A 72,089-nucleotide genomic window follows, 5' to 3' on the forward strand; every position below is an offset into this window, starting at 1 on the left:
AAGCTTTCACTTGAGTAAATTAACTCATATTACTGCTAAGTAATGTTAGCTAAGCTCACAGCATATTCCGTAATAGCGCTGCCATACTGCATCACACTCAATTCCTCCAGTTTCATATGCAAAAAAAATTATTGCGCTAGCTTACATGGTTGCAGTACTACCGGGATTTAAAAATAGTTACGCTTTCATCCTGTTTTCCTTCTTTCACCCCAACAGGTCGCAGCAGATGGCCGCCCCTCCCTGAGCCTGGTTCTGCCAGAGGTTTCTTCCTGTTAAAAGGGAGTTTTTCCTTCCCACTGTCGCCAAAGTGCTTGCTCATAGGGGGTCATATGTTGTTGGGTTTTTCTCTGTATTTAATATTGTGCTATCTACTGTACAATATAAAGCGCCTTGAGGCGACTTTTGTTGTGATTTGGCGCTATATAAATAAAATTGAATTGAATTGAATGACCTGGATGTCTGAGAATCTAGAGACATGTAACCTAGACATGGTGTCTAGGTTACATGACAGGTCAGAGGTCAGCGACTGTAACTCAGTTACTTCTGTTAATGTGAACTCACTGAGTGTTTGTGGTTTACCTCTAAGACTGACTGAAGTCCACAAGAAGATGATGATGGAGGAAGAGGAGGACAGAGCAGAGACCCCAGGATCCAGCTGTTGGTCTGTGAGGAGTGATGGGTCCAAAACTGACCCTCCATACCTCAGTAATGAATCTGGACCAACAAGGTCAGAGAACTGTGATGAGCTCCTTTACGTGTTTGTGTTTTCATGGATAAATATGAGCTGAAAATCTTCAGATTTTTACAAGGATTTGTAATGGGACTCTTAGTTGATCAGTTGATAGATATTCTAGGTACTTTTTAAAAACAAAATAGTCGTTACTTGAAAAAAGTAATCAGATTACAGAAACGCATTACTGTCTGTCTCTGTTTACAACACAACACATAACATTCTTTCTTACTTGTATCAAAAACTCTAATGAGTTGTAGAGATTCGAAAATAACATCTAGTCAGTTCAGTTTCTATTGTTACTTCGCTAGGTCCACGGCCCCGAACCGTAGTAAGGAGACCTCTGGCTAATATTTCAGATCCTGTGACTGGCTCCTAGCTTATTGTGCACGCTATTATTATTAACATGGCTTTTTTTAGTGGCATTTTGAGAAAACTTAAAGAAGTAGTTATAATCATTTTCATACACACAAATGTGCTCATGAGAGTTGGCACTCAGTCTTTTGAGGGTCATAAGCTTTGTCTGGCATGACTGTCCAGACTGATATATTGTAAGGAGTAGGGATGGGTACCGGTATCCGGTGCCATCATGGCACCGGTTCTGACATAAACGGTAGTAACCAGACCGAAAAGCAGCACACATTTCAGTGCTTTATTTCGGTGCTTTTGTCCCTGAGATGTCATACACTTTGAAGGGTTTTTTCTTCTTCTCTGTGTGAGTAGCTTAATGTTGTTCGTGTGTAATTTACGTTGAGTATGCTAACCACGTTATTACATAATGCATGTAAGGTGAAGTAGCAAACACCGTCATAGTTACATGCGGCTGTCCTCTTGTTTGATGGCAGATACTCCCTTCACCCTGGCCAAAAAGGCTAAAAAAACCAAAGAAAAAGTGGAAAACAGTTAAACACGAGAGGGTTTTGTGTTTTTTCCATTGTTTAAGCACTGCTTCCAGCCAAGAGTGATACCATATATGCCCTATAGCTGCAGAAAAGGCTAACATTGTTATCTTTTTACAAACAACAGCTAAAAATGAGAGGTTTTTGGACAAGTGTGTGTTCTCCATTCTTTAAGCGCCGGTTCGAGCACCGTTTAAGACATTTTGCTTGTAACTGCATATGTGCCTGCACAGCAACAGGGTGTACAATCTCCGAGAGCCCCCAGTGTGTATTTAGATACCTGGGCCCAGTATGTTAAACGAACTGTCACAAACCTGGGGTCAAAGTGGACTCTGAACTGAAGCTTGAGAGTAAGATTAAGGCAGTGGTAAAATCAAGCTTTTTTTCAGCTCAGGCAGCTGGCTAAAATAAAGCCAACTCTTTCACGGCAGCACGCTGAGACAGTTATCCACACCTTTGTTGGCACTCGGCTGGGTTACTGTAATGCACTTTATATAGGGGTCAGTGCTTCATACATTACTCATCGACAGAGGGTACAAAATGCCGGAGCTCATCTTTTAACTGCCCCTCAAAAGTTTGAGCACATTTCCCCTATTTAAGCTTCACTTCACTGGCTGCACAGTTCTTTTAGGATTCATTAGAAAAAAAATAAATATTTGCTTTTACAGCCCTCCATGGCCTAGCCCCATCTTATCTCTCTGAGCTGGTACAGCCTTATGCGCCCACCTGCTCTCTCAGGTCAGCTGATCAGCTGCTCCTGAATGTACCCAGGACTGAGCGAAAACTCAGAGGAGATTGTGCTTTTGCTGTATCAGCTCCAAAACTGTGGAACGATCTCCGTCTACAGATTAGACAGGCTTCTTCTCTACCTTTGTTTTTTTAAAACCACTCCTGAAAACCTACCTCTTTGCTATTTTATCTTATTTTTTTTATTATAGGGCTGTTTTAAATTTTTTTATTTATAATGTGTTTAATTTATTTTTGATGTTTTCTTTTATTCTATTGTTTTAACTTATTCTCTGTACAGCACTTTGGCCCTATGCTGGGTATTTTAAAGTGCTTTATAAATAAAATTGGATTGGATGGGACCTTCCAGATTGTATCTGTGTAGTGGGTGGAAGTCCACCTCCTAACATAACCGGGGCTCACCTGCCTTGAATTCAACAATTCCACCTGTGGTGTTCCTCCACAATATATTATAAATATTGGTCTTGTTTACAAAACGATATTAAGTCCTTATACACTGTAAAATCTAATTAGTTCCCAGAACTCAAATAAATTATGGAAACTCGTTGCCTCAAAAAAATTGAGTAAAGCTTAGCTAAAAATGACTAAGTTAGGACAACTTGTTTACTTTGAGTACTCTGTACAAGCTAATTTGTTCCCAGAACTCAAAAAAATTGGATCAAGTTTACATAAGATGACCAAGTTAGGGCAACTTACTCATTTTGAGTACACTGTACAGCCTTGTTAGTTCCCAGAACTCAAAAAAATTATGGAAACTCGTTGCCTCAAAAAAACTAAGTAAAGCTTACTTAAGATGACTGTTAGCACAACTTATACATTGCAAGTCTGCAGTATTAACAATAACTTGATATTTCTGACTGTACAATACTAATTGTTTACCTACTGACAAACATGTTAAGTTCAACTAAATGAAAAAACAATTTGTGGTACCATGAATATGATTAAAAATAATTAACAACAATTTTTGTAATGATGTTAAAATGAGCCCAACTTTTATTTTCAAACACAACAAAGTATAACAGCCAACATACTGGACACTGTTCTGCTGAACAACAAACAATTATATTGCCATCACTGTTATAATCTTACAATGAAACAAAGTCTCAGATTTAATTATTCTGAAAATAAGTTTAGGCCTACCACAAGTTTGTTTTGTACTTACATTACTTATATAATCAAAATAAAATATTTATTGTTCTGTCACAAGTGCAGTCTCTAATTTAAACAACACATTTGTTTTCCATTCCAACACAGGAGCTGGAATGTTGTATTATTTTAAGGTTGCTTGTTTCCAGTCCAGGCATTACTGCCTGAATGACTGTCATGGATCGAGCTGATCCAAATGTAGGTGCAGAAGAAAGTCTTTAACTTCCCTTAAGTACAGTGGCAGTGGATGTGGGTTGGAGATGCAATGAGCTTGAACCTGCAGGCGACCATCTTCACACCATCTGTGACGGAGGACTCATCTCTCCTGTTGTCCTGCAAGCAAACAATCATATTTTTGGAACATGAACTTAATTGCTTTCTTAAAACATTTTTTTCTGCATTTGGTATAAAACAGACTCCAATTTAGACGATCTCAGGCTCCCACCCCACCAGAGAGGTGACATTCAATGTCCCAATTGTCAGTCTGGATAGCCGTGACCACCACGCAACACACAATAATGTCATGAAAGCATCATTTTAAAAAGGGCTATGCAAACATGGCCAATAACTTTCATTCTAATGATCTGCAAAATGATTTGGGCACAAAACAAATTTTGCTGTTAGAAAACTTGCAGACTTCACTATATACAGTGTAGACCCTCTAAACTAAGTTTGGGGGATGTGATCTCTCAAGAAATGCAGACCAAACTGTTGTTGTTTGTTTACTTACACAGCATGTCTTGTAGAATTAACTGGAGTCACAGCAACAGCATAGTGCAGTCATATCTCAAGTCTAATAACAGAAGACAGGAAAAGATCAGTAAAGAAACAACTTCCCCAAACCAAAGCACAAATAAAACAATAAGTAAAAAAGGCTGATCTAAAGTATGATTAAAGTTCAGCCTGATTAATATAAATGTCACTGACAGTTGCTAATATATTGGAAAACCAAAACACTTACCACTGAGTTGATGTCTTTCTGTCCAACAGCAGGAGTGCTGGTCCGAGCCTCAAAGACAGTAAGAAGCAAGCAGAGGGAGAAAAAAACAGAACATTTTTCAGAAACTGATTTGATCCTTAATGGCTGTGCAATCATTGTAACATAGAGTTCGCTTATGTTGTTAAATAAAGGCTAGATTTGACATTAATAGATGCCACAGATGTTCTAAAGCTGCCACAAAGCATGAAAAAAAAAAAATAGCGTCTCGAAAACGTCGGACATTTTTGCAAATATGTGATGTCTTGATAAATCGAGCAGATATTTGAAATTTACACAGCTACATTCTCGCCTGAAAATATCTTAAAAGTTTATTTTGTGACCCAGAAAAAGTAATAAGTTTTTCAGCGGCGCTCCTCCGCCACTGCCGCGCTTACAAGTACGCACAGGCTCCGACAACTGTGGCCGACAAATGCGATCCTCCTTTTCACCAGACTACCCTTTCTGGGTCACAAAATAACCGTTTAAGATATTTTCAGGCGACAATGTAGCTATGTAATGCTCAAATATCTACTTAATTTATCAAAATATCACATATTTGCAAAAGTGCTTCCACGTTTTCGGAGAGCTCTGTTATCCACCCCCCACATCCCACACCTACCACACCCCTAACGGCTGCACCTCCCAAAGAATTTTGTCTGGGCTCTTATCTCACTTATTTATTTCAAACAATCAACAGAAAATTTCACCGACATAGTTTTATGTAAGGTTTTTAAGGCTGTGGTGTTAATTTTTAAGTAACATGAGCCCAGCGGCAGCAGCAACGCTAGGCTAACACTAACTAGCCAGCAAGATTTTAAACCTGGTGCTAAACTAAGAGAAGCCACAAAATCAGTTTGAATAAGAGTAAACATTTACTCACCAAGTCAGTGTATCAGGTAAAGATCCACAGCAATGACAACAATAATATCTTGAGCTGAAGCTTCTCCAGGTTTGCTCAACATATTCCATAAAAAATGCACCGTGAACATGCGGACTGATCCGAGAGGGAGGGGGACGGTAGTCACGTGACATTTTCAAAACACATCTTTCATCCTTCCGCACTGAGAAGCAAAACTTCCAGTTTACTTAGTTTTTCAAAGTTAAGACAACTCAAATAAATGGAGTTTATCAGCGTTTTTGCATAAAAAGTACTGGTAACTTATTTAAATTGAGTTCTAATAACAAATTGATAAAAATTGAGTTCAGCCTATTTAATATTTTTAATTAAACACAATATTACATTTTACAGTGTATCATCAATGGTCAGACAGTGGGCTGGTATGAAAGATGGGATGGGATTACCTCCTGTCCTTTCATATATGGTCTTGCCAGTCTATCCTATGACAAAGGGGGCAATAAAGGAAATGGCAATAAAGCTCCTTTTCTTTGTATTTGGATAATTTGATCTGTTCTTATTATGGAATCTACAAATTCACTTTTCTTGGTTAGGAATCTTCCTTAGAAAGAATTGACTATTTGAATATACTGTAACGTTCACTTATGCTCTCAAGCACCAGACATTTTGATCTCACCACAATCAAATCTTTTTTACGCACACACAAATCCTTTTTACACATACAAATCTTTTTTACACACACACAAATCTTTTTTACACATACAAATCCTGATTTACAAGTACAAAACTGATTTACAAGTACAAAATATTTATGACCACATTTTGAGCCCATAGTGTTCACCAACATCTTCAATCTGTCTCTGCAGCAGGCTGCAGTCCCAACATGCCTCACATCAACTACCATCATTCCTGTGCCCAAAAGACAGTCAGTAAAATGTCTCAATGACTGTCACCCGGTCGCTCTGACACCAATGATCATGAAGTGTTTGAGAGACTCGTTCTTTCACACATCAAGGCCAACATTCCTGCTGACCTGGACAGCCTACAGTTTGCTTACTGCAGGAACAGATCAACAGAGGATGCAGTCTCAGTCACACTTCACACCAGCCTTACTCATCTGGAGTATCCCAATCCAATTATTAAGTGATGACGTGACCAATCCTACTTCCGGGCCTAAAGTAGTCTGCGTTAAATATGGCTTTTGTGTTGTTAACATGTTTAATGCTTTGTATTTTCTTCTATTTAATCTCAAAAAGCTCCTAAGAACAGTCAGTGATCACCGTTGACCGCCCTCTGCTTTTATTACCGCTAATCATTTATTTAAGCTCAGTTTTTAAAACCTTACATGTAACTACAGCACAGCCCATGCAGCAGTATAGGAATAACTAACCTCGTATTGGGGATGGATTATCTCAGTTGTTCTCCTGGCTGAAGTTTGGTCCGTCAACAGCATCCTGCCATGCGATTACATTTGTTCCTGACCACCGAGAACATTCACGTTAACTTTTATCGAGTGGAAAAAAAGTTAGCTTGTTTTTTTATTATGCTAACATAGCTGTGTCGCTAGCGGTCACGTAGCACATCATTTCTATCTTCATTTATGTTGGAAGTGATAGCAGAGCTGTACGTTTTAATTTGTTTCTAAACCTCCGCAGTCAGGACATGCTATATTGTATTTAGATGGAAGCTAGCGAGCTAACTTCCTGCTAACTTCTAACTCCGTTAAATGTCATAAATTCCGTTTTCATGGATGCCTGGATGTTAAACTCAGGTGTTACACCTGGAAGAGCAGAACGCTGATCATTTTATTAAAGATGAAAGATTTTAGACGGTGTTTTAACTCTCAGTAATGCCACAGTGATCGTTTGATATATGGACCTGCAGCAGAGTTTAGGCCCACACACAGCTAGTGATGTCAGACTTAATGACCAGATACATATGTTAGGATGCTATTTGTAGACTTCAGCCCTGCATTTAACACCACTGTGCCATACAAACTTGTAAACAAGCTAAATGACCTGGAACCAACCACCACACTTTGCTCATGGATCTTGGATTTCCTCACAAACAGGCCACAGAAGGTCAGGGTGGGCTACCTTACATCATCTGCTATCACCATTAACACAGGAGTACCGCAGGGCTGCGTTCTCAGTCCAGCTCTTTTCACTCTATTCACACACGACTGCAAACCCATCCACTCCTCTTCTAACACCATAGTGAAGTTTGCTGATGACACTACAATAGTGGGAAGGATATCAGACAACTCTAATCAGATGGTGTGGAAACAAAGACCTGGTTCTGAACACGGCCAAAACAAAGGAGATGGTTGTAGACTACAGGAGAGCCAAGAAAACAACACAACCATATGCTGCTGTTGTCATGATGAGTGTTTAGTGCTGACACCAAATAACAATCAAAGTTATTCAGGTGACTAGTCAGTGATGAATATGGAGGACCAGGAGAGTCACACACATCCAAATAAAGCGTGTTGTGTAGTTAAATATAAATACATGATTATATTGTCGTTACTACTGGTTGTTACAGTTACTTCCTTGTGTTAAATGTTAAAATGGTTTAACAGGCATGTTCCTGTCTCTCTGGTGCAAACAATAAATTTAAAGTGTTTGAGGAACAAAGAGAAACAGAGAAAATCAGGTGATGATCCAATGAAGACACTCTGAGCAAAGTGAATGAATGAAGCAGAGATTTTATTGAGGACTGACAGAAAAGTGCATCAAGCAGGATTTCATGCGGAAGAACAGAATATAGAGAATTTGAACAAAGTCCAACATGAAAGGATCCAAAGGTTTCCACTCGGCCTGAATCATCTGAAATATTTCCAGCATGAACACACATGAAGAATCCGAGGCATCGATCAGATGGAAGAAGATCAGATTTCAGGACTGGACTCAGAAACACTGAAGAGTCAAAGGTAGATTGAATATTTCTACACTGTGTCTGAGTTCAGTGTCTCCAACATCCTCTGTACTCACTGAAAGACAACATGTTGGACTGTCTCTGGATCATGTCAGTGACATGTTATTGTCCTACAACCACTGTACTGAGTCACCATGAGAGGAGCAGCAGAATAAAGCTCACACTGACAACATTAGAACACCGTGACAGAAACACATGTATTTGTGGAGCTGTTCTCACACACTGTTGTACTGATCAATAAACAGCAGGGGGCGTCCTCATGACATATACAGCACAGCTGGCAGCTCAGACCTGCTCTGCTCTGCATAATAACTCACTGTTTATGTAGTAATATTTGTCATGTGTTGTTACATAAGTACAAATATCTGTGTGAAATATATGTATATTAATAAAGAAAAAGCAATAATTCAAAGTATTTTGTTAATAAATGAGAAATTATATATTTGTTTTCATAACTGGATAAAATATGAAAGCATACATAATGTTCTCGCCTAAGAAGGAGGCCCTCATGTCCACATGAAAAATCAATTCCTTGCATTCAATTGACTGCCATAAAGCTGCCATAAAAATACAAAATAATATTACCACATGATTAAAAGCTTTGTGCATGAGACCTTTGAAGGAAAGGTCATCATGTTTCACTGATCAATCATTTTCATGTTATGTTTAAATTATATAAATTCATTTCTCACATATTTGGGGGATTTTTTAATAACATTTTTTTTCTTGAGATGAAAATCATTTTGGAAGTAATGAACTTTTTTTTTCTACAGGCATCACCAAAGCCACATGTTGTATTTGGTACTGATTTGATGTCAGATGCATAAAACAAACACTGAGGACCAAAAAATCCAAACTGTGTGCTCTCTAACTAGAGATGTCAGTGCTGATCAATAATCAATAATTAATTCATTTCTAATAGACTTTTTAAAAAGTAATAGTGGTGCAACGGATCAAAAATCTCATGGTTCGGATCGGATCACGGTTTTAAAGTCACGGATCGGATCAATTCTCGGATCAGAAAAAATAGAAAAAAAATACAAAAATTCTACTCGCCGTTTACTTATTTAAGTATTTTTTGCTTATTAAAAACATTCAACTGAAGACTCATTCCACGCACTTATATAAAAACAAATTAAGGTGCAATATGGACATTATGGGCCATGCTGGGCAGCCTCTGCATCCTCTGCACACGGCCATAAACAACCAGAGGAGTCTGTTCAGTGACAGGTTGCTTCTCCCAAAGTCAAGGACCAGCAGACTTAAAAAGTCCTTTGTCCCACACGCCATCAGACTGTTTAACTCCTCGCTGGAGGGGAAACAGGGACAGAGGAGGGGGGAACAAGTAGCTGTAGTGCCTTTTCACTGTGCAATAGTTTTTGTTAATATCCAACGATGTAATAGACTCACAGTACTTAAAATGTGCCGTTCCTTTGTATTCTTATTCCTATTTATTCTATTTATCCCTTTTGTATTCTCTGCATTTATATATGGTATATTTCTGCTCACATTCTGCAACTTCTGTCGGTGCTGTGCTACTGGAAACTGAATTTCAGTTTGAACCCACCCGAGGGATAAATACATTTTCATCTAATCTAATGTAATCTATAGGGCAGTGTTGGGAAAGTTACTTTTAAAATGTATTGAAAGTCTGCTCCAACGGAACTTATTTTTTCCGGAGGAAAACACGAACACAGTGTACAGTTCTTAATAGCTTACTTACAACTGGGCTCGTCAGGCACTCTTCTTGGCTGCTGTGGTTATTATTATATTTACATGCTTCCAGCTCCCGTTTTTGCTCCGTGACAGCTCGGACTTTTCCTTTCTCTCCCTCCTCGCGCTCACAGACACATAACGGGTATGGTTGTCCATTCTCGCTGCAGCACGGACTACACTGCCCATGATGCTACATTCTTTACGGCTATGCCTGTAGCATTCTGCCTTTTAGCTTAGCACAACAACAACAACAAAAAAGCGCTCTCTCACCCAGGAAACACGCAGAGAGAGAGCGCGTCACCCTGTAACCATGGCAACAGTAACGCTGCCGCCTGGAACAACAGAACGTAGCTGTCAAACAAACCCAAACAGTCCTGACCCGCGACAATATGAAACAGGAAAGTACCGCCGTGTAATCCATTTATTTCAACAAAGTAACGGTATTCTGAATACCATCTTTTTAAACCGTAACTGTAACGGAATACAGTTACTCATATTTTGTATTCTAAATACGTAAAACGCTGTACATTTATTCCGTTACTCCCCAACACTGTCTATAGGGCGGTGCAGGGCTTTGTATCTACCACTCCGCTGTGATATGACGAGCGGTCACGGTCACGTGGCTTTCCGTTGCCCTGGAGCTCCACCCATTTGTAGTTAGAGCAACAGAAGATGCCTGGGACAGTTCAGCCATAACTTTAAACTTCTCCTGCTCATACATGCTTGGAACGATCTTGTCACTGAAGTGGACGCGAAACGAGATATCATAGCGTGGCTCAAGCACGTTCATCATAGTTTAAACTCCTTGTTTTGCACAACAGACGACGGCCTCCCGTCTGCAGCTAAACACCCCGTTAGCTTTAGTAATAGCTTTAGCCCGGTCGGACTGGGCAGCAAAGGGCTGCTTAAATGCCGCAAACTCTGCTCCGCTACTTGGACCACTAGCGCTGACCATAACTACCGCTTGACAGACTGACCATGCGCACCATACGCATACTTTTTTTTCTTTTTCAAATCTTCGGATAACGTGCGTACCGAACCGTTGAGTGGGATCGGTTCGGATTTCGGATCAACTGTGATCCGTTGCACCACTAAAAAGTAACATGCCATCTGTAAGCAAAAACAAAAAACCACGTGGTGTACATCTGAATATGTCACATACAGCAGTATCAAGGGGGAAAAGCCATCTACACAGCTGCCTGATGCTTCTTTACATGTTTCACTTATACCTAGGGAAGGATCTCCCAATTTATTTGATCGGTGATGCTGTTTGAGTAAACTTGTACCAATGTGCTACTTTTTTGGTTTTTTCATCCACCCTGCTTCTCATCTCCTCCAGTTTCTGGACCTTCTCTGTGTCTCCTTTCTGCTTCATCTTCTCAATCAGGAAGTCCAAGTGGACAACAGTGGATGCTGAATCAGCTTTCAGAGCGATCTGCTCCAGTCTGACAACATGCTGGTAGGATTCATCCAGGAACTGGGACTTCTGTGCTGTCAGCTGGTTTATTTCCTTTTCAAGATTTTCTAACAGGGTACACTCCTTCTCTTTGTCTTTTTGATATTTTTCATATTTCTGCTGTATTTCTTGTTTCTTCAGTGATAAATCAGCCTCTGTTTTCATTGTTTCATCCACTTCCCCTGTACAAGTTTTTAACTCTCTGTCTTTCATCTCATGTTCTGACACATTCTTTTCATACTTCTTTTTCATTTGTTCATCAGTCTTTGTTACTCTCCTTGTCTTGGTCACATATCTACACTTTTCTTTCACATGATCTGATGCAGGACACTTGTTGGTACAAACAGTGCAGCGACCGCTTTTCATGACCTCACAGTGTGCAGGTTTCCTCGCCATTGTGCATCCAGGATAGTGACAGTTCTCCTCACAGGCTGTACAGCAGACAGCTGCTTCATAAAAAACAAAACCCCACATCCCACCATCAATGAGTTCTTTCTCTTTGTAGACTTCATCAACTTCTACAGTGAACCTCTCATTCCTCTTCTTCACTTCTTCAAGTTCCTTTATAGTTTGTTGTATTTTTAGAGCTTCTTCACGTTTCTGTTCTCCTCGGCTCTTTATAGTTTCATACATTTTTTTAGCTTCTTCAAGCTTTTTCTTTTCTTCTCTCTGTTTTTCTTCATGTTTCTTCAGAGCTTCTTGCATCTGTCTGATTTCTGTCTGTTTCAGTTCAGCCAGCTTGATTCTGCCTTCCAGGTTTTTGATGGAGGCTTTCAGTCTGATTCGTTCATTTAGCACTTCACCTGTTTTCATCAGTTTTTGAGGATTAGATTTTCCCAAGAAGTCTGTCAATTGATCCATGTTTTCCTGTGTGATTTCCCATAAATGTTTTGAAGACGTATTTTCTTCTGTTCGGTCTTCATACGGTGAGTTATCAAACAGGAAGTAAACTGGCTGATTCTTCTTATTTTTGGCACATTTAATTTGTGAAGCTTCAAGAGCTTGAAGAGGGTTTTCAGGTCTGCTTCCATCTGAGTGTGTGATCAGAGCTACAATGTTTTTCTCCAGGTTTTTTCCAAACAAAGACATCACTGAATCAAAGATGTACATCAGTCGGTCACTCAGTCGATTATCACTCGCCTTCATGACCAAACCCACTGCATCAATTTCATGGACTCCATCATCTGATTGAAACAAGTCCAATAATCTTTTACTGATGATGTCATCATGTTTGATTCCTCTGGTGTCTCCATATCCAGGAGTATCGATAATGGTCAGTGAGTAGGGCAGAGTTTTATCTTCAAAACCAAAGATCTCGTACACGATCACATCTGATGTCTGACTTTCTGACTTACTTTTCTCCACCTCCTCCACGACCTTAAACCAGACTCTATCCTCCCACTTCACTCCCATGGTGTAGTTGAGCAGAGCGTTGAGCAGAGTAGATTTTCCCCCTCCTGTTTCTCCCACAAGTAAGATGGTTCTGTTTGTCTTGTATTTATTTCTTTCTCCAACAGTGATTCTTGTCAGAGTTCCAAACTTTACTTTCTTTGGCCTCAGCAGATAGACAGCAGGAGGTCCTGAACTGATGAGAAAACTGTGTGAGATAATGTCTTCATGTGGTGATGAGATCAAACTGATCCTGCAAAGACAATCACAAAATGTCTTCAGTACACATTATGAACTTGTTCCTGTAGTTTAACACTCAAACCCTTTTCTGCTCAGAATCAAAAATCACATAAAATTAAACCATTTTTTTCCTTTTTCCCCAATTAGATTCTTCTTTTTTTTCTGTCTCCTGTCCCAAAGCATTTGTCATCACACTGCTACTTTATATGCTTCTGAGACAAAAGTGACTGTAGAGGCGGACTGTACATCTACTGATTACATGATCAGATAACAGTTTCGGTTTGTTATGTATTTATTTGTAATTCACATTTTTTCCCTCAACGTTTAATTGGGTTTGCATGACATCAGGTGGGTAGCTGTTGCTGGCCTGGATTCATACAGTTTAAGTTTCATTTGTAGTTTTTATTGTCAGTATTACAATATTGGGGTGATTTTCTGGACAGATTAAGTGTCACAGTATAGTAGTGGCACTTTCTAAAAGCACTTAGCAGCAGTTAATAGAAAAGTTAACATCACCAAATGATTTCTGTTCATTTTAATTTTGATTCAGAAATTGGCATTACTGTGTCAGTTAGACTCCATAAAAATATTTAAAATTTACTTTCCCTTGACTGAAATAATTAGTCCATGACTGAACCTCCAGTCATGGAGGTTCAGACTCCATGACTATATCTCCATGACTATATCACCATCTCCATGACTATATCACTCTATATAGTGATAAGGGTAAGAATGATCACTGCTGAGTCTGAAGCCATGGTTCCAAGCTCGAAGTGGTTGACGTGCCCATCATAGTCTTCATTAGTGTTGTCACGCTCAGAGGAGAAACCGTTTGAATGCTGACAGTGTAAAAAACCCAGGACAAACTTTCACTGATTTGTTTCAGCAATGACATTAATCTGTACACCTTTCTCTGATAACTATCACATACCTTTGAAAAGAAAATAGTAATTCATTATAATTACTATAATAAAAATTTAAATGAATTATAGATTTTAATATTAATTATAAATGACAATCACTTTTCTGTAAGTGCTGTGAGTTTAACATACTGCTGTGTTTCTTCGGTTCCTTCATCTTCTCTCCTTCTCATCTCCTCCAGTTTCTGGACCTTCTCTGTGTCTCCTTTCTGCTTCATCTTCTCAATCAGGAAGTCCAAGTGGACAATAGTGGATGCTGAATCAGCTTTCAGAGCGATCTGCTCCAGTCTGACAACATGTTGGTAGGACTCATTAAGCCACTTTTCCTTCTCTGCCGTCAGTTGGATCATTTCCTTTCGAAGTGAATGAGCATCCTTCTCTTTTATTTGTGGTTCGTTCTTCTGACCTTTCCTTATCCTGGTCACATATCTCCACTTTCCTTTCACATGCACTGATCCAGGACACTTGTTGGTACATGACGTGCAGAGACCGTCTTGAAAGACCTCACAGTGATTTAAGGGCACCTTGCATCCAGGATAGTGACAGTTCTCCTCACAGACTGTACAGCTGACAGCTGCTTTCAAACCCAGTCCACATGTCTCTGCTCTGATAGGTTCTTTATGTTTAAAAACTTCAACAACAAATGGAGTGACCTCTTCAGTCATCATGTTGTCATGTTTCTCCAGAGCTTCCTGACTTTGTTTCATGTCTTTTTGTTTCACTTCAGTGAATTTGATTCTTTCATGCAGGTTTTGGATGCAGGCTGTCAGTCTGATACTTTCCTTTAACACTTCAGGAGTTGCCTCTGGCTTCAAAAGTGTAGTTTCCTTCAGGAAGGCTGTGAACTCTCTCATTCCTTTCACTGATTTTTCAAAATTTGGTTTCAGAAATTCTTCTTCCTCATCTTCAAGCTGGCAGTTATTAAACAGAAAGTAAACTGGCTGATTCTTCTCATTTTTGGCACATTTAATTTGTGAAGCTTCAAGAGCTTGAAGAAGGTTTTTAGGTCTGCTTCCATCTGAGTGTGTGACCAGAGCTACAATGTTTTTCTCCAGGTTTTTTCCGAACAGAGACATCAGTGAATCAAAGATGTGCATCATTTGGTCACTCAGTTGATTATCACTCGCCTTCATGACCAAACCCACTGCATGAACTTCATGAACTCCATCATCTGATTGAAACAAGTCCAATAATCTTTGACTGATGATGTCTTCATGTTCAATCCCTCTGGTGTCTCCATATCCAGGAGTATCGATAATGGTCAGAGAGTAGGGCAGAGTTTTATCTTCAAAACCAAAGATCTCGTACACGATCACATCTGATGTCTGACTTTCTGACTTACTTTTCTCCACCTCCTCCACAACCTTAAACCAGACTCTATCCTCCCACTTCACTCCCATGGTGTAGTTGAGCAGAGCGTTGATCAGTGTAGATTTTCCGGCTCCTGTTTCTCCCACAAGTAAGATGGTTCTGTTTGGCTTGTTTGGATGTTTTTCTCCAACAGTGACTCTTGTTAGAGATCCAAATTTCTGTTTCTTTGCTCTCAGCTGATAGACAGCAGGAGGTCCATCAGATTTCTGATCACTGTTGGAGATGATGCTCTCATATTTCCTTTAGAAAAAACAGAGATTATGTAAATACACAATGATATAATTCGTGTAACTGCAGTAAGTGTTTTCCTCTTCTTTAAGAATGTTTCTGATGACTGTACAGAGTTGAATGTTTATTCTCAAACTTGGAGAATGGCTTTTTCCCTCATAACGTCACTTAAAGTCTCTGCTCATGCTGCTGTTCTAGTATTATGCTGTCTCATTATGCCAACGTATGAACACTCAATGACGTGTATGTTACCAGTATGCCATTCATATTGAATTTGTAGGAATCATTATTTGTATTCAATTTTGTTTTTTCATTAAAACATTAAGAATATACTTAACTAGTTTTGTTATGTAAATCTTGTAATTTTACTTTTAAAAAAGGGATTACTCTGGTAACTTTTGGACCCTCCCATTAGTTAAAGGATTAAGAGCACGCTGGACAGCTGTGGTGGAAATGTTCTTTTTTTGGTGAAATGTCAGATGGGACAGCAGCAGGTTTTAAAATAATTTTTTGACCACTTTTTGAACTTATGTAATCATATTAAGTTAACTTTCATTTATGTTTAAGTTGTTTGAGATTGTACAAGATTTGTTACAACTTGTTTCTTTAAAAATATATGGTGTTTATTTCCTGGTAAAATATAAACTAAAGATCAACCAAACAATCAAGCTGTTGCCACCCACAGCCTTTTCTTGTCTTGTTTTTCTGTTTTGGAACTTAAAAGGCTGTGACACCAATTAACAAAATCAAGAATTTTCTGACGCTAATTGTGCCAAGGATTTGAATGCATTATTATTGCTATACATAACTATCATTTGTATGTTGCACAATGACAGCAATGGAAATAAGAAAACAGCTGGAGACATTCACAGCTACTAAAGGTTATAAAACTACAGCAGTGAGTCAGTCTGGAGTAATCACAGTGATAGATTCTGGGGACAGGAGTAGCTGTCCAAAGGGTTTGAATATTGTTTGGTGGGATTGAGCTGGACATGGGTGGAACTGGTATTTGCTTCGTCCTTTTTGAACTGGAAATGGTCAAGATTTAGTTTTTTTCTTTGTGAATAGGCTTTCACTTATTCTGTTGGTTTTTTTTGTTTATGTCATACCACTTGCTACTTATGTGTTCAAAACAAATATTTGAATCATTGGCTTTTTGCTTGTTTGACAGTCTTTTTTAGTCTACTTTTCTGGTGCTAAGCCCATATGTGATGTCATTAAATAGCCACAAGAAAAAAGAAAGATTTTGTCAATTTTGTTTAGAGTATATACCTCATGATTAGTTTAATTGTTTTAATAGTACTCACTGTGTGGCCATAATGAGCTGTGAGGATCAAACATGTGATGATACCTGGAAAAAAAATATGACAGAAAATAAATCTAAGCAGCCTTCCTAGAAAAATAATTTAATTTAATTCAGGTTTATCAATATAGAACCAAATTTTCTACTGTGTTTATTCTGCAAAGAGCTTACTGTCATTCACTGTGTGTGGCAAGCAGAATATTGGACCCAAAATGTAGACTCACTTACAGAACTTCCCAGAGGAACCCACCCGAGGGATTAATAAAGTTCTATCTTAACTTACAACTCAGCTTTATTGCTGGACTCCAGAAGAAGAAAACAAACTGGAATACAAATAAACTTAACAGGCAGAACACACAGCAGAGAATGAGGGGGAATGCAATACCAAACAATTCACCTGTATTTTTATTTTTTATTTTTTTCTTCACTTGTATTTTTATTTTTTATTCTTATGTATTCTATTTATCCCCTTCGTATTCTTTATTCTTTATCTATATTTGTCTCTGTATTTATATGTATACATATATGTATATATAATATTCTCCTCACGCTCTGTAACTTCTGTCGGTGTTGTGCTTTTTTGGAAACCGAATTTCCCAGAGGAACCCACCCGAGGGATTAATAAAGTTCTATCTTATCTTATCTTATCTTATCTTAAACAGAGGAAGACGCAGACACTAAATAGAGGGAAACAGAGCAAAAAGGAAACACCTCGGAAACACGGCTGGTAACCAGAGGTGGGTAGTAACGAGTTACATTTACTCTGTTACATTTACTTAAGTTTTTGAAAAAGATGTACTTTTTAAGTACCTTTTTTGCACGATACTTTTTACTTTTACTTGAGTACATTTATGAAGAAGAAACGGCACTTTTACTTCGCTACATTTGCATAATCCGACTCGTTACTTTTGTAAAAAAAAATTAAGTTTAACACATTAGATAACATGCCACCAGTGGAGTTTCCGGTAACTTTTTTACCAATGAGATGTGGTCATACAGTCACATGACAAGTTTGAAACTGTGGCGGGCAGAGCGGCCCGATATGATGGCAGAGTCTACGCTAGAGCTAAAGAGGATGAACACCTTTGGCCTGACATACAAAAAGTGTTTCGTTAAAAAGCAGCACAAAAGAACAGCTATGTCTGCAGTGTTGGTGTCTTCAGTGAGAGCCAAAACAAACCAACTTTTCAGCGTGAAACAACTCAACTCGTGTAACCTGAGGAAACGGTAAGTTTTCTCTAAATATCTTTTTAGCTGTAGTTAGCTGGATGTCAGTCTTATATTATACAGCAGCTGTGTCGAGCTCGAGCTGCGAGTCATATTTCCGACGATACGTTGTAGTGAGATAAGTTTGTGGGTGTTTTGTGCAGCTTCAGCTGTCTTTTTAACTGCTCGCTGGTTAGCTAGCGTGAGCTATAAGCTAATAGCTAGCCTGGTTAATGACGCTAGAGTTCCACGAACATGCAAACAGCTCGTCTCTACTGCTTTAACTGTTAAACAGAAGGCAATACTGCGGCTGACAGGGTTTATTATGTGAAACAGCAGCTTGTTTAAACAGTCTGCATTAAGCTGGGCAAACACTGTGCGATTTTTTTTCAGTCACGTTATTCCGCTCCTGCTCAAACTGTACAATTAAATCGCAGGGGTTAGAAGTTCATAGGTCACGATGCAGGTCTCTCACTATACGGCCTGATGCTCTGATGCGACCTGAGTGCTCAAACTGTGCGTCCATAACATGAAGCTTATACAAAATCTGTCCCTCGCTCTCCCTCTCTGTCTTTCACTCACACAGGCACACACACCACCACCATGAACTTTGCTAAATTACTAATGAAAAACATTGACCAGGCGGCTGTGATTGAGCAGCAATGTCCATCCAACTCTTCATGGTTGTTGTAGTCGTGATGATTTTGTGAGGCCACATTGAAAAGCCTCGGATACGGAAGCGTAGAGCTGCCACCGGGGCAAAAGAAAAATAGAGCTATGTCACGTTATAACATGAAAGGTTTATTGTTCTAACAATATGCTTTCATATTTGTACAATATACCTTTCACCTTTGAACTATATAATATCACGTTATTACAATATACATAATTATCACGTTCGTACAATATAAATAGAAGAATATTAGAAAAATATACTTTTCACGTTATAATGTGACACAGCTCTATTTTTCTTTTGCCTGGGTGGCAGCTCTACGCTTACGTCCAGATCACACGCTGCACTGCCGTGCTGCTCCACATTTCTCTTTCATTTCTGTGTTTGTGCTGCGCAGTGTGAGAGGCGACAGGATTTCAAACAGGTTTGATTATCATCTGACCATACGATTGATGATTGGGAGCTGGCCGTGAGGTGTTAACTGCTTTTCGTTACCCCATGTATACTACACGATGCACACGCGATTAAGGCAAAACTCGGGCCGATCCCCAAAACGGTTGTGGGACTGAAAAATCGGCTCGAAGTGGGCCAAAAATTGCACAGTGTATGGGCAGCTTTTGGAGGCTTCCTCCAAACAAACATCTGCAGCTTGGTAGTGTATACAGCACTATAATGACCAGACCTAATTCTTTTGATAACCTTACATCTTTCCACAGGTCTCCACTTCATCAGACATCACCTAGACTCAGAGCTGGATGAGGCCAGGACAAACAGCAGCCTAACGAAGATGATGGATCCATGGGGTCAGGAAAGCCAGAAGCAGAGGAACTGGAGAGGTACCTTTCATGTCCATTCACTGGAGGTGTGGATCTATTGCATGGCTTTCCTCAGATCAAGAAGCTGTCGATCAAAGTCAATACAGCTCTTCCTTCATCTGGAGCTTGTGTAGGACTTCTTAGTCATGCAGGACTCCTGTTCACTGCTGAGCAGTTACAGCTTCACAGAAAGAACCTTGAGACCAAACTGCTGCTGAAGCTTAACCATCACCTCACTGAGTGAAGAAATGGCACATTTTTGCTAAATATGCAGAAATAGTTGCACACCCATACAACTTATGGTAAACTGAGCTGCCTTGTATGAACATATGTTGAAGATGCCTCGCTCTAATGTTTTCTCTGAGGCTGCTGTGCCATTTGCAGCAAACATGAATATAAAGTTTACAGCATATCTTTTAACTGGAAATTGTTTGCACTGTTTATATATTTATATTATTTACTGTAGATATTGGTAAAAAAGGCTTTATGTTGTGAAAAACTGAAATCTGGAAATTAGAATTGTTGTGCCTTATTTTGTTGATGTTTTTACATATATATTCCTTTTGAAAATAGTAGAATTTGTATATTTATTTATTTTTGTTTGTCTGATAGCATTTATCTAAAAAATAAATCAGACATTTCAAACAGTTACTCACTACTTTAGTAGCCTTTTCGCCAAGTACTTTTTTACTCTTACTTGAGTAACTTCTTTGACAACTACTGTTCACTTTTACTTAAGTAATAATATTTTAAAGTAATGCTACTCTTACTTGAGTACAATTTTTGAATACTCGACCCACCTCTGCTGGTAACTTCTCAGACAGATGGGATGGGTACGAAGCAAAACAGAACACAACGCACACTGACAGGAGACCATCAAAGTAAAACAGGAAGTACAGAAAAATAGACACTGACTGTGTCCCAATCCAACAACCGCACACTCCCGGGTACGCATTTTGAGACCTACTACGTCACAGCGTCGTGGTGACGGCTGTCCCAACCGTCGATCTCCCCAAATTTGATGCGTGGTCCGGTGCACACTTCGTGGTCCCATATATCCCACAATTCTTAGCGCGGCGGTGGATGTGGATAATTTTTTGGGAAAAAAACAGCAGATGCCTGAAGCGGGGTGGCCAAAGAATAAACTTTCAAAAGTAAGTACTGAATATTATGTCACTTATTTATGTGCGAATGTTTAATAATGAAGAACATTAAAACATGACTGTTGGCCACATGTCGGCAAAGTTATGTGACATTAGCGATGTTTGTACTTTCAGCGTTAACTTGGTTTTAAAGCCTTTACTTTCAAGTATACACCGCTCAATAGTCGACCTTAATCTTACAGAGAATGTGATGATTTTATTGATAATTAAAGTCAGTCATATATCCACAAACACAACAAACTAAAAGTCAGTGATGCTGCTCGGTTTGCAGTCCTGAATATCACGGCACAAGCAGGATTCACTGCACTGTTAATGTTAGCTATGTTATATTGCTGCCTCTGTTCGGTGGTGTCGAGCCAAACGGACTTTAACGTGTGTTTGAACGAGCTGACAGTTCACTCGTTAAGCTGAAAGAATGTAATGTGTGTTTATGCGTTCTGCATTTAACCCATTCAACCACTGAAGCAGTGGGCAGCCACCAATGCAGCACCCAGGGAGCAGTGTGTAGGGACGGTACCAAGAAAAGCAGGTACTGAGATGAGGGTGTGCTTTCACTTTTGGACTGCAATAAAGCAGCATAAGAACATGAAATATGTTCTTCAATTAGAACACTATATTCCAAGTCCATTTGTATATAGGCAAGTTTGTTAAAGTGCCATGAAGCAGCTGTTTTTGTTTTTTTTTTTAATTTGGTGCAGATTAAATAAAACTGAATTGAATTGAATGTTTGTGAAGATAGACAAGGAATTTGGCTCTGGTTCATATTTACATGCTAACTACAAGGTGACATATTTATTGAGGACATTGCATTTGGACAGCTGTGGTGGATGATCATAGAAATATGTATAGAAATATGTATGTCAATGTCAATTTTATTTAGATAGCACATTTCATAAGTTGTAAAATCAATGTGCTTAACATAGAAGATAAAACATAAAAACCTGTGTAGCTCTACAACAACTTCATGCCTTAAGAACAAAACTAACTTTACAAAGACTAAAAAACTTTGAGAGCTTTGTGAAGTAATAGATAGTAATTCTGTAATGAACCAATGAAGTGTCATCAGTACTGAAATATTAATATAATTAATATATAATTTCTGCATACCTGAAAGGAATGAATAAGCTGAAGTTGTCCTATTGATTATTTGGAGAGTGTTACAAAAATATGATTTGCTGATCTAATTTCTCCAGGTCAGTTTGAGATATGAAATTTCTTTTCAACTTCTTTAAGTGATTAAAAATATATTCTTGTAACCTTATTTATCTGATTACCGAAATTAGGATCCATATCCAAAATTTTGCAAAATTTCTTAATGGTTAAAACCTTTTTCCCTTGAAGATGTCAAGGCTTGGTACCTGGACCTGGGAGTATAAAGTATGTCTGGGGAGTGTGAATGGGTGTATAGTGTTTTTTCCTGTTTGTCTCCACGTTGGATGAGTGCTGAGTGTTGGAATGAATGCTTGTGTCTGTGTGTGCCAGTTTGTCTATGTCTATGTCTATGTGTCAGGTTGAGTCTCCACCCCCGCCTCTTTAGGAACATCTCAGGCCCCCCCAGGTATGGAGGCCTGTCTCCCCCCACCACATTCCTGCAGGTGGCTGATGCCCTCAGCCGTTGGTGCATTGGTATAGTGGCTTGCAAAAGTATTCAGCCCCCTTGAACTTTTCCACATTTTGTCACATTACAGCCACAAACATGAATCAATTTTACTAGAATTCCACGTGAAAGACCAATACAAAGTGGTGTACACGTGAGAAGTGGAACGAAAATCATACATGATTCCAAACATTTTTTACAAATAGATAACTGATTCGGTCTGAGTGCAGTCAGTTGCCCATAGACATTGCCTGATGAGTGCTGATGGCTAAATAGAGTGCACCTGTGTGTAATGCTCCATGGTATGTTCAAGGCTTGGGAAATCTTTTTGTAGCCTAAAGGCAGACACTGTGCGATTTTTGAGTCGCGTTATTCAGCTTCTGCTCAAACTGCACGATTCTCGCAGGGGTTAGAAGTTCATAGGTCACGATGCAGTGTCTCACACTATACGGCCCGATGCTCTGATGCGACCTGAGTGCTCACACTGTGCCTCCATAAAATGAAGGTTATAACAGAAATTCTGTTGCTCGCTCTCCCTCTCTGTCTTTCACTCACACAGACACGCACACCACCACCATCAACTTTGCTAAATTGCTAATGAAAAACAATGATCAGGCAGGTGTGATTGAGCAGCAGTGTAGATCCAACTGTTTTCACGGTTGTTGTGGTCGTGATAATTTTGTGAGGTCACATCGAAAAAGCTCGGATGAGCTTTCCAAAGTTCTACAAGTTGTGCCTCCATCGCTTGTGTCCAGATCACACGCTGCACAGCCATGCTGCGCCGTCTTTTTCACCGACGTCTATATTTGCGCGTGCGCAGTGTGAGCGGCTGCGGTGACACCCTAACGACCAAGCGAATGATAATCAGGAGCTGGTCATGACGTGTTAATCACTTCTCGGTACCTCACATATACTACACGATGCACGACGCACGATGAAGGCCAAAATCGGGCCGATCAGCAAAACGGTCGCACGAACCACAAATCGGCTCAAAATGGGCCAAAAATCGCACGGTGTAAGTGTAGCTGAGATAGCTGTGTGACACTGATTTTGCTGCTGCACTTTGTCTTTTAGGTATGTTTAAATGTATAGTTTTGTTTCATGTGTATAATGAGTTCATGATTAGGGCTGCCACGATTAGTCGACAAGTCACGATTACGTCGACTATTAAAATCGTCGACGACTAATTTAATAGTCGATGCATCGTTTGAAGCTTTGTAAGATCCCAAAAGATGCAGGAATAAGTAGTAGGATTTAAGAGTGTAATAACGGACTGAAACAGAAGATGGCAGCTGAAGCGAGATCGATCAGGATATGTCCTCTGACAAAAATACATGTGAAGAACATTTTAAAGCACTGGGGTATCTCTCCCCCCCCCACCCCCATGGCGTCAACACAAGTCAAGAGTTCATCACGTACAGTCTATATCTTGCACATCTTTAACAGTTATAAACAGACATGGACCAGACATATAACTTCCCGTTTCTGCAACACCTTCCATGCACAATCATAGTCTTAAGCCTTCAGAGTGTCTGAGGGCTGGTTATAGCCTCCAGTCATCTGTTACCAAGTAGCTAAAAGGGCAGCCAGTTACAAAAAGGTCAAAGACACTTGGGCCTGCGCTCAGGCCTGTTGCTAGATTTATGTATTGTAAGCATGCATGTAATCAACCTGCTATGTTCTCATCCTCCCTCAACATGTATCACCTGGACACTCTCACCAATGAAGCTTAAAACCCTTTTGGACGGAACATCAACTCTAAACAAGCACAGTTATGCATTGTGTATAAAATGATCATAAGTCAACCTGTGAATAGAAAGGTTAATGTGATGACAAACATAATAAATGCAATATGAACCCTGATAAGAAATATTCCTGTAAAGATAATACTGTAAAACATCTTATTAATGCAGTCATCATAAGGCAGATTATAATCATGGCACTAAAAAGAATCTTTGAATCCCAACACAGCACTGCATGTACAATGCCAGCTGCCGATAAACCCCGAAGATGAAGAAGAATTCAGGAACCGCATCCTCCTGTGCCCGCATTTGTAGGCCGATTACGTTATAGTGACACGACAAAGACTGTCCAAACACTTTTTCAGTGTTTGATTTGTTCCTGAGTAAATCGGCTTGGCTGAGATTAAAGTTATAGTTTTTACACAGCTGAATAAACGTCAAGCAGACAACTGATTTTCAGAAGTGTGAGAGGCTCGAGAATATACTCCAGTGTCCCGTTATATTTTAGATAGCAAGGAGCAGACGGCCGAGTTTATTAAACTCCACCGAAACAATCTGCAAACTTCATTAAAATTTAATAAACTATCATCTTGTCTTTATTTTTAGTTAGCACATACCTTAAACACTTAAAGCTGTAAGCTAATGATAGTTATATAAGAGCAGATGCATGCTGGTGCAATAAGCTGTACGTGTTACGTCCATAGATGCATGATCTGATTAGTCGACTAATTGCAAAAATAATCGGTGACTAGTCGACTATCAAAATAATCATTTGTGGCAGCCCTATTCATGATCTGAGGCTGCACACTGAATAATGTTTTCAGTGTGCAGCCCAATATTTTCAGCCATATTGGGAAAAGTCACAGTTGTTTGAATATGTATTGTGTAAATGATCCATCTTAGTGGGGATTTAAATATTACAAGTTATTATTAGTCGCTTATTTTTGACTACAGCTTGCTTCATATTTGTCTCTGTTTTACCAAACTATTACATTTCATTTTAAAGTGGCTGTTGAGAGAAACCACACCATTGTTTGGATAGATTGTATTTTCTTTTATATATTTTGTGACCAGAGCTGCATGGACTCCACACTGGGATGAGGAGAGGCCTGCTGTTGCTGTGTGACACTGATTTTGCTGCTGCACTTTGTCTTTTAGAAATAAATCCAGTTTCCAGCCAGTCTGTGTTTGTCGTCACAACGCACTCTTCCATTTGAAATCTGCTACATAAGCCCACCATAAGCCTGCTTTAAATTTCTCAATAACTTTATCACTGACCTGTCTGGTGTGCTCTTTGGACTTCATGTTATTGTTGCTCCCAATATTCTCTTAGACAACCTCTGAGGCCGTCACAGAGCAGCCGTATTTGTACTGACATTAGACTATTAGCCATGCACTGCACAAAGTTGGCCTTTATGGAAGAGTGGCAAGAAGAAAGCCATTGTTAAAAGAAAAGCATAAGAAGTCCAGTTTGCAGTTTGCCACAAGCCATGTGGGGACACAGCAAACATTAGTCAAAAAATGATTTAATACGATGGCAGAGTGTTACAAGCACGGCTCTTTAAGACTCATGGGCGGTGTAGTCCTTGCTGCAGGGAGAACATATGGAACCGCCCTTCCCGCTGTGTGTTTGTGAGCGTGAGGGAGGGAGAAACAATAAGTTCGGTTGGAGCAGTCTTTCAACGCCTCTCTCTGTCTCTCGCTAGCAAAGTTGACCCAGACAACAAAGTAAAGCTAGTTTTCAGCTACAAGCCCAACATGGAACCCAAAGTACTAGCCAGAGGTCTCCTTACCATGATTCGGAGCCGCGGACCTGACCGAGGTAAGAAGTGAGTGCAAACATGTTGCGGGATTGGCTGTGTTAGTTCAGTGAGAGATTTATTTGGAAAGGAAACAATTTTCACTTGCAGTCGAAGGCTAATGTGTACGCTTATGCATTTTTATTTTATTAAATACAAACAAAATTTTAGCAAAAGTGCTGCCAAGTGTCTGGCCAGAAAGAGCTGTTTATTTGGTAGTTCAATGAAACTGCTGTACTATACTGTACTATATTGTTGAGTGACTGTCTGCTGCTCGTCATTGCAATGTTGACCCTGTGCAAACTTGCATATGACAAATGAAACTGAAAAATATTGCGTTCATGTTTGCAGTTTTGTCTTGTTACACAATATTTGGAATTAAATTAAAAAAAAACACTACATTTTAGGAAATATTAGTGGGTGTTTTTGTTTTTTTCTACTACTTGGACACTAAAGTGGCCCTCCAATGAGATGACGGTGCCAGAAGTGGCCCGTGGCTCATTTGAGTTTGAGACCCCTGCTGTAAGGAATCTCGGAGTGTTTTTAGATAGCTCCTTTAAATTAGAGAACCAAGTGTCCACAGTTGTGAAAACTAGTTTTTATCAGATATGTGAAATTGCCAAAGCTAAGACTTATCTTCCTCCAGGAGACCTAGAAACACTTATTCATGTCTTAATCACTTCTGGACTGCACTACTGCAGTTCTCTCTATTTGGGTCTTCAAAACTCATCTCTGCATCGCTTGCAGTTAGTCCAAAATGCAGCTGCACATCTTTTAACAGGTGTTAGAAGGCAAGGCAAGGCAAGGCAAGTTTATTTATATAGCACAATTCAACAACAAGGTGATTCAAAGTGCTTTACAGAGACATTAAAAACAAAAACAAATAAAAAGCATGATTTAAAATTGATTAAGACAAACAAACAAACAAACAAACAAAACAGTATTTAAAATCAAAAATCAAAACAGTAGATAAAATCAGAATAGTAGATAAAATCAGAACAGTAGATAAAGTCAGTAGTTAAAATGTAAGTTTTGAAATTTAAGCTTAAAAGTGTGGATTTGCTGATTTATTCAAAGGCAGCTGAGAATAGGTGGGTCTTCAATCTGGATTTAAATAAACTGAGTGTTTCAGCTGATCTGAGGCTTTCTGGGAGTTTGTTCCAGAGATATGGAGCATAAAAGCTGAAAGCAGCTTCTCCGTGGTTCTGACTCTGGGAACTGATAAAAAACCGGATCCAGATGACCTGAGAGATCTGGAAGTTTCATACTGGGTCAGGAGGTCACTGATGTATTTTGGTCCTAAACCATTCAGAGCTTTATAAACCAGCATCAGAACTTTAAAGTCTATCCTCTGGCGGACAGGCAGCCAGTGTAAAGACCTCAGAGCTGGACTGATGTGGTCCACTTTTTTGGTCTTAGTGAGGACTCGAGCAGCAGAGTTCTGAATGAGCTGTAGTTGTCTGACTGATTTTTTAGGTAGACCTGTAAAGATGCTGTTACAGTAATCAAGCCTGCTAAAGATGAATGCATGGACTAGTTTTTCCAGGTCCTGTTGAGACATCAGATCTTTTATCCTTGAAATATTCTTGAGGTGATAGTAAGCTGATTTTGTTATTGTCTTAATGTGTTTTTCTAAGTTTAGGTCTGCATCCATCACTACACCCAAATTTCGCACCTGGTTTGTGATTTTTAGGTGTATAGATTGAAGTTCTCTGGTGACCTGTAATCGTTTTTCTTTGGCACCAAAGACTATTACTTCAGTTTTGTTTTTGTTTAGCTGGAGAAAATTGTGGCACAACCAGTCATTAATTTCCTCAATGCATTTACCAAGAGCCTGTACAGGGCCTTGGTCTCCTGGTGACATTGTGATATATATTTGTGTGTCATCTGCATAGCTATGATAGTTTATTTTGTTGTTCTTTATAATCTGTGCCAGTGGGAGCATGTATATGTTAAACAGAAGGGGTCCCAAGATGGAACCTTGGGGAACTCCGCATGTGATACTTGTCTGCTCAGATGTGAAGTTACCTATTGATACAAAGTATTTCCTGTTTTCTAAGTATGTTTTGAACCAGTTTAGTACAGTTCCTGAAAGACCTGCCCAGTTCTCCAGTCGTTTGAGTAATATGTTGTGGTCAACTGTATAAATGCTGCACTGAGATCCAGCAGAACTAAGACTGACATTTTTCCACTGTCTGTATTCAGACATATGTCATTAAACACTTTGGTCAGAGCGGTTTCAGTGCTGTGGTTCTGTTTAAGACCTGACTGGAAGGCATCATAGCAGTTATTTTGTGTTAAGAAGTAATTGAGCTGTTGAGAAACTGCTTTTTCAATGATCTTACTTAAAAGTGGGAGGTTTGAGATCGGCCGGTAGTTGTTCATTTGTGTCTTGTCAAGATTGTCCTTTTTCAGTATAGGTTTTATTACAGCAGTTTTTAGTGGTTCTGGAAACACACCTGATATTAAAGAAAAGTTTACGATCTGTAACAGGTCTGACTCCAAAGTCTTTGAGACCTTTTTGAAAAAACTTGTTGGCAGGACATCTAAACAGCAAGAGGAGGAATTCAGTTGACCTAAGATGTCCTCCAGGTCTTTGCTGTTAATAGGGTGAAACTGTTTGATGGTGTTTAAACAGTTTTTTGGTGGACACAGTACATGTCCTGGATCTCCTGTTGATGTACCAATTGCTTGTCTAATCTTTTGGATTTTTTCTGTGAAGAATTTGGCAAAGTCATTGCAGGCCTTGGTCGAATGAAGTTCAGCTGCCACTGACACAGGAGGGTTTGTTAGCCTGTCAACTGTAGAAAATAAGACCCGAGCGTTATGACTGTTTTTGGTGATGATGTCGGAGAAGTAGGACCTCCTTGCACTCCTCAGTTGTAAATTATAATTGTGAAGTTTCTCTTTATAGATGTCATAATGAACCTGGAGGTCTGTTTTTCTCCATCTGCGCTCAGCTTTCCTACACTCTCTTTTTTCATTTTTCACCAGTGTGAAGTTTCTCCATGGAGACTTTTTCCTTCCAGAGATAACCTTCACCTTAATGGGAGCAATAGTGTCCATTACATTTAACATTTTAGCATTGAAGCTATTGACGAGGTCATTGACTGAACCTCTGGACAGATCAGGTGTTAATGGGAAGACCTGGTTAAAGATCTCACTACTGTGTTCAGTTATACACCGTTTTGTGATCACTGCTGTTGATATATTTGTGTGGGCTGAGATTTTACTTTCAAAGAAAACACAGTAATGATCAGACAGGCCCACATCAGATACAGTAACCTTTGAAATGCTCAGGCCCTTGGAGATCAGTAGGTCAAGAGTGTGTCCTCTATTATGTGTGGCCTCTGTTACGTGCTGAGTCAGCCCAAAGTTGCCCAGAGTGTTACTCAGGTCTTTAGTCCCTTTGTCCTGAGGGTTGTCCACATGGATGTTAAAATCCCCGACAATAATTACACAGTCGAAATCAACACAGATCACAGACAGCAGTTCAATGAGGTCATTAAAAAAGTCTGTGCAGTATTTGGGAGGCCTGTAAACATTAAGAAACACAACTTTGGATGGGGCCTTCAGCTGTAACGCCACATATTCAAAAGACTGAAAACTTCCAGGACATAGCTGCTTACATTGAAATGATTCATTAAATAAGAATGTATGAACACATCACTGCAGTTTTAGCAAATTTACATTGGCTCCCTGTGAAGTATTGTATTGATGTTAAGATTCTTTTACTTACTTTTAAAGTTTTAAATAATATGGCACCCACTTATTTAAACAAACTCCTCAACATGTACGACCCCAAAACAGTGCTGAGGTCATCTAGCCAGATACTCTTACTACAACTCTGTTGGCCCCCACCTAGTCGTAAAAACCCAAACATCCACATTCTTTCTCTCTCACAGTGAGCCAAGTTATGACCTTGGCTTCCTGTGCAGTATGTTCTGTTCTTTTCTAATCAGACAAATAAGGTCATGACTCTCTGAAAACAGTATTTCTTATAACTCAGCAGTATAATGCATCATAAAACAATATCATTCATTCACAATAAATCAGCAGTCTAATGTAATACAAATCAGTTTAATAAATGTAATAGTTGTCACCTTCTTCTAATTCAGGAGAATAATGCAAACTAAAACTACGTAATAGTTTCACAATCTTTAATTAGGGGTATAACATGGCATAAGATAATATAATAATCTCACAGTAAGCATTTTTAAATGTGATCTGATTTATTAAGAGACCATTTTAAATTTAATACAGTAACTTTTGTTCCATCTAAGCAGTGTAGATCCTGTTCTGTCCTTCATCTTTTTTTCAGTGTGAATAGTCTGTTGGACCGGAGTCAACAGTTTGTGGCACAGTATTTTTAACACCGTCATGTTGACTCTATATCTAACACACATCTATACAAAATATTCATTTACAAAGTCCGCTCTCTGTCTCCCTGTAAATATAAACACCCGGAGCTCAGCGGCTCTCCGGGCAGGCTCAGGCCACATTCAGTTTTTTAGTCTCATTTGCGGAGTCTGATCACACACTAACAGAAGATGGCGGACACACTCAGCCTCGTTGGAACACATTACAAACTGACTTTAGTGGAGAGACCACAAATACAAACACTCACAGTTTGTTGTGTGAAGAAATCAAACATGAGCTGAACAAACAGTAAAGTTCCTAAAGACAAACTGTTAAAGGAGGAAACAAAGCAAACTTACAGTTTCTTCACACACCAACAGCAAGCTCCACTCCACGAAGTTCAGGAAGTGAAAGTAAACTTTGAGCAGGAAGGAAACAACGAATGTGGCGTTTCTTCAAAGCTCATTTTAACCTGTTGAAGTCATGAATGAAAGTGCAGACTGAGAGTGGATCACATGTTTAAGGTGTGTCATGTGACATGTTCAGTATTGTCACACATGTCTAGATTGTCCCTGATACCATAACTGCTCAAACACTGATGATTATATTTGAAGAATTATTACTGATGGCAGCAAAGTTTGAATGGAGCTCTCTGTCTGTGCTGATTTGTCGCCCTCTGGAGGTCAAAACACAAACTGCATGATGTCACTGTAACCACCACAGTGACAGGAAGTGTTTTTTAATGACTGAAACACTGAAATGATGCTAACGGCTGTCGTTAGGCTCACTGATCGCAGTGCTGATGTGTTCATGTCAAACACTGGCTCAAGTCAGACGCCTTCATCCTTCTCCAGTTTGAGGCCGCCCTAAGACCCACAGGAGCACTGACCTTTGACCTCCTGACTCTAACCATTTTAGTCTCTTTGCATCTTTAAATGCAAATCCATCCAAACTGTAGCAGAGCAAAAGAAGTTGGAAGAAATATAGTATCATCAGAATTTATAACACTGAATTTTTATCCTCCAAATCTCCAAAAAATCTCCAAAAAATTCACCTGCAAAATTTCATATTGAACGAACAATATTTGTCTCTTAAATATGATACATCTATATATACGCTTAAGGTGATAGGAAATATAAATAACTTCAACTTGAATCTTTACTGAAGCTCAGTATTTGACACAGAGTTCAAGTTCACTGCTGTAATATATCATAATAATCTGACAATAAATATAATATTGGCCATATTATATTTACATTACCAAAGTGAGATAACTTTAATCTTATGAACAACATTAGCTAATTGTTATTTACTAACTAATTTTGAAATTACTGTTGAAATTTTTGTCAAATAATGTTGTATGAAACGTTTCCAGCTGTTAGTATCATGGTTGCTAGGCAACCTGAGCAATGCGACAGAGGCAAGACCGTCCCATTTCACAGGCCTCTCACTTCCGGCCTTCTCAGTCATCGAGGACGTGGCCCACGTAGACTGCGAAGACCAAGGCTGCAGACCCTGAATTGGGATACAGGTGAAATATGTTTACAAATGTCAAATAGTCAAAAGCAAAGGGAGAAAACGTCACTTCATTTGTTGAAATGTTAATCAAATAGACACATTATTTTTTTTACCCCCCCCCCCAAATACAGTCTGATATTACACAGAATTGTCACATGATATTAAAGTGAAGCTGTTGGTTCTGATATCACAATGAAGCAGTTCATTTTAATTTGTAGATTCAACCTGCTCTTCATGTTTTTGATGGGCATGTGTTTGTGCATGGAAGAGTAAGCACTTTGCGCAAATGGACTTGGAAAGCTTGGCTGAGGCTGAAATTTGCCACACAAGGAGTTGAAATGACAAAAGACTAAGAAAAAAATAAAGAGAAATAAGAGAAAACTGAAGCAAAAATCCTCCTAGCAGTGCATGTTGTATAAATGACTTTGAGTGCTCAGGTAGAAACGGATGAAGAACCAGTGTGTCTAATAATTGGAAACTAATCTGTGTTTGAGCGCCCTGGATGAAACACAGATCATGTTGGAGAGCGAGGACGTCATCTTTTTTCCCGAGTGTGTAACTACAGGACGCGTGCAGAAGGTTTAATCGTCCTCCTGACAGTTATTGATGAACAAGTCCTTCAGGGAGGCTCCAAGATCACTGTGGGTTTTACTGCTGCTAAACTGAGAGGTGTTGGTGCTTTATGTGTGAAGATGTTCATGTTTGCATCGCTTTAACAGTGCAGATGGCTTCTTTCCTCATGTGCACCCATTTCATATGTTTTTATTGTGATGTTTAGTAACATCTGCTTTTCTCCTTCAGGGAGACAATAAAGTGAGCTCAACCTTAAACATGTGGAGAGAACGTTTGACCAACAGTCCTGGGACGACTACAGAACAATGGTTTGTTTTTAAATGATAAAACCTTCATAAAGTTTTATAATGGAAATAAATGCTGAGCCTGTTTTAGTACATGATGTTTGCCCTGCAGCATCAGGCAGGATCAATACTGTAACAAACCGTGTGTCACATTTATAATGACTTTAAATGAAGACTTGGATTGGATGGAGATGTTAGCTGGATTTGTGCTGACTGTCATTTTAAATGTTTTCAGTTTATTTCTGTTCAGCTGTTCAGTTCTTCTGGTGTTTCCTCCTTTCACTGAGTGTGAAACACTGACGCTGTGCTGTTGTTCACAGAGCTGATTCTAGCTGCAGCTGGACTCTGTCATCTAACTGAATGTGTTGGTGCTGATCACGGGGCTCTGAGGGGGGAGCAGCAGGAGGACTCTGGATGCTGACGTCAGTGTATCTGTGGGAGCTCACACAGCGTGTCTCTGTCATTCAATATTGTGCTATATATTGTATCTATGCAAAGATGAGCAGACTGTGTGTTCACTGGTCTCTGTGCTGCTGACTGCTTTGCTGCAGCTCTGATGTCATCATCACTCCCTCCTCCACCCTCAGCAGTCCCAGCATGCTGCTGTGGTGCACCCCACCCTCACTCTACACCTGAACCATAGACCACACCCTCCACCTCAATATACACCACAGTTTTCTCTGCTATGGAAATGAGATCAGGAGGAAATCATTATTATTATTATTTAATAAATGCTCACATTAATGTGGGCTTATTTGTTTCATATAAGAAACATTAGTCGAGTGTTTTTAGTATAAAATCGTGAAAGTCCCTCTTTTTCCTCCTCCCCTCACCTGTGGATAGGCGGTGCTGTTACCGTGGTGACAGCTTGGATGTGTTTCAGTCCTGCCTGGTTATCACTGCAGGAATCTTTACTTTCACATTTATTACAGGTAATAACTCTGATTTTTCTGTGTATTATAAACTAAATGTATCCTGATACACACAGAGATGGATGAGCAGAGGTCACATGATGAAAGAACAAACATGGAGTCTTTGATTTATTTAGATATTTATTGATGAATGCAAACAAACCCTGACACTGAACCATCGTCGAGCTTTCACAGGACAAACCTGATCACATGACCTGCTGACCCAAACAGTGAAAATCTCCATGGCAACAACAACAAACAGCCTTACATATGTTAACAGAGGCTGTTAGAAGCACAGAGTCTTTACAGTCTTTCTCCTGTTTGTACACAGATCTCTGCACATCTTCATCACAGTTACTCACAGACGTGCAGAGTGTGTGGATATCAAAGCTAAGTTTCCACCATGTTTGTAGTCTGTACTGGGACTCATAGAGCATCTCTCCATGAGCACTCAGTGCTTTAACCAGTGAGTCCCAGTTTAACCAGCAGCCTTCACAACACACATCACACAGACATGGAAACTTCAAACCCTCAGACTGAAGTCACTGGCAGTCTCTGGCACCAGCGACTGCGCTAACAAACATACAGCAAACAGTGAAGGTTTGGTAGAGAAAGCTGGTTGGGTAATACCAAGTATGCGGCAGAGGAGGCGGGGTTATATTACTAGATGATTAAACATGAAAGTATTTTGCTAATAATAATTGAAATAATTAAAGAAAATCAACAAGCTATTATAGTAAAATAATTGATAATTTTATAAACTGGAATGATGAAATTATATTGGCTGGATCTGATTATTGGGGGGTTATGACCCCCGTAACCCCCCTGGAAATTACGTGCCTGGTCCTGAGGTCAAATTCACCATCTTTGTTTCAGAGCTTCATGTTCTCCCGTGTTTGTGTGCGTCCTCTCCGGTACTCCGGCTTCCTCCCACAGTCCAAACACATGCAGTTAGTGGGGTCAGGTTAACTGTGAGTGGTTGTGTGTCTCTGTGTTATTCCACCTTAATAATTGACTTCCTGTTAACATTAAGTGCTTCTGTAGGACTGATGTCATTTTCATGGTTGGATCATTTAAATGAAGCTGGACTCAGATGCAGTAAATAAGTTGATTGATCATTAATGAATAAAGCTGGTCAAATCCATCACGTGGACACATGTGATTGTGTAGTATTGATCCAATGCTGGTATTAGTCCTGGATCAATAACACTGGATGGATGCGTTCAGCATGGAGCCCTGAGCTGTGTTACAGACAAACATGAAACTGACAGGTCTGTGTCATTCACAGTCTGTAACACTTCTAAACAACAGAGGCTGACCCAAGTGCCTCAGAGCCAGGCACGCTCACATCACAGCTCTCTAAAGAAGTTTCAAAATAAGAGCTGAAAGCTGTGTTTGCTTGTGTTAGCTTATTATTGTGGAGACTAACATTCAGTGATCATGTGTTCAGACTCATAATGATTACTCTCATAAATCCTGATCTTTGTATTTACTGTGTGTTGGATCAATAACTGAGATTCATCGTATCACACAGCTGTGCTGCTGCTGCTGCTGCTGGTGATGTCAGCACATCTGGAACAATCCGAGGTATCTGCTACCAGACTGAGCAGGACGTGAGACCTGTGGACTGTTTAAAGCTGTCCCTCCACAGGTCACTCAGATGCACACCTCAGTGAGATTCTCTGACTTCCTCAGTAGAGACAGAAACCATTCAAATCTGGGACGATCAGCTGACTGATGATGTCACACAGACTGTGTTTTTCAGGAACAGTGATTCTGATGTGAGCCTGCTAGCTGACAGCAGACCTGATGAAACCACATGTTCACATCTGTGAGGACAGACTGGACTCTTTGACTGCACCTTGGTTCTCCTCAGAGGTCTGTACAGGAGCATGTCCACCCCCACTGAAGATCTCAGTCACTGTGAAACATAGAAACCTGCTTGTGTGGCCTCTGCCTCACATGTAGATGCAGCTACAGGTTTCTCTGTCAGTCAGACTGAAACAGTGTCCTGATGCTGCATCATTCAGCTCTGTGCCCCAGTCAGCATCACTGTGTCTACCAGTGTCAGTGTTTCTTTTCCTGTAACACTCAGCACAGGCTCAGCTGGTATCCAGTGTTGGACTTTCAGCTGCTGTCATAGATCCTCTAACATAGATCAGCTCTGCTACATGTTGTTAGATCAGTGCAGCTGCCTGTCATGTCCTGATGTTTCTCTGGGTCAGCAGCTTCTCCATCAGAGGTTCACATGGAGCTGATCCAGTATCTCCAGTAACTGTGTTCTGTGCCTCACTGGTTCATCCTTCTGTCTGTGTGACGTCAGTCAGATGTTAAACTCTGTAATCTTCACTGTGTCACAGAGTTCAGTGAGTCCCGTTATTCACAGTATCAATCAGATCATCAGAGAACAGCTGATCAGCAATCAGTGGTGCCAACAGCGCCTCCTGTGGTGAGAGGATGCAATAATGCAATGTAGCATTTTACACTGAACACTTCCAGTCATGGAAACTGTCTGTTGGATCTGTGTGACGTTGCTTTCTTGTGTTGCTTTCTTGGTTAGAGTTCCTCACAAATGTCCAGATTATTCTTCTAATGAGGCGTCGACCATGTTTTCAGTTCTTTGGAAGAAAACATCGCCTTTGCCATCCTTACTTTTCTTTGACTTCTTCAAATGCAGCTGAACTCCAGCTGGTATTTTATTGGACTTTGCAGCTGTTTCTGGTCATCAGTTCATTCCTGCAAACCTCTGAACCTGAACAACAATGATGCTGCATTGCTGGCTGATCCCAAAAGGTTGATTCTGTTCATCTGGACGTTTTCACGTTTGCTCACTGATCAGGTGACTTCTTCAGTCTCAGCTGACTGCAGCTTTACAACCTTACAAACAGCACATTTGCACAATGACTGAAACCAGCAGCAGCAGCACCTGATATATATGATACTAATATAAAACATATACATATATAATCCATACTAATGATGAAGGAACTGAGCTCACAGTCCATTGTTCATTCAGTGAACTACTCAGTTTATTTTGGGCCTCAGAAATGCTCACTCTGTTTGTACATCACTGTCAGCAATAGACTCATTCTGCTGTGGACAGGAACACATGTGACATCACTTCCTGTTTGTTTGTGACTGAAGAGGAAGAAGTTTACAAGGAATCATTTAGAAGAGTTTCAAACATCAACTGATTGAATCCATGAATCTGAAAACGTGTTTGTGAGTGAAAGAGACAGACATGTACAGACTGAACTATCTGTTCAACAGTCACAGTGTTTCTCTAACAGGAGACACTCTTTACACTCCACTCAGCACAGGGACACTGAGGCACCGGGAAACCTGAACCAAATCCCAGGATAAAGAGTTTCAGTGAATGTGGTGTTGAAGGTGTGGAGGTGGATCAGAGTGTCAGAGGAGACTCTGTAGAAAGACAGAGTGCCAGCAGGACAGTCCACATACACTGCTACTCTGTTAGAGACAGAGGAGGAGGAGGAGGAGGAGATGGATGTTGTTCTGTTATTGTGCCAAACAGACTGAGGAGCATTATCATAGCACCACAGACTCCAGGACTGATCATTGAATCCAAACCAACAGTCATTACTGTCTCCTTTCCTTCTGATTCTTCTGTAACTCACTGATATACAAACGTTTCCTCTCCACTCGACCTCCCAGTAACAGCGACCAGTCAGACCATTTCTACAAAGCAGCTGACGAACATCAAATCTGTTTGGATGATCAGGATATGACTGAACCTCCTTCACACGTGTCACCTTCCTGTTGTTGTCAGACAGTTTGAGCTTTGTGTTCACTGTGTTTGTGTCGATTGTGAGTTGACAGGAATCTGATGGAGAGAACAAACACAATCCAGCTGCAGTTATTGATCCATCATCTGTTCAGTGATTGACACTTTGATGATGACTCCTGACATGATGAAGATGGTTGAATGTGTGCTGCTTTGTTTTCATGAATCCCATTAAAAACACACTTACACTTCCTCAGACCTGGTCTCAACCATTGGACTCCAGCAGGCTGCACCCTGAACAGAGGAGGGGGGTCAGAGCAGCACAGTCAGCATGCACACATGGACATTACATGGCTCTCATACACATGAACATTCACCGTGTTCATCAAAGTGAAAGCCCGGGGAAATGAATTGTCTGTGGTGCCTGTTTTTTTGTTAACAACACTCTGTATCGTCTGCATGAAGGAAGAAATGTGAACAGTTTATCTCCATGATGTGAAAGGTCTGTAGAGATGTGTTTGTCCCTCATTCTGGACCTTTACAGGTCCTGGATGGAGGAAGGACAGCACAGATGAGCCTCTCTAAAGACCTTATTGTCTGGCCCCGTCATGCTTCATGACTGAGGCCAACTAGACAGTGATTGATTCAATTCAATTCAATTTTATTTATATAGCGCCAAATCACAACAACAGTGGCCTCAAGGCGCTTCATAGGTACAGAGAAAAACCCAACAATCATATGACCCCCTATGAGCAAGCACTTTGGCGACAGTGGGAAGGAAAAACTCCCTTTTAACAGGAAGAAACCTCTGGCAGAACCAGACTCAGGGAGGGGCGGCCATCTGCTGCGACCGGTTGGAGTGAGAGAAGGAAAACAGGATAAAGACATGCTGTTGAAGAGAGACAGATGTTAATAACAGATATGATTCAATGCAGAGAGGTCTATTAACACACTGAGTGAGAAAGGTGACTGGAAAGGAAAAACTCAATGCATCATGGGAATCCCCGGCAGCCTACGTCTATTGCAGCTGTTACGGGTTCGAAATTGAGGATGAGAGTAAAACAATGATAGTCCAGAAGAGGTCGTTCAAACAATTGATTTTAATGAATGCACGCTGCGTGGAGAGGTGCAAACTGCAAAACAGTTGTACATCTCTACCCAAAATACACTCTAGATTGCTTTTATAACATCAGGGTATTGTAACGCCCCTTCTTGCGTTTACAAGCACATAATTTGCATGTACAGAACATTCAGGTATTTTAAGAATTAAATGTAACATAGAGGTTCCTCCTTGTGGCATACTCTTCCAAATATGGTGATGACCTAAGGCCTTTGAGGTCACCATGGACTGGACATCCTTCCGTCACCTGTAACTAGGCAAACTCAAATACCACAAGAAGCTGAATACATTCAGGCCTTTGCTCAGCTACTATTTTACTATACCAATATACTCAGCATATGAGTTATGATACATATATATTTAACTCACTCATTTTAAAGTAGTTACAACTGCACCTGTAATAAACATGTTAATATTTTATTATGATAACCCCTATAATATAAATTATAACATAATGCCAGCAGCTTCAATAAACACTTTGATGACATGATAATTAATGCAATGATAAGATGATGGTTATGTAAAATAATCCCTGTGATTCCACACAGCCTAACCCTAACCCTAACCCTACCCTAAGGGAGGATTCAGGGTCACCTGGTCCAGCCCTAACTATATGCTTTAGCAAAAAGGAAAGTTTGAAGCCTAATCTTAAAAGTAGAGATAGTGTCTGTCTCCTGAATCCAAACTGGAAGCTGGTTCCACAGAAGAGGGGCCTGAAAACTGAAGGCTCTGCCTCCCATTCTACTTTAAATACTCTAGGAACAACAAGTAGGCCTGCAGAGCGAGAGCAAAGTGCTCTAATAGGGTGATATGGTACTACAAGGTCATTAAGATAAGATGGGGCCTGATTATTTAAGACCTTGTATGTGAGAAGCAGGATTTTGAATTCAATTCTGGATTTAACAGGAAGCCAATGAAGGGAAGCCAAAACAGGAGAAATATGCTCTCTCTTTCTAGTCCCTGTCAGTACTCTTGTTGCAGCATTTTGGATCAGCTGAAGGCTTTTCCATCATTGATGGAAACAGGACAGACTGGATGATGCCATTTCTCCAGACTGCACAGGATTATATCTTTGGATTAGTTCTGACACATTCATCAACACCATATCTCCAGTCATTGGAGGAAATATCAGAGGAGAAAAAAGTCTGATTTTTACTGGAAAAACCACAAACATGTTTAACCAATCATTTTGTACATTTTAAAAAATTATGCACAAGTTTTGCAAACAACACCTCTGCAACTATTTACCTAAAAATGCAGCTGAGGCCTCAAGCAGTTTTAATATAACCATTTCAAACTATTTACAGAACAATCAGGTGTTCTGCATCAAATAAGAAGCCACACAACTGATTTGTGTTACTGCAAAAATAGTTTGTGTCACTATAAGACAGAGGAGAACAGCACAGGGATAAACCTGCAGGTCTGACAGCAGGAGGTGGATCACTCCTGTTTTTTTCATGTGGAGACAGCGTTGCACAATGTGAACAGCTAATGCTAAGTAGGTTGTCATTTGATGCGAGTTAGCATTATCCAATAATCTAAGGAGCTTGGAAAGAAAAGCGTCTGGACTTCTTTAAGTAGCTTGAAGACGTTTCACCTCTGATCCGAGAAGCTTCTTCAGTTCTAAGGGTCAATGGTGGAGAGTCCCAGATTTAAGTGGGAGTTTCCTCCCAAAGAGGGACAAAGGACCCCCTGATGATCATCTACCTAATCACATGAGCCAAGGTGTGAAAGTGGACGTGGGTCACAATCAGCCAGGGTTTTGGGTGAGCTCATTGTGAAATCTGGTCCCACCCTATCATGTGATTTCTTGAGGTCAGATGGCCCAGGATGTGAGTGGGCGTTAAGGCGTCTGGGAAGGGGCCTGGGAACCACCTGTCCTCTCTGTTCCAATAATGGTGACACTTTTTTCCCTTAATAACAATGAGAGTAGCTAATGGTAATACTGTTTTCCCTTGGGTAGCAACGATGTGAGAAGGTTGACATTAATGGCTAATTCTAATTAGCGCTGTGTAATTATTACAGCTAATGCTAATTCTGTTTTCCCTTTCCTTATAACAATGTGAGCCGCTAGTGCTAGCTAGAATGATGTTAGCAGATAATGGTATTTTGATGTGAATTACCATTATGCGCTAATGGTTACACTCCTTTACCTTGGGTTATAACAAAGGGAGTAGCTAATGCTAACACTATTTTCCCCTGCATTATAACAATGTGAGCAGCTAATGCTAAGTAGGCTACCGTTATTAGCTAATGCCAATTTGAGGTGAATAAGCATTAGTTAATGCTAAATAGGCTGACATTATCAGCTAATGCTAATTTGAGGTGAATTAACATTATCCAATACTGCTAACAATAAGTTTGTTATTTTTAAACAATATAAGTATGAATTGCCACACTTAAATCAGAAAGCACTAAACTTAGCTAATGCTAACACAATTTTTTCTTTCAATTTTAGCAATGTGAGCCGTTATAAGCTAATGCTAATTTCAGGTAAATTAGCATTAACTGCTAATGCTAACAATGTTTTTACTTTACTTTTTAATAATGTGAGTAGCTAATGCTAAGTAGGCTGCCGATATTAGCTAATGCTAATTTGTAAGGAATACGCATTATCCGCTAATGCTAACACTATTTTCCCTTCAATTAAGCCTATTTAGTATTAATTGACTTCATTTAGCATATAAGTTAATGCGAAATAGGTTGCTATTAGTGGCTAAAGCTAATTTTAAGTGAATAAGCATTTGCAGCTAAAGCTAATACGTTATTTTCTTGCATTATAACGATGTGAGGACTTAATGCTAAGTAGGTAGGCTATTGCTAATTTGATGTGACTTAACATTATTTGTTAATGCTAACTCTTTTACCTCACATTATACCAATGTGAGCAGCTAATGCTAAGAAGGCTGCCGTTATTAGCTAATGCTAACTTGAGGTGAATTAGAATTATTTGTTAATGCTAACAATGTTTTTTCTTACTTTTTAACAATGTGAGCAGCAAATGCTAACACTAGTTCCCCTTGCTTTATAACAATTTGAACAGCTAATGCTAACACTCTTTTCTAGTGCGTTATAACAAGGACGATCTGATATCCTTATAACAATGTGAGTAGCTAATGCTGCCGTTATTAGCTAATGCTAATTTGAGGTGAATAAGCATTATCCACTAATGCTAACAATGTTTTTTCTTACTTTTTTACAATATGAGTAGATAATGCTAACACAATTCTTCTTTCAATTTAAATAATGTGAGCAGCTAATGCTAACACTCTTTTCCCCTGCAATGTATAGAGTTAATGCTAAGTAGGACGCCATCAGTGGGTAATTCTAATTTTAGGTGGATAAGCATTAGCACTGAATGCTCATATCGTTTTCCTTTGCTTTATAAAACGTGAGCAGCTAATGCTAAGTAGGCTGCTGTTATTAGCTTATGCTAATTTGATGCGAGTTACCATTATTGGATAATGCTAACAATGTTTTCTCTTTTTAACAATTATAGTAGCTAATGCTAATACTCTTTTCCCATGGGTTACAACGATGTTAAGAGTTTATTCTAAGTAGGCTGCCATTAGCAGCTAATGCTAATACTGTTTTACCTTGCTTTTTACAATGTGAGCAGCTCATGTTAAGTAGGCCACTTTGCTTGCTCAGGATTTGTGTGACCATGATGCACTCTAACAAACTCTACATTCACAGCTGAATTAAATGTGTCAAACAATAGAATGAAATATTGATTTTCACACGGCCCATTAGCAGCACTAGCTTATCAGATTTTCCAGTATTTAAGCCTCCATTTCTAAATGTTAGCTGCTCCTTTCTGCCTCTTTGTCACACACACACAGACTTAAATGATTCACAGCCTTGTTTCATCCTTCTGTCAGTGTCACTGACTGTCACTGTGACTGTGGACATACAGCATGGGAAACACACACATGGCTGACACTTTATTGGGTACACAGTGGCCACTATCTCAAGGACACTGGAAATGTTTCCAGCTCTTCCTCCTCTATCAGACATTCTCTCCATACCTGAGAGTGTCCAGTCTCCAGCCTGGATCCTTCAGTCCAGCCGACAGCAGCTTCATTCCTGAGTCTCCTGGATGATTGTAGCTCAGGTCCAGCTCTCTCAGATGGGAGGGGTTGGAGCTCAGAGCTGAGGCCAGAGAAGTACAGCCTTCCTCTGTGATCAGACAGCCTGACAGACTGCAGACACACAAAACAACAATCAATCTCATTTTCTGTTTGTCACAAATAACATTATCCATTTACATCCATTCAATGTAACTTTATTTAAAAGTGACAATTCCCAACAGACACCAATAGTCATCTCAAGCTGTTTAACAGTGTAAGTTAACAGCCTCCAATATTAGAGAGAAAGCCCCAAACATCAGACACTCCACTGTGAGCAGCACTTGGTGATGGTGGGAAGAAGAACTCCCTATGACACAAAGATCCTCGCAGTGAAAACAGGCTCCAGGAGGAGCATCTACCATGACTGGCTGCAGGGTGAGGGGAAAGAGAAGAGATGAGCTCAGAGAGACAAGAACAAAAAACAAACTAAGGAGAGAGAAGACAAAAGTTAAGGACATGCAGTAGTGACATATAAAAGCATCAGGAGTGAAAAGAGGGGGGTGGAGAAGAAAGCAAAGTATCATGGGAAGTCCACCAAAAGCCTGAGCCTATAGCAGCATAACTAAGGGATGGTTCAGGGTCACCTGATCCAGCTCTAAGTATAAGCTTTATCAAAAAGGAAAGTTTGGATTAGTCCAAAGTAAAGTCAGAAAGTCATTATTTGTGTCACATTTTAGTGGAAATGTAGAAAAACTATCCAAAAGTTATTTCTAAATCTGATATTAAACAGTTTAAATGGTGAAAGAAGCTGTAAAGAAAACAGAAAAAGTCAATAAAAGCCTCTTTAGAGGGTCACCAGTTTAAAACTCAGACATTTAAAATGGTGATTCTCCTTCTCTGCTCCATTTACTCTCTAGACTTCCTGTTCCTAGGAGGGATTTGATTGGCTGAACATCCTTTTAGCCTTTCTTTAGTTCTTTGGGTGCTAATCAAAGAGGAAAACACACGAGTCATGTGACGTGGCATAAGGAGCGCTCTGATTAGTTGGGATTCACAAACTATGGTGCTGTTTGCAAGCTTAGCTTTGCAGAGGCAAGAAAATCTCTTAAATAGGGATGAGACGCTCCACAGTGACGTTTCCACACTTTGGAGCTTCTGAAGTGCAGATGTTTGGAAACGCTGCTCCAACGCATGGTTCAAACACTCAGATCACGTGACCTCAGCTGCCACAGGTGGCATACCTGCTGCTTCCAGGCATTGCCAGGCTCAGGAATACCCATTTTTGATTGGCTGGTCTTTTGGACTGGGCCTTGTAATGAGTGAATGATGCTTTTATAGCACTGCTTCGGTTTATTCCACACACATTCAGTCCTATCAGCAGAGAGAGAGCCACACACTGTCTGTAGCATCATTAGAAGATCTCGGTAAAAACACCACCTCTGCTTCAAGGACTAAATCAAACAGGCACCAGTTTTCAGCTCTGTCTGCGCTCTACTTTTTTCTACTGTAAACAAAAAATAGAATTAACTGCATTCAGGGACATCATCCTCACAGCATCTTCAAGACGGCACAAATTCTTCCAATGTTTCAGTTTGACGAAGCCTCACTTTGCCCATCGCTGCTTTTAAAACAGTGTTTGTGCTGCCAAGAACATCTTGTATTGGTCTCATGACATGAATGGGAGTGTTTCAGGAGGCAGACTGAACCTTTGATGAGTTTGGTGCCTTAAACTGAGGAATAAAAGGACACAAGGAACAAACTGAAGAGAATCTAAAATAGGCCGGCAGCACATGAGGAGGAGAAACTGACACTGACATAAAGACTGAGGGAAGGACAGAGCCATTTATACACCTGAGTTCACATGAGGGTCATGTGACACAGCTGAAACTCATCTAGACAACGTCTGACACCAGAGACCATACTTACCAAAATAAAACAGGTTATAATGAACAACCATGAGTGGAACAGCGGAGTGAACTGAGCAGCAGGAGGGAGGGCGTTTCTCCAAAACTTGTGTCCATCACAATTATGGACAGTCGTGTATAATAAGTAGACTTGTTCAGATTTGTCCAACACTTTTCTCTGTCAGTGTTTCACAGAATATCATCAGAGACATGATAGTGACCATTAGTGTCACTGTGGAGATGCTTATTCCAGCATCACTGACTTCATGGTTCCAGTTTCCATCACTAAGGACTACATGTAGTGATGCTGCTGTTAGCCATGATAGCCTGTTAGCTCCAACAGGTGGTCAGTGTGAGAGCAGAAGATGATATCAGTGACATCCAAACAAGGAAGGAAGAGACTGTTGAAGGCAGCGAGCTGTGACTGCTGTGAACAGTGTTCTCACACTATTTTCTCCCTGTGTCAACATACAAGAGGCTTTTTCAGCTGCAACACACAGCAAACACCTTTATACAACTAAATATACTGAGAGCACACTGCTGTGGTTGCTGTGGCAACCAGTCATATATCCAGCTGTTTGGGGCTGAGTCTGCTTCCTCATCCTTCGGAAAAACCTCAAAGTTTGATGTGTTTTTGACTTGAAGCTTTTTGGGATTTGTTTTGATTTGTTGTTCTACACACTGTGAAACAAAGCTAGAAGCCACTGTGGTACAGTGGGGGACTCAAACCCAGGACCCAACCTGCTCCAACAACAGTCAGAAGGATTTTATTAAGTCTCATTTGTGTTCATTAGGAAAACATTCACACTGACTTCCACCTTTTTAAATGTGAGTAAACACATCTTGGTTCTGGTGCTGATGTGGTATCTGGGACAGGTGATGATTTTGAAATCAGTCTGAGGTTTGATTACACTGAACCTGCACTGCTTTCTCCTGTTTATGGCACATTTATACCCAAAGTCTCAGCTGGAATTGTTAACAAATGTGGTGAGAGTGTTGTAATAGTTACAGACACAACTATGATTTATATGTGTTTGACTGATGTTAACACAGCTACACAAACACGGGAAACTGATCAAATACAACCCAACATATTAAACATAAATATGTTCCAGTTACCACAACTTATATAACTTATACTGAGGGTTCATTATGCTCAGTGTCTCAATACTTGCATGTTGAATAGAAACACAGATCAATCAACTTTGACCAAGAAAACAGGGACACCATCACCCATCCTGCCATTACAGAGAGGGACGACACTCCCATCCAGCTGGAGCAGCACCAGGTCAGAGCCACACTGCGCAGAGTCAACGCGAGGAAAGCAGCTGGTCCTGACGGTGTAGCTGGTAGAGTGCTTAAAGCATGTGCAGACCAACTAGCAGAGGTTTTCACCACCATCTTCAACCTCTCACTGCTACAGTCTGTAGTACCATCCTGCCTTAAGTCAGCCACCATCGTTCCAGTGCCCAAGAAGAACACAGTGAGCTGCTTGAATGACTATCGTCCAGTTGCTTTAACACCCATAATTGCCAAATGTTTCGAACAGCTCATCATGTCCCACATTAAAGCTGCCATCCCTGCAAACCTCGATCCATACCAGTTTGCATACAGGGCAAACAGGTCGACAGAGGACGCCATAATAACAGCTCTTCACACAGCCCTCACACACCTGGACTGTAGTAACACCTATGTGAGAATGCTATTTGTGGACTTCAGCTCCGCCTTCAATACAGTTCAACCCCACAAACTGGTTAATAAACTAAGCAACTTAGGACTCAGCAGCTCACTGTGCAACTGGATACTGGACTTCCTGAGCAACAGACCCCAGAACGTAAGAATGGGAGAGCACACCTCCTCCACCCTCATTCTGAATGTGGGTGTCCCACAGGGGTGTGTCCTCAGTCCCCTCTTATACTCACTTTTCACCCATGACTGTTCACCTATCCACACCAGTAACACCATTATAAAATTTGCTGATGACACCACTGTCATAGGACTGATCGACAACAACGATGATTCAGCCTACAGAGAGGAGGTTCAGCATCTGAAGCAATGGTGTGACGACAACAACCTGCATCTGAACACAGCCAAGACCAAGGAGATGGTAATCGACTTCAGAAGAACAAAGCGATCTGAGCACTCTACCTCTACATTGATGGGGAGGAGATAGAAAGGGCAGAAAGCTTCAAGTTTCTTGGAGTCCACATCTCGGCCGACCTTACCTGGTCCACAAACATCTCCCACCAGGTAGGAAAGCACAACAAAGGCTGTACTTCCTCAGGAAACTACGCCAGCCCAATTACCCCAAAGACTGCTAGTAAACTTCTACCGCTCCACCATTGAGAGCCTTCTGACTTACTGCTGCACACTCTGGTTCAACTGCTGCACTGCGGAGGACAAGAGGAAACTGCAGCGGTGGTGAGGGCAGCAGAGCGGGCAATCGGCACTTCACTAACCCCTCAGAGACATCTATACTGGCAGACTTCAGCAGGAAGCCAGCATCATCATTAAAGACCCTCGCACCCTGGACACTCACTTTTTCCCCCTTCCCTCTGGTAAACGCTACAGGTCCATCAGGTCGAAGACAAACAGACTCAACAGAAGTTTTTACCCACAGACTGTCAAACATGCCCTACCGCCACCCTGATTGGAGGATAACTGCACTGCCAACACTCATGGACATTACACCTTATTTATAAATCGTATTTCTGTTTATACTTCAATGCAAACAACACCCTTACCATTGTAAACTTTATTTATTATAACATTATTTAGTATAGTTCCAACAGCACCCCCCACCCCCACCCCCACTCAATGTGCAATATCACTGATCACACTGCACCTCTCAATGCACCTGCTAGTTAGATGGCATGTATGTGTATGTATATAGATGTAAGCGTGTATGTGGAAATATGTGTGTGTATGCATGTACGGATGCAAATATGTATATATACATATATGTATGTATGTGCGTGTATGTTTGCAGGTGTATGTATAACTTGTACATATCTTTCTTGTGTAAATGTAAATTTGTCATTGTGTAAATACTTACGCTATTGTGTACTTCACACACATGGAGAGATGCCAAACTGCCTTTCACTGTTCTTGTAACAGTGACAATAAAAAGCTATTCTATTCTATTCTATTCTATTCAATATGATGAAGTTAACCACTATAATTCTCCGGGCTCTGTGTGCAGGCGGATAGAGAGGTGGATCCAATCGCAGGACTCAGACACTGAATTGTAACTTAAAACCTCAGCTTTATTTCTGGCATGAAAACAAAAGCTTAAACAGAGCAATGGTACTGAAATACTGAACCACTGACATGGAAACACACAGGCATAGTCTGATGGTACGACACGACAATGGGTTGAGGAAAACAGGGCTTAAATACACAGGGTAGTAATGAGGGAATGGGCAACAGAAGGGAGACACAGCTGGGAGAGATCAGGGCTAACGAGGCGGGGGAACCAAGCTGCACACACTAACATAAGACAAAGACTTTCACAATAAAACAGGAAACATGAATTACTAAACAAGCATGCAGACTTGACACTGAGAGACAGAAAATAACACATGGAACTAAACCCACACAAAACATGAGAACACAAATCCTAAATACCAATAAACAGAAACATGGAACTCCAATAACAATAATAATCATCACCATCATCACAAAATGAGAAAACAAACCAAAACACCAAGATAACTGAAACACGAAGTGCCAGAGAAACATAAAGAACAATCCATAATGTAAAAGTAAACCAAAACATAATAAACTCAAAATGCTGGGTCTAACGGACCCAGAACCGTGACAATAATGAATCAGAAAATACAATAACAGTGATTCTAATAACAGCCTCACTTTGTAAAGAGTCTGAGCTTGGATGTGTGTGTGTGCTGCAGGATGTGGGTGAAAGTTACACAGATTATGGGGATAAGAGCATCTTTAGGCCTGACTGTGTTCATCCTACTTCCAACCTTTCCTCACCACTAAATCAGCATTAGATCAGTGTAGGTTAGTTACATAATCAAAGTCATTTCATTAGTTTTTGTCATTTTTACCATTTGATTTTGCTCCTGCTGGATTTCTTTAATACAATTTCATGGAGCCCCATGCTCCCAGTACCTGGGGCACAAGGAGGAGATCCCGTTTAATTGGTTATAACACGGGTCAGAAATATAAGTCCCGACATGTGTGGTAACCACAGAAATCTCAGCTAAAATCTCATAGAAAATCTCATAAAATCACCATTTGTACAACCACTAAACACAACGAAAATTAGCCATGATTAAAAGAGCGGGTACGTAAATGTGCCAAAAAAAGCCAACAAAAAAATGAAACAGAAATTCTCCAGACTTCATGTAACAGGCTAAAGAAAGGCTATTTAGCTTCCAGAGCTATCGCTGATTCCAAACACCAAGTTTCACCACACTCCAACTAAAATTCACTGGAAGAGCCGCAAAAGAAGACCACAAAAACACACAGCGGCGCAAATGCGCTAAAACACGAACTGGCTAATCGTCCCGATTTCCTCCTTTATTTTTGCCGATAGCATCGCGATTATTAGCAGCTACCACGGCTAACTAGCCGAATCAGAGCCACATCCGTCAATAACCGCCATTATAGGCACAGCTACGGACACGTGACTGTACAGATGCCACATGCAGTCAATTAGGGCCCACGTGGGGTTTGGCCTTGCAACTTCTGATTGGTTGAAGTGACGTGGATGTGGCATTGTTACCATGATCCTATTGGATCAAACGATTAAAAACAGTCAATCATGTAAATTGGCGAAAAAAACTCAAAGTTACAGAGTTTAAAGGGCCAGAGGCCAATTAAATGCTCCATGCGTAAAAAAAAGCCCATATGAATGTGTGGTATGGGCACAACTTTGGGCCATCACAAACTCAATATGAGTAAGTTAAATCTGAATCTGAATTCTTCAGTTTGCATAAAAACGTTTAAACTGAATTTGAATGAATTTAAAGCTAAAATAGGCAAATAACTTTGATTTTAATATTTGATTGGATTAGATTCATGTTTCAGCTGAGATTGACAGAAATATTTGAACTGCTACTGTGTTAAAGGGAATACTGCTGTTAAAGCACCTGATTTGTTTCTGCACACTGAATGTTGCACTTCTCACACTGCAGTACTATTAAAATAAGTACACAATACACTACTTTTGAATTCATGATTGAATGTTGCTGTAACAAAGCCATTAATGGTGATTCAAAGTGTTTATGGTTGCGCAGCACTACAAATGATTGTACAAGTGTGACTGATCCACTTCCTAATGTGTGTGTAGCCCACACTGTGTGTCACAGGTGAGTTTGTGTATCCAGGTTCTATGAGGTGAACAGGATATAGTGAGTCCAGCAGCTTAAAGTCTGACTCCATCCTCAATTTAAATAACTCACACCAACAACTGAATAGCTTTGCCTTTGTGTAGCTGACACTTCATTTTAATGTCCTTCTATTCTGGTTCACCTGGTTTCAGTTTCTATAAGCACACAGGTTTCATCAGTGACTCTATGACCTCAGTAATCTTTGCTGGGCCTTAATGCTCTGAACAAAGCTGCACATCACAAGACTAAATAGAAATGAATCAGTCTTTCATTTCTCACTGCTGTTTGACTTCAGCTCTCAATGTCCCACCGTAACCCATGGAAAGAATTACTGTCCATCAAGGCTGGGGTGGGATCATAAAATTATTTGAAAGAAGACAGAAATGTCCCTTAGACAGCGAGTGTAGTGGTAGAGACCAGGTACACAGAGAAATGGGGAGCAGTATTTAAATGCAAGCGTGTCAGGAAAGAGTGAAAAGACAAAATGAGCAGCATCTGGCTGCATTTCAGTGATACTGGAGACCATAAAGCTGAGTGCAGAATTTGCATAGGAGATAAATAGGAGAAGCTGAGAGTGGAACTGATCAAATTAGGAGCTGGCTAAAGTGATACCCATTTTTATTTTCACCGATTTTCCATTGTGGAGGACAAAAGGTTACAAACTTGTCCAGGCCTTAAACCTCAGGTGTGTTCTTCCTAATAGCAGTAAATGGATAAAAGATAAGTCTTTTATGCAAACACTGAATATAAGTTGCTGCCTTTAAAAAGACTAAATGTACAGTTCAGTATTGAATACTACATAAATTAAACTATATACAAAGTGTGTTTAAATGGCATAGATGCAGAAAGGTGAGCATATAGCACGGAGCAACGGCTCAGTGTCTGAACGAGTCTCACAGACCTGAATGTGCTCTTGAAGCCATTTATAATTATAAGGTATAATTCTTAACTGATTTGATCTGCTCCTTACCACAAGCAACCAGACGTAGAAGGTTTTGAACTTTTAACTATACTCTTTTTTAGTTTTACAACTTTTCTTACTGTTAAAAACCTCGTTATGGCCATTCATGCTATATAAAGTAATTAGACATGTGTGGTATCTACAGAAATATCAGAATCTCAGCTAAAAGTTCACAAAACCATCTCAACAACCACCAAACAGCTAAAACAGCAGGTGAACAGATTCCACAAAAAAGATGTAAACACAAATCCTCCTGATAATCTGTTTTTTTTTAAAACATGAAACGTAGTCTTGGACGTTCATTTACTGCTGGTTCAGTGAATTTTGGTTGGACAGTGATGAAACCTGCAGTCTCAGAATCTGTGAGAAGTCTGCTTTCAGCATGCACAGCATTGTTGTGTTGTGTGCTGTGGATTCACCTCTGCAAACTCATCACTGTTTTACCATCAGGTTTCTACTTACACAATACCAAAACAAGAAGCAGTTCCCAGGAACTACTTCCTGTTTTAGAACTTTTCAACATAAGAGTATGTTGCCCTTCAAAACACCTCAACACCTCCTCTTATTAGAGGACTGCCTTATTATTAATCTGCTAAATCTGTCAGTTAATGAAAAAACAATGCTTGATCTCACCTGAGAGTTTCCAGTGTACAGTGTGGACTCTTCAGTCCTTCAGACAGAAGCTTCACGCCTGAATCCTTCAGGTTAATGTTACTCAGGTCCAGCTCTCTCAGATTAGAGGACTGAGAGCTGAGACCTGAGGACAGAGCTTCACAGCTTCTCTCTGACAGGTCACAGAGACTCAGTCTGAAAAATAACAGATAAACCATTAAAAAAAAGAACAACCCACACACTCATGTTGCAGTGTAACAAGATATTATTACGTTTTGCAATATTTAATCTTGTTTTTGTCAGGAAACTGAGCAATGATGCAGAGCAACATGTGGAGAGAATCAGAGGAGAAGAAGTGAAGAGAGAACAGCAGTAAAAGAACACTGAATTGTTCAGTGTGCTTTTGGTATCAACAAAATATGTCAAATTTCTTTATTTTATATTTGTTTTAGTAGAATTGATGATTATCACTTCGATAACAACCACAGGCCAGGTCTAGATGGCAATTTGGTAACAGTTACACCCAGAAATATTTCAGAAATGTGGACAAGTTGTGCTGCAATGTATTCAGTATTGAACAAAGTTAGTGCTGATGATTAGTTAGACTTCTCAGACGTCAGCAGTCATTACTTCTTTGGTTTAGTTTTTTTATATATATTTTATTTTAGTTGTTCCCACCTGATCTGTTTTTAAGGAATGAAGTCCATGGTGGGGATGCAGAGCAAGGACAAAAGATGAATGTGAGGCTGAATCAGCAGAAGAGTAAGCTTTGTGATTTTAGGAAATGGCTGGTAGGCTCTGAGAGTGACACTGATGAGGTGTCTGTGAAGGTTCCCAGTCATCTAAAGAGCTTAGAAAAAAAGGCATCTGGACTTCTTTAAGTTTCTTGAATACATTTCACTTCTGATCCGAGAAGCTTCTTTATTTCTAGGGTCAAGAGTCCCAGATTTAAGCCCTGTGGGAGAGTCCGCCAAGGGGGTCATGAACCCCCCTGTTGATCCTCTAGCTAATCACACGATCCAAGGTGTGAAAATGGGTGTAGGTCACAATGAGCCAGGGTTTCGGGTGAGCTCATTGTGAAACCTAGCCCCACCCTATCATGTGATTTCTTGAGGTTAGCCTCTGTACAAACAGACTTCAGCCATATGAGAGTGAGTGTGAGTGAATGAGATCACACACAGGACACTCTGATCTCTGAATGTGTGTGGCTTAGTGAAACAGAGGATTATACTGAATATACTGTGACTGACAAACAGAGTTTAAAGAGAAAGGTGTTTGGATTTAAATGGATTATGTTAAAGTGAATGTGCTACTGAAAGCTGACTGAAATGTGAAGTGAAGACAAGTGTGGATTTAGAGTCTGGGACGAGGTCTCCACAGTCTTTGTGGAGATCCACATTCTGCATACTGCCTGTGAGAAGCTGGAAACATTTCTCCTCCACATCCACTGAGCAGCTGCTCATGGTGGTATTAGCTTCATGTGTGCGTGTTAAGCCTCCGTCACACTCTGCTGTCGACACGGTCACGGACAGCTGGACACATGATGGCTGAGTCATGCTTCCTGTTAAACTTCTCTGAGGTGAGCTTGAAGCTGCTGCTTGGGGCGCATGCACAGCTGGTTATTGTACTGGAAATGTTCTGCAGACGAGTCCACGCGCTCACAACAAAGCTCAGTGTGGACAATGCTGTGTGCACAGTCCATGCTGATTGGTTGTAAAGTGGGTGGGAAGAGGAAGAGAACGCTGCTGTCGCTCAGCACAAACATGGAGGATTAACAGCACAAGCAGAGCAGCCCACCGACTGCATGGCTGTGACAGCGCCCCCAGTGACTGTAAACCGCTGCAACATGTAGACGGCCGTCTGCTGCTCATTTCTTTGCCACCATCACAGGAGCTTTTTATCCTGTTCTTCACTCTCACAAAATCACCTCACAAAACGCGCTAGTTGGCGTAACCCAGCTCATCAGAGGAGTATGTGTCACGTGATAGAGCGGCTGTTGTCTGCGAGACCTTTCAGCGGTCTGGTGGATACATTTGGAGCCTCGAAATGCTTCCAGAGAAGTAAAGCAAGTGTGTAAGTGCATGTCTGAATGTTTGCATAGTATTTCCATGTTAAGCTTAACAACTGATATATGGAGCCACAGCTGGACTGGCCGTCAGAGTTCCATGCTGTGAAAAGGAAGCGATTTGTCCCATACTTCAGCTAGAACGAAAAACAAATTACAAAGCTGGAGTTATTCCGTCTTTGCAGCAAAGCATATTCTTCTCTCATTCACTCCCTCTCCTGTTTCTACTTCAATCATGAAATTGATCAATGACCAGCTGATCGGCTTTTCTGTCGCACATCCATCTTTCTTGTTTGAAAGACGGACGTGCGACAAATGAACTGATGTCTTCATGTGTTTCTTGACGAGCACTGAAGAACTTAGAGTGCAGGACCGAAGCAGTTGTTTTATCCCCATACAACTTATCTAACTTCCTTACCCCCCATGCTGCTGCCATCCTTGTCCATGGTCTTATTACATCCCGTATTGATTACTGTAATTCCCTCCTAATTGGTCTCCCTAAAAGGTCCCTTCATAAACTCCAACTTCTTCAAAATTCTGCAGCTCGGGTCATAACTTGCACTCCGTCGTTACCCCAGTTCTTCAGCAGCTTCACTGGTTGCCCATAGAAGCCAGAATAAATTTTAAAATCTTACTTCTTACATACAAGTGTATCCATAAATCTGCTCCTTCATATTTGTGTGACCTGCTCCATATCACCACTGTTTCCCGCCTTCTCAGATCATCATCTGCTATTCATCTCACTGTTCCATCCTCACACCTTATTACTATGGGGAACAGAGCTTTCAGTCGCTCTGCTCCCGGCTCTGGAACTCTCTTCCTCCTGCACTAAGAAATATTGACTCCCTTTCTGTATTTAAGACACAGCTCAAAACACATCTGTTTAAACTGGCTTATTCGCTTTAATACTGATTTTATCTGTTGTCAAGCTCTGTTTTGTCATTTTAACTTATTTTATGTATTTAATGACTACTGTTCCTTTTATTATTTTTATTCTTTGTAAGGTGACCTTGGGTTTCTGAAAGGCGCCCTCAAATAAAATTACGGTGGCCCTGAAGTGCAAACCACAAAAACAAATCACAAAACGCACAACAAATTGAAAAGCGCAAAAAGAAATCACTTAACGCAAAAACAAATTGAAAAGTGCAAAAACAAATTCACTTAACGCAAAAACAAATTGAAAAGCGCAAAAACAAATTCACTTAACGCAAAAACAAATTGAAAAGCGCAAAAACAAATCACAAAACGCACAACAAATTGAAAAGTGCAAAAACAAATTGAAAAGCGCAAAAACAAATTCACTTAACGCAAAAACAAATTCACTTAACGCAAAAACAAATTGAAAAGCGCAAAAACAAATTGAAAAGCGCAACAACAAAAACCAAACCGGAAGAGGTAGGTACCAATGCTGCAACAACAGGCATCACTGATTGGATGATGGATCCGTAGCCTTTTGAACCGGAAGTTGTTCTGTTCGGAAGTTTGGTGACTGCTCTACCAACTTTTTCCACAACTTGGACAAAACATGTTGGCTGTATCCCAATTCAGGGTCTGCAGCCTTAAAGGCCGCATTTTAAGGCCGATTACGTCTGGCGGCGCGGCGTCAAGGCTGTCCCAATTCAAAGGCTGCTCAAATGCGGCCCTCAAATTCGACCTTCATTTCCCTGAATTTTAAGGCTGTGGCGGTGTAGACTTCGTGGCCCAACATATCCCACAATTTATAGCGCGGCAGTCACTGTGGATAATTTTGCCGCAGACGGCAGAAGCGTAGCGGCCGAAGAGTAAACTGTTAAACGTAAGTACTGAATATGATGTCACTTTTTTATGTGCAAATGTTTAATAATGAGGAACATTAAAACATTACTGTTGGCCACATGTCGGCAAAGTTATTTGCCATTAGTGATCAGTGTTGGGCAAGTTACTTTGAAATAGTAATTCAATTATAGTTACTAGTTACTTCTTCAAAAAGTAACTGAGTTAGTAACTCAGTTACAATATTCTAAAAGTAATTAATTACTTGGAAAAGTAACTATTGCGTTACTTTAAAAAAAAACAAAGAAAGTTTAACCCTCTGGCGTCCAGAGTATAATTGGCCATTTTTTTACTACTCTTGATTTTCCCTCCACATTTTACCTTTAAAAACTATTTACTTTGCCTTGTTTGGTATCATTCTTTTAAGCATAACCTCACGTGCCTGAATTTACAGTTATGTTCTCATTTTGTCATACTGTATAACCAGAATTGATCTAAAATCAAACAAAAACATAAAATCAGAGTAGAAAAAGTTATATTTTTAACTGTAACAACCATAAACATGTTTAATGAATCATATTTCATAACTTCAAATGCAAACATAAATTGTCAATTTTAAAATCATATGCACAAGTTTTGCAAACAACAAAGTTATTTGCATCCATTTACCTTTTACCCTTTTTTAAAATAACCATTTCAAACTATTTACAGAACAATCAGCTGTTCTTCAATAAGATGCCACACAAATTATTTGTGCCACTCCAAAAACATAATTTCTGTCCACTACAAAGGAGAACATCACAGCCTGATACCTGCAGGTCTGACAGCAGCAGGTGTATCACTCCGGTTTCTACCTGGAGACAGCAGTCGCCTCATTGTTCTGACACACAACACAAAACTATACACAACACTACACACTAACTACACAAGACAACACATTAACTACACACTCCAAACACGCTAAACGTCACAAATCTCAAAACTCGCTCTCTCTCTTTTCCTGCTCTCTCTCTCTCTCTCTCTCGCCGTCACTTCTAAAACTTTGTTTTGCTCATAAGCAGAGAGCGCTTGCTAGCGCTAACGTGGCGAAACTATTGAGGAAAAAACGCCGCGTATATATAGTTTATCATGACTCTGGTTTTACGTGGCCTATCAACACAATTTATAAACTGGTATATATCACCTAGTTGCTTTGTCTTTAAGTGGTCATGTGATTGGCTTACCACGACTACTTTATTCTTCCTCAGTCAAACAGCAGCACTCATGTGATTGTTTTGCCCCCTGAGCTCCGGGTGTTGTGCTGGACAGTGCTCGTGATTAGCGTCCGCGGGAGCGCGCGCAGCTGCTTAAAGCTGTAGCGTCCAGAAGATGCGGTAAGCTGAACACAGCTTCAACCGTCTGTTTGTTGAAAAATAGTAACGGACCGCGTTTCCTTGTTAGTAACTGTAACGCCGTTGTAACGATAGGAATAGTAATTAGTTAGATTACTCGTTACTGAAAAACGTAACGCCGTTAATAACGCCGTTACTTGTAACGCCGTTATTCCCATCACTGTTAGTGATGTTTGTACTTTCAGCGTTTACTTTGTTTTAAAGCATTTAAAATATAATAATACAATAGTCGACCTTAATCTTACAGAGAATGTGATGATTTTATGGATAATTAAAGTCATATAAGTCATATATCTACAAACACAAAAAGCTGAAAGTCAGTGATGCTGCTCGGTTTGCAGTCCTGAATATGACGGCACAAGCAGGATTTACTGCACTGTTAATGTTAGCTATGTTATATTGCTGCCTCTGTTCGGTGGTGTCGAGCCAAACGGACTTTAACGTGTGTTTGAACGAGCTGACGGTTCACTCGTTAAGCTGAAAGAAAGATGCTTTAATCACAGGAGTCACACATGTGTCCACTGGACCATCTGGAACTCTTCTTGTTTAGCACTCGTAATAACACAAACACTAAATCCTCCTTCTCTTGTGCGGTTTTGTAGCAGTGTATACACCTGAGACTGTCACCTGTCTGTCTGTCCTGCACTCTCTCTCTGTTTCTTTCTCTCTGATTGTGGAATAAAAGTATGAACATGTATTTATAAGTTACACTTCTGTTTGAATCCTGCAGCTTATCACACATTTGATTTCCATGTGTGACGACTGCAAGTGTCCAGAGTGAGGACAGACTGAGGGACCCACTGCTGCACATCATCTGTGAGGCTTTGCACCCCTGATGATCCACCAGGAAAAACTCAGCAGTGAGTGAGGAAGAGGAGGAGGAAGAGCCAGCAGCAGCTGACAGATGGAGAGAATAGACAGACTGTTCCCTGTTTGTGAAGGACTGCTAGAAAAGTTTAAAATAACTAATTGTCTGTCCTGAATCATTATTAGGTAATGTTCAGATAATGTTATCATCCCAGTGTTTTCAGTGTGGGAGAAAGTACTCAGGGCCTTCAAGTTACACACTATGAAAGGCAGCAACAAGTTTAATATTCAGAAACCTAAAGTATGTATCAGCAGCAGGATGGAGCTAAAAATAAATGTTTGTTTCAGTTCTATGAAGCTTTGAGTATTTTGGATTAGTAGCACTGCTGTGTTTGTTGCATCATATTGCTGTAATTGTTTATATGCTTTATATATTCTGAGGTAAGTTGATCTATAGTGTTACATCATATTCTATAAGGATGTTATGTTGGTGTATACTTTCTGCCCAGTTTGACCCATTTAGCAGAAGTCAGCCTGTTTAATGCTCTGATATCTATTCTGTATGACTTAAAGCAGTTATGACATGGTCTGATTTTCTCACCCAATAAAGGGATATTTAATATATCAGTCTACTCTTCATTCTATCAGACACAGTTATCACAGCTCGTACATTTTCTTTTTACACATATATGTAAGCATTGAGCCAAATTTAGTAATGCCAACATATTACACGGACAATATTTGTCTCTTATATATAATACATCTACATATACACTGTCAAAGATACTTGTCTTTGAGTGAAGATTTAAGGTCATAGGACATATAAATAACTGCTACTTGAATCTTTACTGAAGCTCAGTGTTAGACACAGAGTTCACTCACATGTGCTGTACCAGTGTACCTGCATATGTGATGTGACAATAGAAGTGATTTGATTTGAGAGTTCAAACTCACTGCTGTAATAACTTATGATTAATATAATAACTATAATATTGGCCATATCATATTTACACTGACTTTAGTCTCATGAACAACATTAGCTAATTGTTATTTACTAGCTAATCTTAAATGACTGTTCAGTACAGATATGAAGTCCAACAAACATGTTTTACAGTCCTGTGGTCTCAGCCTCAGATAGTTATTAAATCACACAAAGCTCGTGTAGAAACAAACACACGAACAAAATATGTTCTCCTTCATTTCCGTCAAAGCTGTATGAAACGTTTCCAGCGGTTGGTGTTATGGTTGCTAGGCAACCTGGGCAGCGCGACGGAGGCTAGACCGTCCCATTTCACAAGCCTCACACTTCCGGCCTTAGCGGTCTTTGAGTACGCGGCCCTTGAGGATCCTTGAGGCTCCGTACGTTAAGGCTGCAGACCCTGAATTGGGATACAGCCGTTGACTGCTCTTTCTCATAACCACGTTCGGCAGAACAACTTTCGGTTCAAAAGGCTACCGGATCCATCATCCAATCAGTGATGCCTGTTGTTGCAGCATTGGTACCTACCTCTTCCGGTCTGGATTTTGTTGTTGCGCTTTTCAATTTGTTTTTGCGTTTAGTGAATTTGTTTTTGCGTTAAGTGAATTTGTTTTTGCGCTTTTCAATTTGTTTTTGCGCTTTTCAATTTGTTGTGCGTTTTGTGATTTGTTTTTGCGCTTTTCAATTTGTTGTGCGTTTTGTGATTTGTTTTTGCGCTTTTCAATTCGTTTTTGCGTTAAGTGAATTTGTTTTTGCGGTAAGTGAATTTGTTTTTGCGCTTTTCAATTTGTTTTTGCGTTAAGTGATTTCTTGTTGCGCTTTTCAATTTGTTTTTGCGTTAAGAGATTTGTCTTTGCGCTTGTTCAATTTGTTTTTGCGCTTTTCAATTTGTTGTGCGTTTTGTGATTTGTTTTTGCGCTTTTCAAATTGTTTTTGCGTTTAGTGAATTTGTTTTTGCGTTAAGTGAATTTGTTTTTGCGCTTTTCAATTTGTTTTTGCGCTTTTCAATTTGTTGTGCGTCTTGTGATTTGTTTTTGCGCTTTTCAATTCGTTTTTGCGGTAAGTGAATTTGTTTTTGCGGTAAGTGAATTTGTTTTTGCGCTTTTCAATTTGTTTTTGCGTTAAGTGATTTCTTGTTGCGCTTTTCAATTTATTTTTGCGTTAAGAGATTTGTCTTTGCGCTTGTTCAATTTGTTTTTGCGCTTTTCAATTTGTTGTGCGTTTTGTGATTTGTTTTTGCGCTTTTCAAATTGTTTTTGCGCTTTTCAATTTGTTTTTGCGCTTTTCAATTTGTTGTGCGTTTTGTGATTTGTTTTTGTGGTTTGCACTTCAGGGCCACCGTATAAAATGTATTATGATTATTATTATTATTATTATTATTATTATGTGTGTGTGTGTGTGTGTCCAGAGTTCAACTGAGACAGTGTCCTTCGCCCTGCCAGGCTAAGTAAACAGTCTTCCAGCCAACCCTGGTGGCCTTGCTTAGGATGGGAGAAACAGTCTGAACACAGTCGTTATCAGGGTGTTGTTGTTCAGCTCCAGCCTTGAGACGACAGCTGGCACCGGTATGTTAGCCGCATGAAATGATGGTGGTTTTCCTTGGCGCAAACAACTGCATGTCAATTTCACAGCTGATCTAACAGTCCGTCACTTGTCTCTTAATACCCTGTTGGAGAGCCGCGGGCTTCTCCCAGATGTTATCAATTTTGCTCTCAAAGAGCAAAGTCTGAGTGCTCATGACAGCGTCGAGCTTCTCCAAGAGCTTATCCGTGCTGCGTTCAATGAGCCCATTTTCAGAAGTCACGACTCGTCCCATTGTTTCAGTCACAGTGGGCAGCCTTGTGGGGTTTTGAACCACCTATGTGTTGTTTAATGCAGCCCTACGAACACATCGTTTCAGCTACATGTATGAAATCTGGCACACATGTGTATCATGCCAAGACGAACAAAAAAGTAAGTGGGACCATTGATGCAAACCCAACAGGAAGTCCGACATTTAGAAGTGAAGGTGAGATTTTGGCTCTAATTTTGCCATTTCCATGCCTCGAACTTTTGTGAACTCCTCCTTGGAGTTTGATTGCATAAACTTCATATTTGGTCAGTGTCAACTACACACCTGGGCCATGTTAAATTGCGGAGCTTTTGAGTTTTTGCGATACGGTGAGGCCGTGGCGCCACGGCGAATTTCGATGACTCTCCATGAAAATCTTATTGCCTCTCATTCTGTCATACATTGTCCGATCTGGACCAAAGAGCACACATATGATAAAGCTCCACCCCTAAACATATTTCAACTGCCATATTTGACATAAAGGACAGCGCCACCTAGTGGGAACAGGAAATGTCATGTTTTACACTTTGGGGTATAGTATAGTGATGGGTGACGTCTGCAGCCTCAAATTTCTCCAGGAAAGCCTTAAGGAGTTGGTCTTGGGTTACAGTGAAAACTGTGACTTTTCGTGAAAGGGTGTGACCCCAGCAGCATGGCGAACTTTGATGTCTCACCATGAAGAAACAAATTAGTATAACTCAATGAAATCCAGTCTGATCAGTATGAGACTTTACAGGCATGATGTCAGACCCGCCCTGAACAGATCAATATGCCCATTGTCAGGATTATGCAGAGCGCCACCTAGTGGCAACAGGAAATGCACTGATTTTCACAGGTTCATCGTGGCCACTTCAAAAGCGGTGAATATCACCATCAGTTCCTCATGATTCTTCAGTGAGAAAATTGTGACTTTAAACTGAACGGCGCACCCTGGTGGCAATGCGGTTCACCATGAATAATGAAGTGACTTTTGGGGGGCTTGGAAAGTTTAAAATGTCTTGAAATTTGGCGCACACCTCCAATGTGACGAGCGCTATCCTTTTATGTGATCATTTTCATTGAATAGCGCAAAATGGCTCCACAGCGCCCCCTACAAATTTTCAAAACAACAGCCCCTGCTCTGTGTTTTATGTATGAGTCTGAAACCTGGTAAGCTTATGGAAGAAATCAAGATGTACAAAAAAGTCTCTTGGAGCAATATCCCAAATCCAACAGGAAGTCAGCCATTTTGAAATTAATGTGTAATTTTGGCGACAATTTCCCCTCTTTTCAGGCACCGTTCTTTGACGAACTCCTCCAAGGGATTTCATCATATTGACCCAATCTCCAGTGTGTGGAATCTAAAGACCTTTGTGATGTTAAATTGAGAAGCTTTTTACGTTCAGGGAAACGGGGTGGTCATGGTGGCACGTGGAGTTTCAATCACTCGCCAAAAAGCAGTAATCTGCTATCACTCAAAAACACAATGTCCAATCTCTCCCAAACGTCGCAGGTGTGATGAGACTCGAGCTCGGAAATGTTTGTTATGCCATTTGTCAGTAATGGTTAGAGCGCCACCTAGTGGGACGACTATAAACATGATTGAATGAGATGAGATGTAAGCTGGGCAGACTCAAACCAGGCCCTGGAGTCACAAATCTAACTTTCAGTACATGGGTCACCTGCTCAGCCAGGTAAGCTTTAGCAGCAGTCTGAGAGTTAATTTGAAGTCAATAATGAGAATGACTCTAAGTCAGATAAAAAACAAGTTATCTTCAGCCAACAAGGGGAAAACAATGAGCTTGAATGACCAAGCTTTGACCAAGCATGGCTCACTCCTCGGTCTTCTTGCCCAAGGAGTGAGCCGCCCTGCATGGCTATCAATGTGGTGCAAAAAAGGCCATCATACAGTACTTGTTAAGTTTTATAGCAACCACAGCAGAGATGACCACGGAAGGTGTGCTTAAAAGGGAAGTAGCTAAAACAGATGAACTAATGTGCTGCACCACAGTCTGTACCAACATTTTGACAAAAGAGTAAAAGAAAAACTGGAAGAAAAGCAGGTTCAGGGAGGGACAAACATCTACTGCAACCAGTTTGGAGTGAGAGGAGAGAGCAGGCCAACAACAACAAAGGAACAACAAACACACTGTGGAAGACCGAAGCAGAGTTTAGTTTAAAGTGTAACTAAGGATGTTTCTATGGCTGCAATGATTCACTGAGTAATGCAAATGCTTTCTTTAATGGAGGACCCACCATGCATGTAAAAGCAAGTGTTTCACCAACATTTGTGATTAAAAATAGACCTGCAGTAGAAATATATCTAGGAGCATGCATGTGAATATAAAGTATTACAACATCAGGCACATGCAGCCCCCAGATTTTAAACACAGACTGATAACACAACAGCAGCTGTGATGAACAGAGTTTATGGTGGATTCAGCGTCTCGAGTACACCGAGTACTTAAGCCATCAAAGAGGTTACAGTTCCAAAACTTTAGGATACAAATTCATAAAAAGACAGAAAGCCTGGTGAAATAATTTACTGACACAGTTGGATGTTAAAAGTAAAGACATGAGTACAAATGTACTTACAGAGCTTTGTTGGAGGCTTTGACCACTGGCAGCAGCCTCAGAAGAGCCTCCTCTGAAGCTGAGTATTTCTTCAGGTCAAACTCATCCAGATCTTCTTCTGATGACAGTAAGATGAAGACCAGCGCTGACCACTGAGCAGGAGACAGTTCATCTGTGGAGAGACTTCCTGATCTCAGGGACTGTTGGATCTCCTCCACTAGAGAACGATCATTCAGTTCATTCAGACAGTGGAGCAGATTGATGCTTTTCTCTGCAGACAGATTCTCACTGAGCTTCTCCTTGATGTACTGGACTGTTTCCTGATTGGTCTGTGAGCTACTTCCTGTCTGTGTCAGCAGACCTTGTAGGAGTGTCTGATTGGTCTGCAGTGAAAGACCCAGGAGGAAGCGGAGGAACAAGTCCAGGTGTCCATTTGAACTCTGTAAGGCCTTGTTCACAGAACTGTGGTGGAGAGATTGGAGTTTTGGTTTGTTAGATAATTTAGATTTCTTGGAGGTTTTTTGTTGGTCTTCCAGCAGATTGAGTCCAGAGTTGATGAAGGTCAGATGGACATGAAGAGCAGCCAGAAACTCCTGAACACTCAGATGGATGAAGCAGAACACCTTGTCCTGGTACAGTCCTCTCTCCTCTTTGAAGATCTGTGTGAACACTCCTGAGTACACTGAGGCTGCTCTGATATCGATGCCACACTCTGTCAGGTCTGATTCATAGAAGATCAGGTTTCCTTTCTGCAGCTGATCAAAAGCCAGTTTTCCCAGAGACTCAATCATCATCCTGCTCTCTTGACTCCAGTGTGGATCTGTCTCAGCTCCTCCATCATACTTGACCTTCTTCACTTTGGCCTGAACCACCAGGAAGTGGATGTACATCTCAGTCAGGGTCTTGGGCAGCTGTTCTCCCTCTCTGGTTTCCAGCACATCCTCCAGAACTGTAGCAGTGATCCAGCAGAAGACAGGGATGTGGCACATGATGTGGAGGCTTCGTGATGTCTTTGATGGGAGAGATGATCCTGCTGGCCTGCTTCTTATCTCTGAATCTCTTCCTGAAGTACTCCTCCTTCTGTGGGTCAGTGAACCCTCTGACCTCTGTCACCATGCCAACACAGTCAGGAGGGATCTGATTGGCTGCTGCAGGTCGTGTGGTTATCCAGAGGCGAGCAGAGGGAAGCAGTTTCCCCCTAATGAGGTTTATCAGCAGCACATCCACTGAGGTGGACTTTCTAGGGTCAGTTAGGATTGTAGTTTTGTGGAAGTCCAGAGGAAGTCGACACTCATCCAGACCATCAAAGATGAACACAACCTGGAAGTCTTCAAAGCTGCAGATTCCTGCTTCTTTGGTTTCAGTAAAGAAGTGATGAACAAGTCCCACCAAGCTGAACTTTTCCTCTTTCAGCACATTCAGCTCTCTGAAAGTGAATGGAAATATGAACTGGATGTGCTGGTTGGCTTTGTCTTCAGCCCAGTCCAGGGTGTATTTCTGTGTTAAGACTGTTTTCCCAATGCCAGCCACTCCCTTTGTCAGCACAGTTCTGATTGGTTCATCTCTTCCAGGTGAGGCTTTAAAGATGTCTTCTTGTCTGATTGTTGTTTCTGGTCTGTCTGGTTTCCTGGATGCTGTTTCAATCTGTCTGACCTCATGTTCATCATTGATCTCTGCAGTCCCTCCCTCTGTGATGTAGAGCTCTGTGTAGATCTGATTCAGAAGGGTTGGGTTTCCTGCTTTAGCAATCCCCTCAAACACACACTGGAACTTCTTCTTCAGGGTGGATTTAAGGTTACGATGACAAATGGCAGCATGAAGTTCTGAACAAAGGAAGAATATCATTTTATTTTTTTATAAACTTTTTTGAATACATGTTGATACATTTCTTCACAGATTTGTAAGTGTTCCACTTATTACCAATATCTTAAATCTTTATAGAAATCCTCTTACTGCTCTGCATATGGTCAGCCAGCTCCTCCTGCTTCATTCTCCTCAAGAAGTCCACTGTGATCTTCACAAATGCCTCTCTGCTGCTCCCCTGCTCATCATCCTCACTCTGACTCTCTAAGCATTCTGGGTAATCTGGGCTCAGAACCTTCTGGATCTTCTTCAGCTCGTTCTTCACAAAAGTGATGATGTTGTCCTCCAGCAGCTGGAACAGAATACTTTATCAGACTGAAATCATGGAGCCAAACATCAGATCCATGTTGGACCCTCTGACAATCCACTGGTCTACAAAGAGCAGCATGGAGATGACTGTGAACAGAATAGATGTAACAGTAGTTGTTGTACATGTACAGACCATAAATATGGAGTCCAGCTGTGTTTGATGCTGCTGGGCAGACTGACCTCTGGGAACCTCTGAGCTCTGCTGGTCCACTCTGTGGAGGAAATATGGAGAATTAGTTCAAGTACAGAACAAATAAAGAAGGTTTCTCCTATTTCACCCATAGTCCTTAGCTATCCTGAGAGCAATCAAAGGTTGCCAGGAGCGAGCGAGCGAGGGAGCGATCGATGGATAGATCATGTTAATATGTGGAGATTCTGAAGGCTGATCCAAAAATGATTATATTTGAAATATTAGTTCAGTTCTCTTCCCAACCCCAGCAGCTCTCTGTTGTAGGTTTGAGTGTTCACTAAAATAAAAGAGTTCTAACATCTCACCTGTTTGTTCTATTCAAGCATAGATGTACACTATTTTTAATCATTTCTATTGCAAATATTAATAACAGTTAAATTAATTTTAATTCATCAAATTCCAATTGTAAAACGATCACACTGTGTTCTTGTGCTCTTGGGAAGTCCGGACTTGCGTGTGAACTTACGAAGTCTGGACTACCAAGATCAGATATATAGTACCGGTTCGATCCTGACCTTGGATGCCAAGATGGCGCCAGTGTGCTCGGCAGGCCATCCTGCTCATTCTCCTACCTCATCTTACCCTCGTCTCTGTTTTTGTACTTTTTATTTAGACTGTTGTGTGCTTTTTATTCTTGTCTTGGCTTCATGCCTCTCAGAAAACAATGCTTTAATCACATATGATCGGTTAACTCTGCTAAACCTCCGGCCACCTCTCTTCCACAAGCCGGAGCCATCTTGGGACTTAGGAGACGCTACGCTGCCATGTACCTGCCCATCTACTAGAACTTTCTGCCTTCCTCCACCTTCCCTGTTTAAGAGGTGCTCCAAGAAGCATGGTAAGAGGAGTGGAATTCAGGTTCGCCTTAAAGCCTTACTTAAGGCACATGCTGCAGCTAATTCCTCTCCCATCCAGGACTTTCGGCAGTTTCCATTCACCTCCCACCGCCAGCCATACTTCAAACTGCTCAACCATTGCTGGATCTGCCCTGTTGGACTGAATTTTATCCGACCTTTCCAGTGGTGGCACCTAAGCAAGCTGAGACGTGCCTCTGTCGGGGACGAGGTGACTAAGGGCCTATGGCATTGTTAAACACAAGATCGCTGGTGAATAAATGTTTTTCTCATCCTGCACCTGGATGTTTTATTCCTGACTGAAACTTGGATTCACCCTGGTGAGCTTTTCTCCTTCTCTGAACTGCTTCCCCCTGACTGTGTTTTTTTTTTCAGCTCACCGAGACTTCCGAGGAAGGGTGGAGGCATAGCCCCGGTTTTTAAAAATAAACGTAAACTTTGGCGACTGCCTTCTCCTACTTTCTCTAGCTTTGAGGCTCAATTATTGGAACTGACTGCCCCCCCACCACCCCATGACTCTGTGTGCTGTGATTTATCGGCCACCCAATGCCCTGCCATTTTAATTATATTGGATCTGTCTGCTGCTTTTGATATGGTAGACCATAAAATTCTTTTAGACAGACTGGAACATGTTATAGGCATCAAGGATTCTGCCCTTAATTGGTTTAAATTCTACCTCTTTTTCTGTCATGATGGGCTGCTACTCATCCCCCACTGCCCTTGTTTGCTGTGGAGTACCACAGAGATCTGTGCTGGGCCCTCTACTGTTTGCCTTGTACATGTTACCCCTGGGTTCTCTCTTTGACAAGTATCAAATCTCCTACCACTGTCATGCTGATGACCAGAGATGGGCAGTAACGCGTTACTGTAATCTGATTACTTTTTTCAGGTAATGAGTAAATTAAGTGATTACTATTGCAAAAACGGTAATTAGATTACCGTTACTTTTCCGTAGGAACGCTACGTTACTGCGTTACTAAAACTGTGATTTTTTTGCGAGAATGTCTCATGACAGTGACGTAAGCGAGTGCTACGTTCGTGACAACAGCTGTGTGCATATCAACAGTGGATCATATATCGAGTGCGGGAGAGAGTATGAGCATGCAGCGTTTAAAGCGTGGAAGTACTGACCCTTATTTTGAGTTTGATTCCATAAAAAGTGACTAAAACATTAGTGTCCGTTGTGCGTGGGAAGAAAACATCTTTTTACAGCGGAAAAAAACCCCTAAACTTCCAAGCAAGCACCGAGTGCGCTACCACGTAATGGGAAACTCACAGAGAAACTCGCGGATTCTTCAACTGACCGCTGCGGCACACCTGCACCAGGGTAAACCTCCGCCTATGCCACTCCTGCTTTACAGGTGAAAATAGAGCAACAGGACCGCTAGTCTGTGATGTTATTTATTTTCTGCTGTGTTTTACTTTCATCTATTTGAAAGAATGAGTGTAAACACACACACACACAAAAAAAAACATATTTTATGTGCTGGAATGTGCAGAAAAAAAGTTTAAATGTTAAACAAATTTCTTCCAGTCAGAGAATGTTGCATATAATTAAAGTTTTGCTTGATGCATAAAGTTAAAAGGTTAAAACTAATAAAACAAGTTTTAAAAAGAGAGTTTTCCATTTGATTACATTTTGTATGATGGATTATGCAGAAAAAGTAGAATTGGGCTGAAAGATCTATCGGGGGAAGTAATCAGTAATTAGTTACTGATTACTTTTTTCAAGTAACTTGACCAACACTGCTGATGACATTCAAATCTATTTCCAATTGTCTGATGACCTGCCAGCTTCATTTCATTGGTCTGACTGCTTGTAAGAGGTCACAGAGTGGCTGTCAGCCAATTCTCTCATTTTAAATGAGGAGAAAACTGAGATTATGGTGATAATTTGATAGTCAAACTCCATGAGATCAGCTAGCTGCCCGATTTGGTCCCTTTGCTTGCTTTCTTACAGATACTTAGAGTAATCTAGGTGTTTTCCTGGATAGTTCATTTAAGCTGGATAAACGGGTTTCCTCTGTGGTTAACTCTGGCTTCTTCCAGTTGCCCCAAATTTCCAAGGTCAAATGTTTAGCACCGTACAAAGATCTTGAAAAACGTATACAACTCACTCACCTCTAATGATTACAGCTCGTTCAGAATGCTGCGGCTCGTCACCTAACCGGAACTAGAAAGCTTTCCTCCATTACTCCAGTGCTCTCTGATTTGCATTGGCTGCCTATTAAATTTTGTATTGATTTTTAATTTCTGCTGCTTACGTCTGTGAAGGTTCTCAGTCATCCAGGTCATTGTAGTCTAAGGAGCTTGGAAAGCAAAGCATCTGGACTTCTTTGAGTTGCTTGAAGACGTTTCACCTCTCATCCGAGAAGCTTCTTCAGAACAGAACTGAAGAAGCTTCTCGGATGAGAGGTGAAACGTCTTCAAGCAACTCAAAGAAGTCCAGACGCTTTTTGCTTTTTTTTTTGTTTTTCTGCTCCTTTTTTGCTTTCCAAGCTCCTCCTTCCAAGCTCCTTAGACTTCTGCTGCTTACTTTCAAATGCCTAAACAACCTTGCCCCTGACTATCTCACCGACCTTCTCAGTCTCTATACTTCCAGCTGTTCTTTACGATCATCTGGTCAGTTACTTCTGGCCAAGCTCAGGCACCGTCTGAAGACTGTAGCACCAAACCTAATAAATGGAATAATCTTCCTGCTGCCATTCGTACCTCTGACTCCATTCAATCCTTTAAAACATGCTTGAAAACTTACCTTTCAACCTGGCTTTTCCGACTCGCTAATTCTCACCGCTCATTAATTGCTGTATCGTTACTCATTTCTCTGGATTATCATGAATTCTCCCTAGCCTAGCTCTACTAACTAATGCCCTTGTTTGTTTCTCTATTTTACCTTGTTTAAATGATTTATTGTTCAGTGTAATCATTTTACTGTTTATTTATTACTGTGAAGCACTTTGGTGTACCCTCGGTTTTAAACAGCTATACAAATAAAATTGTATTGTTATTTACTCTGATCTATTAAATATCATAAATAAAGCACCTCACAAAACTTGCGACATGGTGTAAACCAGGTAGTATCTCAGCACATCAGAGCAGTATGCATCACATGATAGAGCAACTGTTTTGTGCAAGACCTGTCGGAGGGTCTTGCACAGTTAAACTAGTTTAAGAGAGAGAAGAGAAGTTTTCTCTCTCAAGGACATTGCACAGGCCCTATTGACAGTATTTGGTGCTACATATTTGTTTAAGGCATTTTTTCTCCGAGCAACAGTTTGATTGGAAAAAAACACAAAATTCAGACTGAGGTTAAATGTGATAGAAACAGCTCACACTGACATCCATCCAGATAAAAGATGGATGTTATGAAGCTGTGTTTGCATTTATTTGCACTGCTTTCCCCTCTGGATGTCTGTTTATGTTCAGCTTTAAGTATAAAAGGCTCCATTTTCTAAGTTATTAAATATAAATATGAATTTATGCTGATATTGCAAAAACCAAAACGTTTTTGAAATCTGCATAAAATTTCATTTTAAATTACTTTTTGAATATTACTTTAAATACTTAGATTTAAAGTTCTGCTAAAAGTTTCAGTTAAAGGATCAGTATTACTGAACTGGCAAATATTTTGGGTGCAGTGAATTTGTTTCATAGAAGTATAATAAAAAATAAAAAGCTTTAGTGATTAGTTTTTTTTAAATTTAATTTAATAAAATAATAATAATTTGAGTATGAACTCATACAAAATGCAGCAAGACATTTAATTAAAAATAACAAAAAAAACTGTTTAAACTATATTGGATTCATATCACTGTCGGACATAAAAAAGTGGTATGGTGCCATCTCTACCAAGAACGCGAGTACTTGAGTATTGAGAAACAGCCAAAGGCATTTTTAATCTCATCTCTCCACCTTGAAAAACTAATAACTGAGTGAAAACACTCTCATAGAAATCTGAGCATAAGATAAGATAACCTTTATTAGTCCCACACGTGGGAAATTTGTTTTGTCACAGCAGGAAGTGGACAGTGCAAAAGTTCTGAAGAATAAATTAGAATATAATAAGAATATATACCGTACACAACTGTACAGAATAGAATAAAATAAAATACTATATACAGTAGAATAAAATAGAATAAAATATACAATAGGATAAAAATAGAATACAAATGCTGTATACAACTGAGTAAAATACAACTTTGTCAGATAAAGAGTATTGCAGTTAGTGTTATTGCACATGTGTGGATGTGTGTGTTTGATCAGTTAAAGTCTTTGTTGTGGAGTCTGACAGCAGTGGGGAGGAAAGACCTGCAAAATCTCTCCGTCCCACACCGTGGGTGCCACAGCCTGCCACTGAAGGAGCTGCTCAGTGCTGTCACGGTCTCCTGCATGGGGTGGGAGATGTTGTCCAACAGTGATGACAGCTTAGCTGCCATTCTCCTGTCACTCACCACCTCCACTGGGTCCAGAGGGCATTCTAGAACAGAGCTGGCCCTTCTGATCAGCCTGTTCAGTCTCTTCCTGTCCCCGGCAGAGATGCTGCTACCCTAGCAGACCACACCGTAAAAGATGGCTGAGGCCACCACAGAGCCATAGAAGGTCTTCAGGAGTGGGCCCTCCACTCCAAACGACCTGAGTCTCCGCAGCAGGTACAGCCTGCTCTGCCCTTGTCATGATTCTGGGTCATTTTGACCCAGTGTTCTTAGTTTTCCTGTGGTTCTAAATTTTGTTCTTTGTGTTCATAGGATTGTTTGGTTTGGTATTTGGATTGCCCACGTGTCCGTGCTTGTATTGTGGTGTTTGTTCTGGTACCGTGTTCCATCCTTTGTGTTCTGTATTCTCCTCATCCCCTCCTGTATTCCTTCTTGTTCTCTGCCTCTCTCTGTGCTCCTCTTTGTGTACTCTGTGTTGTGTTTAAGGTCCACATCTCAGTGTCTGTATTTTCGGTTTCGTGTCCTCCCCGCTCTGTCATAGGTGATTGTCCTCAGCTGTGTTCCCCGTGTGTTCCCACTTCCCTCGTTAACCCTCTGTGTATTTATGTGCATGTCTTTCTCAGTTCAGTGTCGCTTCGTCAATGTCTCCTCCCGAACCTGTGTTCCCTCGGTCCTCAGTTTAGTTCTCCCAGTTTAGTTTTGTTACTTTGTCAGTCCTGCAATAAAGCAGCACTTTTGAGTTCCACTTCAGTCTCTGTGAGTTTTGCATTTGGGTCCTCATCTGCCTCCACACAGCGTGTTCCTGACAGCCCTTTCCTGTAGAGGACGTCTGAGTTATGAGTCCGGTCCAGTTTGTTGTTCAGATGAACACCAAGGTACCTGTAGCTGTCCACAGCCTCAATGTCCATACCTTGGATGTTCAGTGGTTGCAGTGGAGGATGTTTGTGCCTGCGGAAGTCTACCACCAGCTCCTTGGTTTTACTGGTGTTGATGTGGAGGTAGTTCAGCTGGCACCAGTCCACAAAGTCTTGGGTCAGTCCTCTGTACTCCTTGTCGTCCCCATCAGTGATGAGGCCGACTATTGTAGAGTCATCAGAGAACTTCTGCAGGAAGCACTGGGTGGAGTTGTGGGAGAAGTCTGCAGTGTAGATGTTGAAGAGGAACGGAGCCAGAACTGTTCCCTGTGGGGCCCCCGTACTGTAGACGAGCCTGTCCGGCACACAGCCCTGAGTCCTCACATACTGTGGTCGGTCGGTGAGGTAGTCCAAAATCCAGGTAGTGAGGTGATGGTCCACTCCTGAGTTCTCCAGCTTGTCCTTCAGAACCGAGGGAAGAATAGTGTTGAAGGCACTGGAGAAATCAAAGAACATGATTCTCACAGTGCTCCCAGCGGTCTCCAGGTGAGCGAGGGAACGATGTGGGAGGTGAATGACGGCATCATCCGCTCCAATGCCAGGTTGGTAGGCAAACTGAAGTGGGTCCAGTTATGAGCTCACCAGGTGCCGAAGCTGAGCCAGGACCAGCTGCTCCAGGGTCTTCATCAGGTGGGATGTCAGAGCCACCGGCCTGTAGCTGCTGAGGTCCTTGGGGCGTGAAGTCTTTGTCACTGGTACAACACAGGAGCTGTAGGACTCTTCCCAGCCTCAGGCTCAGGTTGTAGAGGTGCTCCATCACCCCACACAGTTGGTCCGCGCAGGACCTGACGACCCTCGAGCTGATGCCATCTGGGCCCGCTG

At 40.7% G+C, this 72,089-nt stretch overlaps 1 protein-coding gene and 2 long non-coding RNA genes across 3 annotated transcripts in view; all 3 read right to left on the reverse strand.

Annotated features, from left to right (window-relative positions):
- Window positions 1-10,818: 10,818 nt before the first annotated feature.
- LOC116326796 lies at window positions 10,819-30,671 on the reverse strand. Its single transcript, XM_031748208.2, has 4 exons — window positions 30,631-30,671; window positions 16,922-16,965; window positions 14,148-15,626; window positions 10,819-13,108 (listed from the first exon to the last, which is right to left on the reverse strand). The coding sequence occupies exons 2-4, from the start codon at window positions 16,930-16,932 to the stop codon at window positions 11,260-11,262; spliced, it is 3,339 nt and encodes a 1,112-aa protein (XP_031604068.2). The 5' UTR covers window positions 16,933-16,965; window positions 30,631-30,671; the 3' UTR covers window positions 10,819-11,259.
- Window positions 30,672-33,285: 2,614 nt separating this feature from the next.
- LOC120438691 lies at window positions 33,286-37,568 on the reverse strand. Its single transcript, XR_005612048.1, has 3 exons — window positions 37,550-37,568; window positions 36,749-37,401; window positions 33,286-33,585 (listed from the first exon to the last, which is right to left on the reverse strand). It is a non-coding gene; the product is annotated as an uncharacterized LOC120438691 (long non-coding RNA).
- Window positions 37,569-65,031: 27,463 nt separating this feature from the next.
- Window positions 65,032-72,089, reverse strand: part of LOC120438706 — a 9,519-nt gene continuing 2,461 nt past the window's right edge. The window contains exon 4 of the long non-coding RNA XR_005612064.1: window positions 65,032-65,088. This is a non-coding gene — a long non-coding RNA (uncharacterized LOC120438706). The remainder of the gene's footprint in view (window positions 65,089-72,089) is intronic.

Source organism: Oreochromis aureus, linkage group 3 (assembly GCF_013358895.1).
Source record: "Oreochromis aureus strain Israel breed Guangdong linkage group 3, ZZ_aureus, whole genome shotgun sequence".
Classification (NCBI taxonomy): domain Eukaryota; kingdom Metazoa; phylum Chordata; class Actinopteri; order Cichliformes; family Cichlidae; genus Oreochromis; species Oreochromis aureus.

Coding starts and splice junctions, on each gene's coding strand:
- LOC116326796 (XM_031748208.2), bottom strand. Junction 13,109..14,147: donor GGAACCGAAGAAACACAGCA/GTATGTTAAACT, acceptor TTGTCTTTGCAG/GATCAGTTTGATCTCATCAC.